The sequence below is a fragment of the Balaenoptera ricei genome, chromosome 3, assembly GCF_028023285.1.
Source record: "Balaenoptera ricei isolate mBalRic1 chromosome 3, mBalRic1.hap2, whole genome shotgun sequence".
Lineage (NCBI taxonomy): Eukaryota > Metazoa > Chordata > Mammalia > Artiodactyla > Balaenopteridae > Balaenoptera > Balaenoptera ricei.
Window position 1 is genome coordinate 106,452,402 of NC_082641.1, and position 59,897 is coordinate 106,512,298.

Consider the following 59,897-nt stretch of genomic DNA (forward strand, 5'->3'; position numbering starts at 1 on the left):
GAAAATGTGCTTGTGGAACTGAATTTTTCTTTCCCATCATTTATCAGTAAGAGGAAAGTGCAAGTATTTCAGAATAACAGTATAATTCCCTATGACTGGTTTACAGGCGATGTTGAACTATTTTGATACTCAAATGGATTGTGGAAAATACTTTAGATAGCTGATATTTTCAATTTTAAAGGTAGGCTTGTATATCGAAGTTGCTACTGTGCTTCATCTATAACAGACCTGCTTCTCTCTTCTGCCCCCAGAGAATGGCCAGCGTACATGTTAGAACTGGATGGAAGTTCCTGCAAAAGGAAAAGATGCCTCCTGCTTCTCACCACGCTTCAGAGCCTTCACTCCTCAACTTCCAATGGCTGACTTCTGACTCCGCAGGTGAAGACTCAAGGCAAATAGTAATGTAGAGTTACCCTATTCCGTCTGTCTTTGAGCGAAGCAGTCTAAAAGGCAACACTGCAAAATATTTTTCTGAAAAACATGCGAGAAAACTCAAGAAATCTCTCTCATCCTTCAGATGGAAATTTCCCTCTAATTTTCCTCCTGAAGTGCTGGTGGAACCATTCCGCCTTGCAGAGGTGGAGTGAAGGGCTTGTACTCCCTTCAGTATCCTGATGGAGGTAAGTGTTCTGGTAAGCTCTTCCAAGCATGGGAAGACAGTGGTGATTTTTTCTTGTGAGCACATGATAGATGGAGAATCATAGAATTTTAGGTCTAGTTATACCCTTCTTGATTTAACAGCTGGGGAGCCTGGGACACCAGAGCTTAGGATGACTTGGTCTCACAGACAGTGTAAGAATGCAGATATCCTTGCACTACTTTGTATCCCCCAGGTCACAACTCAAAGGACCCAGGAGTCTAAGGTAACTCTTAATTCCTCTTTTCTCAGTAATAGATTATACTGTTCTGAGTGTAATCAGTAGTAGATTATACTGTTCTGAGTGTAATGAGTAGTAGATTATACTGTTCGTGTGTTATCATATCCAAAACTGTAGAAGAGTCCCTCCAAACTACAGCTAGTTTGCATTCTGGTTAGAATATATAGCCTGAGACTCAAAACCATTCTCCCTGAAATAAAGGAACTCAATATTCTTCGAGTAGCAAAACATTGATTGCCTTATTTATTGATACTTCCTACAGTAAAACATCATAGACATGGAGCATGGAGCTCTCGTTTGGTTCCAAGCTAATTAGAGTACAGTTTTGAGAAATGATTTTATAATATAAAACATGAACATAAAAAATATTGATGAAAATTTCTTCTTTAAATCAAGTTGTAATAATTTACGTGGAATTGTAAGTCAGACAATCTATTCCCCCAACCAACCCCAGACCCAGTTCTATGCTCAGTTTGGAGCCACCTATAATGTAATATTTTAACTCAAGAGCAAATTTAACTGTCTAAATGTAAGAGGTGGAGGTAGGTAGCAAAGGACCAAGAGAACTCAGCTGCCCACTAGTTGGGTTAGTCATCTTGCTACATACATGGTGGTCACTTCAAGACCCGTATTAACCTCAAAACTCAAAATCCATGCAAGAAGGTGAATGGGTCAGTCCCCATTAAGAACATGGACTTCAGGTATGAGAGTGGGTTTTCCTTTCCCTTCCTTCCTCCCTCCCTCGTTCCCTCCCTTCCCCTTCTTTCTTTTCTTTTCTTTCTTTCTTTTTTTTTTTTTGTTGTTCTGAAGAGATTTTTTGCCTCTGCACTCAGGAAGGCCTCAGGCTTATGTTCTCTTCAGAGGACAGCAAAGTAGCAAAATCCATTAAATGATGTTTATGCCTTGAGGAGTCTAGTCTAAATGGTCATTTCTACCTTATTAGAAATGGTGCCACCCATTTAAAATTCTGATTCTATATGGATCTAGGAGAGGGGTTGGCCAAGGTCATGGTGGTTACAAGAAGGATTTCAGAGGTTCTGTCCAACTGGAAAAAAGCAGTAGAACAATAAAAGATGGCACAGGAGAACAAGGAAGACAAATACGAATAGTCTCTGATTAACAAAAAATTATTTTTGAAACATTGCAAGTAGGTCAGAATGATGAAAAAGAGGCACCTAAATAACTTTCCCCGTAGGATCTCAAACCCAAGAAATGGTTGGCTGCCTTATTGCAGAGATCCAGCTTGCTGTCTCCCTCCCAACCGTCCACCCCTCAGACTCACCAAGGCCATGCTCTGTCTTTCTATTTGCAGGAACGAGATGTTCCTGCAGACCAGAGGGGCAATGCTCAAAATTCAGGTTGGATGCAGTCTCCTGCAGTGTCCACATCCACCTTTCCTGCCCACTAAGAAATGAATGTCACTGTTTCTCCAAAGGCCTCTATCAAACTCTGAGTTATTTTAAGACACTGCCATGTCTATTTATCTTAGGCCCTGCATAAAAGTGAGAGGTGGGCAAAAATATTTTAAATGTGATCTTTGTGCTCCTGAGCAAATCACTTCACCTCCCCAAACTCTGTCTATGTAGATATAAAATTGGAGTAATAATGATACTTTGTATCCTGGGATGGCATGGTACCTGTGAGGTACCAGGTATGATACCTCAAACATTAGGCTGGAGCCACGGTGTGGGAGTGGGTCTGGAAACGTCAGACTGTGACAACCCATTATGAAAGAGCCGAAGGTTCTGGGATTGCATCAGAAAGGCAACATGCTCAATAGACTGCCTTATTGTGCTGAGCTAGAAAGGAAATGATACATTTGACTCCAACTTGTTTGATGATAACATTGATATCTTTGCTGACCTAACTGTAAAACGAAAAGAAAAGTCCAAAAAGAAAGTGGAAGTTAAGTCTATATTTGACGATGATATGGATGATATCTTCTCCTCTGGTATCGAGGCTAAGACAACCAAACCAAAAAGTCAATCTTCACAGACAGTGCCTGAATCAAGATCTGAACAGAAGGTGTCCAACATATTTGATGATCCCTTGAACGCCTTTGGAGGCCAGTAGAGTGTACAGGGTATCCTTCAGCTACATCCTTGAGTTAATGATGCTGTCTTCTGCATCCAGAAGAGGACCCAACAGATCAGAGGCTAAAGAAACCAAATGAACCCAGGCATCAAAATCCAAACGGAGACTAGAAGCAAAGGGGAGGCAAGGAGGTTTAAGCAGGAGATTTGACCTAGATGAGGTGGAGCTGGAGCTGGATGGGAGACAGTTTGGTGCAGGTTGAAGCTCAAGGATGCTGAGATGCCAAAGAAAGGTTATTGAGGGGGCATAATCTATGAGGAGTAGCTTTGTAAAGGGCAGAATTCTAGTTAATGAGTTAACTTAGTCTACCTAGTCTAGTAATGGTGGACTATGCCACTGTTTGACAATGTTCTGTGTTCCTACCTAGGGAAGGATTATACTATTCAGCCTATTAAATTCAGATGTGGCCTTGAGATTTGCTTTTTCCGATGCAATTTAAGCCACTTGGCAGAGGTCTTAAGAACAAGAACATGTTTGCCATGCTCTCTTTTCCCTCTACCTCCACATCTGGTAGAGGCTGGCCCCTCTGTCTGAGTCTTGGGACGAGGATAATGATGACATCAGGGCAGAGTGCCCAAATGACCCTTAATAAACATGTAGCAAGAAATAAAATTTTTGTTATTTGTTGCCACTGAAAAAATTTTTTTTTTAAATCACAGCGTTATCTAGCTGCTCTTGACTGATACAAATGAAGATTACTGGTTGGAAGCCAGTAATTAATGTCATGCCTGGTTAGACTTATTTTAATATGACAGGCAAAGTAGGACAATGATGTTGCAAGAGAAGACAACTAGGAACAAATACAACTACAATGTTTATTTAGGACGATTTGTAACAAAGAGTGAAGTCTGTGGATAAATTATTACCTCCGCTAATAGTATAGCCAGTCAAGTGAAAAATACATTAATAGGAGATCCAGCCTTCTTTATTCTCAAGTATCTAAGTATTCAGGCTAATCAGAAAGCCTGAACAATTTCACACACACACACACTACTTTCACCGGATAAAAACATGTAAAAGTGTTCAAGTCCTGCCACTATAAGAGTCCAAAGTCAAAGAAGACCAAAGGTACAAATTTGCTGAGTTATATTCTTGTGATTGTGTTGTTATTCTAATTATCATCATCATCATCATTATTTTACTGTTGCTGTTGTGGTGTTAGATATTAAGAAGATATAAAAAGAGTAGTTGTTGACAGGAGTTGAAAAAATAAGTTCCATTATTCTTCTGTGCCATATTTAGTTCTCTGAGCCAGGTAGCCTTTGAATGGACAATAATTGAAGGAAGAAATGTAATTTATTATTTTAGATAAATAGGGGGCCTAGGAATAGGGAAGTGGTTTTGTAGTGATGGGAACTACAGAATGAGAGAGGTTTAAGAAAAAGATGCAAGGAACTGTAATCAGGTGGCCAGACAAGGCATGGACTCCAACCTAGAGGGAAATCAAGACAGAGCCCCAGGAGCCAGTGAGAGCTCGTCTCAGATCACAGAGGCTAATCCTTAAGGTAGGACCAGGGAAGGGGTCTCTGTTAATGATGAATGTCCCATTCTGCCATCCTGACTAGGCCTATGAACGTGGGCATGTGCAGGGAATGATGGAGAGATTTTTCTGCATCCTTTTCGCATTTGCAAACACAGCTTTGCTTGGCTTACACGTTAGTAATCCATAGTCCACTGAATACTGTATTGGTATTTGACCCAAGCCCCAAACTATATTCGTGATATGCAACACCAATTATGGGGTTACTGGGAACACTAAATGTTCATTTTTCTCAACTGATGCCACATCTACTTTTGAATTAAGAAAAATGTTGAGAAGAAAAACAAGGGCCTTTTCTGAAACTAACACTGAAGGGCATTCTCATGAGGACAAAAGCAAATGGAAGTGAGACTTGGCTGATAATCTGCTCTGTCTCGGGTTATTTTAAGGTGCTATCCTTGAGCATTTCAAATGAAGAGTTGACTTTTTCACAAGCTCTTTGAAAATTGTTACTGAACTCTATTCAGTCCCTATTAATTTTCCATGTAGCATTTTCACCTCTGTGGTAGTAATCTACACGGAACATATTGAAGTATCAATATATGCTATGCATTTGTTTATGTACAATTGCTACAAAATGAAGTTTATAAAAACCTAGATTTTTCTTTTTAGATTAAATATGCTATCTAGTGCTTCAGCCACACAACCCTTCTAAAATGATTTTATCCTTCAAAACTTGAAAACAAGTATATCTAGCCTTTCCTAGCAATGAGAAAATTCATTGAATACATAATAAAAAATTTTTTAAAAAGTCTGCTACCACTAATGACATATAATCTACTTCACAGCTTTCTTCAAACGCTTCTGAAATTTAAGGGGATATAAATATATATACATAAATAAATGAACAAATAATTAAATAGAAGTTAGCAATATAAATGGATAAACAGATAACGTATAAAATAGACACTGTCTGCATGTTATGGGAAAACTAGGGCGATAGTTTAGATTCCACGGCACTGTGTGTGATTACAAGAAATCAGATTTTAAGTGCACACAAGATGTTTGAGGAGGATGGAGAAGGATCAGCTTTACTTATACGCAGAATGGACCACAGCCCTTGAGGGGAGATTCTGGGTGTGTGAGGAAGCCTCTGTTCTCAAAGAATTATCCCCCCATTTGCTGCTGGTACTTAGAATAACACTGTAAAGAGACTCATTGGGTTTCAGGCAAGATTTTTATTCATTTTTTTAATGTTTTGCTCATACTACACTGACCGTCTTTGCAAAGAGAAATTGCACATAGTTAAAACAACATGCACATGGTTAAACAGTCAAATTGCTTAGAAAGGCTTATGCTGAAAAGTAGCTACTCTGTGCACTGCTCATCTCTTAGGTCTAACCCCAGGGAGAAGGAAATTTTAACAGTTGCCCTTTTTAGTTCTCTTGATTTTTTAAATTAAATAATCGACCTCACTCTTGTCTATTTGGTCAATGTTGACATCCTCTATTCTGTTCCTGCTGTCATAAGTGATGATTTCCCTCAGTCCCCACCACCACCCATCTTGATAGCTACATCAGGATTCCTGGCCCACTAGTTAGTTACCTCTACAACCTGGGAGGGCAGAGGGGTCACTCATTTGTCCCCAGGCCTTCCACTTCTTCTTATTTTTAGCCCCTCTTCTCTTCCTGACCTTAGTCTTCCCTGCTGCACGGTCACCTCCTACGCAGCTGCAGCCTCCGGTGCATGTTTTCTAAGCTTGGCGTCACCAGCCAGCACTCCTCCATCCACTCTCCTCTCCCAGAAATAGACCAGGCTTTACTCTGCCTCTTGCTCTGCCCTGTTGTCTTTACCACTATGGGCTTTTATTATGGTCGTGTTTACTACCACTTTAACAGGAGGTAAGAAGGGGAGGAAGGAGGGAAGGAAGAAAGAGGAGATGCATGTATTTTGAATGGGCATTTCAGCCAGGGGTTCTCAGAGCAGGATATATGCATTTTTCTAATGATGGGTCCATGCATTCAATCCGTTTTTTCAAAGAGGTCTGTGATACCCCAAATTTTAAGCTTAAGGTTCTTTCCTCACGGAGTTAAAATGCCTAACATGGCCAAATATTCAAGGAGAGGAAAAAAACATTGAACTATGTTACTTTCAAAGTGTAGACTTCATACGCACTACATCATTAATCATATTGGTTTCTTATTCAAAATACAGATTCTTGGCCTTACTGAATTAAATAATCTGGACGCGGGCCCCTCAAATCTGCATGCTTAACAAGCTTGTAATGTAATTTAATATTAATACTAATTTATTTTATTTATAAGTGAATTGATGTAATTTAATATTAATAACAGAAACAGATGATTTATAACATTTATGTACTTGCTATACATAAACATTTAATATGTATTATTTAAAGGCAAAATTATAGATGGTAGGCCTCTTATCAAGGTTTGGAATGTAGAATTGAAAGAGAAACGTGTACCTTCATTATGTGCCTTTTAACATAATATGCTATATGACTGGAACTTTTGATTGATCTCATTGAAATATTTGTAAACTTAAATATTTTTTCAAGCAGCAGCTGATTACATACATAATCTATCAAATGCTGAGGCAGCTGAAATTTGCAGTCAGTAATCACACACCATAACTTCTGCTTATTACCACTTTCTCAGCCTCCTTTCATAATTTCTACAAGTTTATAGATATCAGAAATTGAGATTGGTTTTTCATAATTTTTCAACACGAATTTTTAAACTACTTCATATGATTTTTTTCTCCTCTGTTTTCAAATTAACTTTACAGTGGCAAGATTTTTAGTTCCAGAATTTTGTCAGGTATAAAAGTCAGGCTAAAAGGTCAGTAATTCTCAGGTACTTTCTATTTCATTTTCTAAATCATCTTAATGTTCTAAGTTGCTTAATCCTCAAATTGTCCATGCAGCTTCTCTTCTAAAATGCAGCCGTTGAACAGAAGGAAAGAACAATGCCAAATGACAGCATAAAGATTCAGAGGGATGGTTTGTATAAAACTCTAATTGGCACTTTATATGACATTCTAAAGGCATTAAGTATTTCACAGTCATCAAGAAAATTGTTATTATTGCACAAGTCATTTTAAAAGAATAAATTTACCCACCAGGCTATTAACTCCTCAGTGTGAGTTTCCTTTGAACAGTGAATAATCCATAGTGATGTTCTTACACTTTCATACTGTAATTAGAATAACTTAAATTTTACAAATATTGTCTCTAAATAAAATTAATACGATGTATCTTGTGAAGTTGTTCCTTTTTAGGGTTGGACATCAGCTTTTTCATGAGCATGATGTATTTCCTTCCCATATGCTTTATTATTTTTGAGTTAGAAAGGAATAAATAAACAAATGATAATTTTTTGGGCAATCTGTAATCCTGACAAGTATAAAGTTCTGTCAGTGTTTTCCTTCTTTCAAAGCTAATTCCACTGAGTCACGCATTGTTTGTCTCCCATTTTCATTTAGAATACCTCTCTGTTCCAGCTTCATTGGCTAATTGAGTATTCACCATACCACAGATGCGATGTGTACAGAAATGCATTCAAGAAAAGATTAAACCAGGAGGCTGCCAATTTGCAGTTGGACTTTAACCTGCTTGCTTTTAATAATGCTTGAATATAGATCCTAATTTATAGGCTTGGTGTGAATAGTATTAAACCTTCCTGACTATTCCCTTGCACTTTGAATGTTCACTGACCTGTGAAGATAGCCAAGTGGATAAACTTATACTTAGACCCAGCAAATCAGAGGGCTATTAGAAATTGAGCTAATCTCGATTTTTCTTTTTAACTTCATGTTACATATGTATTGATTTTTTTTTTAAACTAAGAAGACCTAAAAATACAAATGACACACTTAAACTGACTTTCAATTCTTTTTTAATGAATTGACAGTGATGGAGTCATTAATGTATATCCTAGTCTACCTGTTTTACATCCTCAATTTCACATTTTCTGGTAGTCACATGAGTTACACTTGGCTTGAACCTCGGAAGGCAAAAGAGAGCCTCTGAAGGCAGAAGGCACCAAAGAAGAGGGGCTCTAAGGGCTGAGATGTCAGTTCCTGCCACTCCATCCATCTTGCTCTGTGTATTCTTTTATCTGGACCTTCCTTGAAGAGCGTGGTCAGCCATGTCCAATGTTGCCACAGAGAACAAGGAAGATTAATGCTAAAGGTTTTTTTGGTTTTGGTTTCTGTTTTTTTGCTTGAGGCAATTAGAAGCCACAGATAACCTTGTGAAATCAGGTCCTGTAGAGAGGTAAGGACATAACTCAGATGCCTGCTGGGTGAGTAGTGAAGGGGAGGTAAGGAAGTGGGAAATAGTGGTGGAGGTGGGCTCATCTGTCAGGAAGCTTAGCAACCACTGCTAGAAAGTGAGCTCCTGGGGCCCCTTACCAGGGAACCTCCTAGAGTTGTGCAGTGCACAGTCTGAACCAAGTCAAGCAGGGACCTACTATCCATAGCTTTTATTCTTTGCAACACTGAACACAGAACATAACTGACCCTTAATGAATGAACTTAATGAATGTTCCTTGAATGACATCAAAGAAAAATGTACCCAAAGGAAGGAAGAAAAGATTTTTTACCAAGAATCTAGTGATGAAAATGAAAAGAAAATCATGTTTCTGTTTTGAAGATTATACCAAGAATCAATTCAATTTTATTTTGAGAATTAGGCAGAGTCAGAAAGAAACATAATGATAGTAATAATAGCACAGCCTTGTGTTGGCATAAAGCTTGACCGCTCATGAACCTTTTTTTTTCATATTCGCTGTTGATTTCTTTATGAAAAAGTGCAGCATAGGATATTTAGGAAAGAACTGTAACCTAAAGAACATTAAAAGGGAAACAAAAGGTAGGAAAAGAGAAGGTAGGGAAAGTTCTTAAAAGAGATTTCCAACAATATTAACTCACGGTGTTGTGCAGTAAAAAGAAATACTGAATTGACACCAAAGAATAACCCTGGGATCAGAATGGATCAGAGAAGCATAGCATATATAACCTATGAAATCATCCTATTTCATCACAATTTCATATTAGTCTGAAACATGAAACAGCTCTGTGTAGCCTCCTACGCTCCCCGTTTAAAGCTGGGCAAGAAAGCAGAAATTTGTGGAGGAATTCAGAGAAGAGCTATAAAGATTATTAATGGCTAATGGACTAGGACCTACTATGAAATGTTCAAAGAAATAAACTTTTTGTAAATCTTTATTCATTGCTTCAGAATTCATGATGAATGGAGTAGTGTAACTGCATGGGAAGAGGGGCTGATACCAATCATTCCAATGATGATTATCCTATAAAAGAAATATCCAAACTTGACTGGAAGATCTTTGTAGCAACAGATCTTCATCAAATGTTCTTTGGTTTACCTAGTTCAGCTTCCTTGGGGAAGCGCATTCTAACAGACTCTTGTGGTGGTTAACGATTGCAGCGGGGACAGAATAAAAAGAAAGGGGCCGACTCATCTAGACTAAGTAAGCAACGGAGGAGTTAGTTTAAACAGAGGTTGTCAGAGGGGGTTTTGGAATCTACTTCTCTGGAGAGTTTTAAAAATAGGGCAGGCACTCATCTCCCTGGGATGGCCTCAGCCTGCAGAGTAGCTAGAGGACAGCTACAGCCCTCCTGTGGTCCCTGCCACCTCTACCCACAGTGAGGCGACAGCAATATCTGTGGGGGCCTCCGGGCAAGGGAACCCGCAGTAATCCAGGCTCGTTTCTAACTAGAGTCCTTTCTTACCACATGGAACGACAAGTATATAAGTGAGGGTGAGGTCAGAATGTTCCCCGAACCACACTCTGTTAGCATTACTGAGACAGGGCGTTCTGTCCACCAGCACCGTCGGCTGAAAAGCATGAAGGACACCAGTTTGTATTGAATGGCAGTGCTCTGTTGGATTTCACTTGTTCCACTGTTGTGTGTGTGTGTGTGTGTGTGTGTGAAGATACAGTAAGTTACACTAATTGGAAAGGAATTTCAGTTAAAAATCTGGAAAACATCTGGGGAAAGAACCTTCATGTTTCTCGTGAGGTTAGGTTCTAATGCCAAGCATTTGATTCCGACATTAGATCCTAACATTTAGCGTTTGAATTTCCTTGGGTCTGAGGCTTATCCAGGATTGTTGTCTCTTTGCTAGCAGATGGGGGTTTTCCTCTTAGAAAATGAGCTCCATTCCAGTCCCCTAGGGCTACTGGGTCACGGCCAGCTTCTCACAAGAGCTGAAGAGACAGCAGAGCTGACAGGCACAGGCAGAGTTAGCTTTAAATACAATGCACCCCATCATTTGGTGGGTGGGTATTATTGCTAACTGTGCTTCCCCTTAAACAAAGAAAGTGGTGAGTTGCCAAAAAAAACAAGGATGTTCCATCTTAAGGATTAGGCTGAATTCTTTCCAGAGAAGCACTTTTTTTTTTTTTTTTTTTTAAGATGAATTTTATCCTAAAATATTTTCCAAATTTATTTAGGCACTCTATCCAAGGAAAATAAGTATTGTGCCATGTAACTAGAATCTTTAGAATCAGTGCAACTTTCTCTTAACAAAGGTCTATCTTTATTCATCAAGTGGTCTCTGATGGCCTGTGTGGGGTGAGGTAACTGCCAAGGTCACAGTTATGCAGGCTGGCCAAAGGACACACTGGATCTGGCAACCGACTGCCTAGTCAATTTACAAGCAGGTGGTAAAAATAGGATTTTGTTGTTTTTTAATTGTTCTTTCCTCAGTGCCCCTCATAACTGCTGCTTTTCTGAAAGGGCAATTTTGTTTTCTTTAGAAAATGGGAGTCTTCCCTTCATCTCCCAAATGCTAAGTTGATGCCCTTCCCTAGAAGTCTTGCCATTAATTAAGTTGGCCTGAAGGTCATAAACCATGATCAATATGGAGGCTGGTGGCTGCAAGGTGCTAATTAACATCCCCAGAGAGGAACAGTGTCAACAATCAATAGAGAACTGCAGAGCACTGGTAGACTGATGGCTTTGATTTTGAAAAGGTATGAGAATGCCCTGTGATGTTTTCCCCCATACTCCTTTTGAATGTTAATGCTTTGCTGAAGATGATTTCAGACACACTGTTGGGATACTGCCTCCTACTCACTGAAGCAGAATCCTCTGAAGAGTTGCTGAGGCAGAACCGAAATCATGGCTCGCCTCAGAGAAGCAGCTGTATTGGCCGCTAATGATGCCTCACGCAGAAAGAGGATGCTTCTTTAACTCGGGGTGTTAATGGGAAGTTTCTAAGCCTGAAAACAACAGCTTTAGCTCTGGGGTGTGCCATCAGCTGCTTGCAGCTTACCACTGTCTACTGCTTTAGCACAGCTTGGTCGGGAAGAATGGAAACTAAAGAGGCTTGTAACTACCTGTAACTGTTCCACCAGGAAATGGATCAAGTGTTTGTTCAGCCAGATCCAGGTATTTGACCAAAATCTGTATCTCTGATGGGCTAATTAAATGCTTTTCTCTAACTTTAAATATATGCATGAGCCATGATCGCATGGATGCCTTTTGGATCCAAGTTCTGAATTTAGATCTAGCTGTCAGATAAAGTCTAATTAAATAGTTGCTAGGTAAAGTTAATGCGAGCCGGTGAAATGTAATGATGCCTTTATTTTTAAAGCATGCTGAAGTTTATAATGCTACAGATACCGGATAAAGTGTAGTAAAACAGGCTTTTTTTCTTTGCTAAGCTGCAGTAAATTATTCTTGAAAGCTCTTTGCCCATTACAATGTATTTTTTTCTGTTCACCTAAAACATCCAACCTTCCAAAATGTAACAGGGATGTTCTAATTTGTTTACGAAGGATCACAACCCAACATAATGATAGTGCTGACCGTCCCTGGTGTCCGTGGGTGATGAGCAGTGTGCAGCCCTAGCCTTCTGAGGTATCAGCAAGCACTCTCTCTCACTAGGAAACACACAAGGAAAGGGAAAGAAAACTGAGTAGAACGGTAAGGTTTATTGTTTGAAGTTAAAAGTTCCGTTTGCTAGTGGTGCCTTTTGATACCCCCATTTACTGACTGGGCACCTGCAGGGTATTTTTCTGTTGCCCTCAGCAAGGCTGCAACTTTGCCCTGCAGTGCCTTTAAAACCCTTTAAGCAGATGTTAGGAGGAAGATGAAGATAGGGAAGAAGGTTAGGGCTAACTGAGGTTAGGGCTCAGGCTGAAGACAAAGGTCTCCTGCTGACCAGCATGGTGAACCAGGTACAACAGGGTTCACTCCCAAACCCAAGCAGACGTGTCTGCAGGCTGACTTTGCAGGGATGGGCAGAGGAAACAGACTTCCTGGTGCAGTAGTGGGGGCTGGCAGCAGTTCTGAAACTGCCTGTTGACATTTGTAGCTGACCACATTCGCTTGTCTTTAAAATCATTATTTATGGACTTTCTACTAGCCTTGGTCTATTTTTTAAGTGTTCAAAATAATTTTACTCTTAACCATTCTGTGAATTCGGAAGCATCAGGGCTATTGTATTTGAACAGGAGTGCTGTATTTGGAAAAGAGGAATATGGAAGTAGCCATGTATTTATGTGAGCTGAGAAAATGGGGGTGGGGGGAGTCGTGGTTAAAATGCAGGAAGTACTTAGAAAGAGCCAGGAAATCTTTACCTGAAGGTCTTGGCTGGCCACCAAGAGGGCCATGAATTCTTTGAATTTATAGGAAATATTTTGCACCTTCGCATATATATCCTGGAATGCAAGTTGCTGTTCACTGGATTCATCCACAGAATTTCCAAAAGAGATGAGGTGGCTTTGGTGGAGGGCTCACAATTGTGGGAGGAGATGTATAATAGGGTTGATGGGACGCTTACACGTCTGGGGTGGTTGGGTGGGATGGAGGGGGGGGAGTACCTCCAGACACTCCAGCTATACAAACAGCCATGCAGCTGAGGCTTTCTTTAGCTCAAAAAGTCCACAGTGATTCTATTCTGCCTCAGTCTCAGGATATGTATTACTTCAGTCATTAAAAGCCAGGTTAACATTTCAACAGCCAGTTTCAGAACTGTTGCAGGATAGTGCAGCACTTTGAGGAAGTTTGTCCCTGCCAGTCGTTGCAAATTCAGTCCTGCTTACCTAGCCAATTCCCTTCCTTTTACAGTCTACAGATGGGTCTCACCACGCTGCCAGATAAATATAAACAAGGTACACAGGATGTCTTTGTGGGACAAAGTATCCTGTCCGTCATGTGTGAGTGTACACTGGACAAGCCTGTGAGTGTTCTTGCTCAATGGACGAACTACTTTTTACAGCTACTTTTGAAAATATGTCAAGTCATATAACTAGGTTTGTGGCCTAGAAGTTTTAAAAATTAGGTACAGCAATTATGTGGTTTCGGAGTACTTAAAATACAGACTGCGTTGTTTCACTGTACCCTGCATGCCATTAACAGCTGAGGGATGACGACTTTCTACTGATTCCAACATTCTTTTGGGGGCCGCTACTCTTTTGAATTTTATGATTTGGGGTGGTTTACTTACAATCTCCATTCCTGCCTGGAAAATTAGAAATAAATCTCATTTTGCACAAAAATCAGTAAAAGAGAAAACAGTCGCTCATCATCACCTATTTCTTGAACACTCACTACGTGCCAAGCAGGACTGCACACGTACTGCATATACTGCAGCTGTTATTGCAATTCATTGCGGGAGGGAGGGCGCCTGAGTTGAGGACCACAGAAGGGAGATGGTGAAATCAAATGCCTGTGTGTGGTTTCCCAGGACAAGGGGGCAAATGCACTGAACTGATTTTGTTGCTGCCACTTGAAAAATAAGACAAGAAACACGTCATTGCTTTAAGATAAATTTTCTCCAGATAAAATATTTTTTCTTACCGTGAAATTGTAAAATAAGATGCTAATGAGATGAAAAGTCTGAAGGACCCAAGCTTGAGATGGGTACGTGTTGACATTGATAGTTTCCATGTAAGACAATGGGATTTAGGATATTTTAAATGACTACCCTTCCCCACCAAAAAAACAATATAGGTAAGAAAGGATTGACCCCTTAAACATAGGGAGAGTGCTTAATTCCAGCTGATTTCTATATTTTGGACCCATCAGCACTGAGGCCAAAGAGAATTAAAAAAACCAAACAACTGCTTCTTAAATCATGAGCTTTATGACTATTAAAGTGTCATTGTGACCCAGACTATTTGTGATTCTTTGAAACAAGATCTATTTCAAACACAGTGGTCTGACATCCCAGTTAGGCTGGATGACATGTGCTTTTTTTCCCCTTCTCTGTATCAGCCAGAACCTCCAAGTTTGAATTCAGTTCCCTGGACTCTAAGGGGCCAGAGATTTGCTTCAACCTCTATTTAGAGAGCCAGTGACCCCAGAGCAGCAAGGAATTCCTCAAGGACCTTGTTGTTTAATAAGGGGAAGGTGACGAACACCGTGGAGACACATCCTGTAATAGGTGCTGCTGCAGGATGCAGGTGAAATGCTGCTGGGGACAGAGCAGGAAGCCCTGGTGCCTTGGGCGAAGGGAGAGACTGAGGCTCCACCAAGAAAGGTGGGATTTGGTGTGGACCCCAAGGGAGGGGGAGAAAGCCAAAGGTGGGAATAGGGCGAGGAGGAGAGCATCAGGCAGAGAGCATCATGACTCAAAGCTCAGAGGTGGGAAACCTGGAGGTGTTCAAAGAATAGCAGGTGTCAGGTGGAGCTGCAGAGCAGAGTCAGGACGCTCTCCTTAGGTGTCTGCAGATCAATTACGTGTAAGTTTGTTTTTGTCCACTGGTCATTTTACTCAAAACCAAATGTGATTTGATCTTTGTTGCTTTTTGAACTTATTTTGAAAATATAGTAATACCTTAGAAAAATTCCACTGTCAGAGTATATGATCTAATTTGTGGTCCAGAAAAAACAAGGGCATTGGGTCCATAAGCGGGTTAATGGGTGGGTTAGGGTCTTGGACATGGGAGCACATGGGTTTTCTGAGGGGAGGAGTGGTAAGACTTGAGCTTAGAATGATGAATCATGATGCAGTATAGAGGAAGTATGGGGAAAGAAAGAGAGGGCTTCTTTGCAAATTAACTAAAGTGAGTGGCCGATAGTGAGAGGACCGTGGCTGGGATTGACTGCTCACATGGGGCTTCGTGACTGATTCAGGGTGTAAACACTTTGTGCACATCAGAGTTCAAGGAGCTTGGTTTGAGAGAAGGGATGTATTATATGACTTTTGAAAATGGCATCTTTTAACTAAGGTTCCCTTAGTCCATATTAAAATTAGACTTTATTTCCTGAGCACACACAAATGGACCCAGCAAAGGGAAGACAGGTGTGCTGCGTGATGGGGGAAGCCAGTCAGGATTAAAATACTGTCACGAGTAACTCTGGTCCTTCTTATACTTAAAATAACTGCCTTTTATTTTTATTAACACTGATGATGGTTGTGTCAAAATCTTTTGAAATAATTTACTCGCCCAAATTCCACTGTTCATCTAAAAGAAACATTTCATTTTTTAGGTAAAAGCAATCGTGAACATTTCCTAAGAATCATTTCTACCAAAAAGGGACATTTTACTCTAAGACAGACATTTACAAAATTCAGAGGTCTTTGAATATTTTTGTACTGTGGTGGCCAAGTGATTACACGTATTTCTCTTTCTGCATCTTATTATACTGATGCTTCCTTTAACTTAAACATGCTGTTGAGCTTTCCAAATTTGTAAATTATTGATTAGCTGATTGCAGGTTTCAAATCAAGCAGGCTTTTCTAGAGATTTCGATCAGTCCCAGGCAAAATTGTGAAATAGTTGGCATTTCTTTCTGGATCTCTGGATCTCCATCTCCCTTTATAACCATCTCCTGCTCTTTTCATCTCTACCCAGTCTCCTTCATCCCTCCCCAGGACTCTCCTGCTGGACGATCTGCTCCTAGTACCCACGTCTGCTTCCCACAAGTCCTTTCTAGCAGCCCCTCACTCCCGGCAAGATATTCCTTCAATTTCCTTTCTATCTACCACGTTTCTCCCTCCTTCAAATAGGAACAGTATTCAAAGACAAATCCCTACTAATGTGTTAATGTGTCACTTTCCTTGGTAAAATACTGCAATTTAATAGAGACCTTTGATGATTTGACCAAATGAAGTTATTTTAACAGGAACTTGGGCACCACACAATATGCTGGGAAGGGAGAGGCTTACAGTTTATAAAGATTTGTAGAGTTCTCAAAATGCTTTCATCTCTATTTTCTCCTCACTTTGGTATATCTAAAAGGGGTTGGTGGTGAAAGGGTCAGAGAATAAGAGTATATATTTATATTTTAGCAGGCCTCTCAAAACACGTGATTAGGCTGCAAAGAGGGTTAACCATATCCTTGCACCTGCCTTGTAATCAGCATAGGGTGGTAAAATTGCAAATTAAAACTGAGTTTTAAATCATTCTAGTCGTGGCTTCCCTGTGAAGAAGTGAGACCCCAGACTCATTTATAGGGAGATGTGGCTGATAATGTGAATTGAGATGACTCGGTTATTTACTGGATCTTCTTGGAATGGTTGCCCATCAGTGCAGCCCCCAAATGAATTGTGTACCCGTTCTAAAACCTGAGTTATGGGATAAGCCTAGGAATTATAAGATGTTGAGCTAGGAGAAGAAGACTTGATACTTTGCCTTGTACAGAGGCCGAGGCTGGAGAAGACTGGTCCAGGGTGTCACGACGGCGCTCATTGAGTGGAGACCAGGGGTGGGAAGGGAGGAACTGAACAGGTATTGCTGTACTAGTCCGCCAGCTTATGGCTAGGGAGTCATTAACACAGGCTCACAAGGTTCTGTACCCAGTTCTCCACTGTTTTCATTGAACTTCACAGACTTAGCAATCTTTGTATTGTAAATGTACACAGTTAATGGTCCTCATTTTTCTTCTATTTCCCATTTGGATTAGTAGTGTCTTCATAAAGAACTTCCTGAAAATGCATACCTGTTTCAGCTGTGTTGAGAACAGACAAAGTAAAGGGCTCTGGCTTCATTTGGGCTGGAGGGAAAATGGACATAAAATGGGATTTTAGTAAGTCAGTGGGGATGGAAGGGATCTAAGGGAGGGGTCCTCAATAGGATGTGAAAAGACAAGAGGGAACATGGCAGGCACTGCCTAGGCATCTATTCTTCTATCACTACATGACTTTCTTTTGGCCCAGCCCTTGGAGAAAGTTTAGAGATTCCTTCTTTTCTCTGAAAAATATGATGGTGAGCCTAGAAATAAAGTTGCCCGTCGGTGTTTACTCTTTTTCCTTCCCTTTCTTTACTCTGCAGCTTCTTCAAGGTGCAACCACCATGATCTCAGCAGGCTGATGATGGAAGAGCAGGAACCTGGGAGACCCTGTGCTCTAGCTTCCCTGGACGATGGATGGAGGACCGCCTGTCCCTTCACCCCTAGTGCCCCTTGGGAACGTGTCATCAGATTCTAGCATGTCTCTGGAGCAGAAAACCACATTTGTTTTTGTAATTTTGTTGTTTATTTTCTTGGGCATCCTCATAGTCAGGTGCTTCCGGATTCTTCTGGACCCGTATCGGAGCATGCCAACCTCGACCTGGGCTGACGGACTTGAAGGCTTGGAGAAAGGGCAGTTTGACCATGCCCTTGCTTAACAGGACAGGAGCAGGAACCCATCCTGAGGAGGAGAAATGCTTCATGTCTGGGCGCAGGATTCTCTTTAGTCAACGTTCTCAGCAACTCAAATTTTAACCATATCTGGTTCTAGAACCACAATCCATTTATTCAGTGAACTTTTGAGGATATTGGAAATGGAGGTTTATATTCCTAACCCAAAATAGGAAGGTTTAAATTTCAATATTTACTCAATGAATGAATGTTGAATGTGTGTGATGGTGAAATGAGAACATCTATAGTGACTTTGCCTAAAATGAAGCCCTACAGGACCTGACCAGAGAAAAAGACTAGAAATGATCTGATCTGAATATGATGGCAGGGCCAAAAGAGACTTCCTTGTTCTAATCACGTCTCCCAGTTTGTTTTATTTTCATGGGACTCTGGGTCCTGGCAGAGAATGAGGAAGAAGTTGCTGAGTGGACCCAAAGCAGGTACTTGTTTTCTCCTAAAGCAAAGAGCACTGGAAGGCAATAGGAATGCTTAGAAGAGGTGGTTGATCCCTGGAAAATATGGGTGAGGATGATGTCATTTTACTTTTCAAATAAAATTGAATTCAAAGGCTTATGGAGGTTTTAAAACTATTTACCAGGCCAAGTACATTCTAGGTATTCATATTAATAACATGCGTAGAGGTAGCTATACATAACCTGAATTTACTTTCTTTGCACAATTGGTTGAAATAATAGGTTGCAAGTACTACTTCAACTTTTCTTTTAAATAAAAAGTTAATTGTTTAGAGGAGAAGACTTTTACAGTCTTAAGAGGAATGTGTGTTTATGACTGAATAGAAACCAAATAAAACTTTTCAAGAAACAGAAGTGTCTCCTCTGTTATTTCAGCGCTCTGGAGGCAGAGAGTGGCATCGAATACTGAGGACTAACTGTTCTGAGAAAGAGAGCAAAGACCACAAAAGGTCACGTAATTCATCCCTCTCCCATTTCAGGAAGGGCTCCCACAAATTTTTCTGACACGTAAGACCTTATTCTAAGCACTGTTTAAGTCCCCCCAAAAGAGAGATATGAAAACCTCTTATTCCAACTTCTGTACTGATAGGAAAAACTTGCATCTAAACTCCTTAGGTTGTATTTATAGTCTATGTCTTCTAATTTTCTCCTCAGCTAGCCATCATTTTTTACATTAAAAAAAGTTTAAAAAACCAACTGTGCCTAAAAAGACAGCCCTTAGTAAACCAGCTCCCTGTATCTCTCTTTTTTTTTTTTTTTTTTTTATTATTTTGGAGGTCCTTCTGCCCAGATTTCCCCCCTCCCCATGTTCCCTCTTGATTTTTTTTCATTAAAAAAAAAATAACAGCTTTATTAAAATATAATTCACATACCATAAAATTTAGCCTCTTAAAGTGTACAATTCATTGGTTTTTAGTATATTCACAGAATTTTGTGTGACCATCACCACAATATAATTCCAGAATTCTATACGCACCAGCAGTCACTTCCCATCCCTCTTTCTCTCAGAACCAATAATTTCTAATCCAGTAATTTCTAATCTATGGATTTGCCAATTCTGGACATTTCGTACTAATGGAATCAAAGAGTACGTGGCCTTTTGTGTCTGGCTTCTTAGCATGTTTTTAAAGTAGGTTCATCCATGTTGTAAAATGATCAGTACTTCATTTCTTTGTATGGCCAAATAACGTCCCGTTGTTTGGTTATACTACATTTTGTTTATTCATCATCTATCATGGTAATCCGTTGGCCAGTCTGAAGAATGCTGCTATGAACATATTTGTACATAATTTTGTATGGATATGTGTTTTCAATTCTCTTGAGTAAATTCCTATGAGTGGATTTGCTAGGCCATATGTTAATTCTATGTTTAACTTTCTGAAGAACTGTGAGATTGTTTCCCAAAGCAGCTGCATTATTTTACATTCCCACTGGCAATGTATATACGTTTTGATTCTTTTCTTAACTCTTCCCAACTACTCAGATCTCTTCTTTAGCTATAGAATTTATAACTGAACACATCACTTCAAGAATGAGCCAGGTTAAAAAGAGAACCACCTCATAGTTTCTTCATGCTACAAGTTAATTGATGCCTTCAAAGATCCTTTGCTTCTAGATCTAAAACAAAACACTGATGCTGATCTCTGATCATCCTGTGCTCTATTAAGTCACCTGAGTATTTTTTCTGTCTTACTATTACATCTTTCTTTAACCCATTAATTATAAAGTTTTCTTTTTTCTTCAAATGTACCATGTCATGTGTATCCTTATTTAATTTTTTTCCTATTTTTATGGGGAGTCTATTCAAACCCATTCAGGTATTTACTGAGCACTTGCTTTGAGCCTGGCATTTCTAGCACTGGAGAGATAGGAAAAGTGCAGGGCTAGTTCTTGCTCTTGAGTAACTTTCTACCTCATTGAAGAGCTGAGAAATGCAAGAAGACATGTGTCTGAACCATTGTTCAAAGGACTGTGGCAATCTATGGTTCCTACACCATCAGCATCATCTGGGAGCTTAACAAAGATATATGATATGCCCCCCCCCCACTAATTTTAGTATAAAAGGTGTATATGATCACAGTAAAAATGTAGAAACAATATGGAAAAATATAAAGTAAATAGCAAGTGTCAAAATTCTGCCTCCTTAGTTCATTCTATTGCCTCAGTTTCTCTGCCCTAGAGATTGATTCTGTAGAGGTGGGTCAGTGAACAAGTGCTTCAGGAGATAGAATATGGGAGAGATGGATGTGGGCTCAGATAGTCAAGGAAATGTCCCAGGAAACAACGGCTCAGGTGAGGATGGTACATGTTTAAGTGCTTGGTATAAAGCTTTATGCAATGTAAGTTATTATTCTGAAATAAATTCTATCTTGACATAAGAGGATGGACGTGTTTTAGATATGTGCAACGGAAGAGAGGAGGGAAAGCCACAGAAGAGGAGAAGGAGGTGTGGCTGTGGGGCTTTTAGGCAGGAGGGGAGCCTGGCTGAGAAGATAGCCGGAAGGGTAGCTGGAACTCACGGAGGCAGGATGAGGGTGGAGCTGAACACCCAAAGGTCCTAAGAGTCAAAATGAAAGTGATTTCTTTCTCAAGAATCACTGTAGATTCTTGAGAAAGAAAATGACACGAGGAGTGGTGGTCAAGGCCGGTTTCAGTACCCTCCCTCGGGGCCACGCTAGGCTCTGCTTCTATAACGGGAACAGACTGAAATAGCCCTCCACGAGGCTTTTGAGAATACGACTGCCAGTAAGTGCCACAGGGCCTCCCAAAGCCTGCTCTTCTTTCTTTCCTCCCTTTATCCTCCTCTCTATTTTTGTTTTCTCCTTCTCAGATTACTGCTCCTTCTTCAACCACCCCCTCGCTGGGTCCCCCGTTCTCCACCCTCCATCGTCCAGAGCAAGAGACCAGAACAGGTGATAAAATGCTTTGGGCTGTTCAGGGTAAATTGATCCCTCCTGTGAGAAGTGCTAACTCTCTGTTTTAATTCCTCAGGGCTCCTTGGGGTGAACAGCGTATTCTCAAAAGGTCACAGAAGCCCTCTCTTTCCTGGCTACAGCAGTTACAGTGCCGCATTTTGCCTACCTTACAGGATATTTATAATGAGTGCAGCTGCCCTCTATCATGTATATCTGCATCCCAGGATGACAAAAATTACTTTCCCAAGGTCACTCTAGAATAGAGCTGACTTCTGATTCAGAAAAATGTGGCACACTCATTCTCAGTCTGGGCTCTGACTGGTTTGTTCTCCCAAGAGACCCCAAGTTCTAGATCAACATTTCTCCCTCCAAGAGACATCTTTATTAAAACATCTTAAATACTGTAAAGTAAGTCTAATATGGGGTTTGAAGGAGATTAACTTGACTCCTGCTGTTAAACTAATGAACATTCCAAGTGAGATCATTCTTTTACTATATTTAAGGGTTAAAGCTGAAACAAAATAAGCAATAGCGTTTAGAGGTAGAAATTAGAGCAGATCCTTATGTATGCAGGAAAAAAATATGTATCCAAGTTCGTTTTTTATTGAATTCATTTCATAGTGTTTTTTTTTTTAATTTTTGAATTTTACTTATTTTTTTATATAGCAAGTTCTTAATAGTTATCAATTTTATACATATTAATGTATATATGTCAATCCCAATCTCCCAATTTATCACACCACCACCCCCCTCTGCCACTTTCCCCCCTTGGTGTCCATACATTTGTTCTCTACATCTGTGTCTCTATTTCTGCCCTGCAAACCGGTTCATCTGTATCATTTTTCTAGGTTCCACATATATGTGTTAATATACAATATTTGTTTTTCTCTGTCTGACTTACTTCACTCTGTATGACAGTCTCTAGATCGATCCATGTCTCTACAAATGACCCAATTTCGTTCATTTTTATGGCTGAGTAATATTCCATTGTATATATGTACCAAATCTTTATCCATTCGTCTGTCAGTGGGCATTTAGGTTGCTTCCATGACCTGGCTATTGTAAATAGTGCTGCAATGAACAGTGGGGTGCATGTGTCTTTTTGAATTATGGGTTTCTCTGGATATATGCCCAGTAGTGGGATTGCTGGGTCATATGGTAGTTCTATTTTTAGTTTTTAAATTTTATTTATTTATTTATTTATTTATTTATTTTTGGCTGCGTTGGGTCTGCGTCTCTGTGTGAGTGTTTTCTCTAGTTGTGGCAAGCGGGGGCCACTCTTCATCGTGGTGCGTGGACCTCTCACTATGGTGGCCTCTCTTGTTGTGGAGCACAGGCTCCTGATGCGCAGGCTCAGTAGCTGTGGCTCACAGGCCTAGTTGCTCCGCGGCATGTGGGATCTTCCCAGACCAGGGCTCGAACCCGTGTCCCCTGAATTAGCAGGCAGGTTCTCAACCACTGCGCCACCAGGGAAGCCCTATTTTTAGCTTTTAAAGGAACCTCCATACTGTTCTCCACAGTGGCTGTATCGAGTTACATTCCCACCAACAGTGCAAGAGGGCTCCCTTTTCTCCACACCCTCTCCAGCACTGTTGTTTGTAGATTTTCTGATGATGCTTATTCTAAGTGGTGTGAGGTGATACTTCATTGTAGTTTTGCTTTGCATTTCTCTAATAATTAGTGATGTTGAGCAGCTTTTCACGTGCTTCTTGGCCCTCTGTATGTCTTCTTAGGAGAAATGTCTATTTACGTCTTCTGCCCATTTTTTGATTAGGCTGTTTGATTTTTCATATTGAGCTCCACGAGCTGTTTATATATTTTGGAGATTAATCCTTTGTCCATTGATTCATTTGCAAATATTTTCTCCCATTCTGAGGGTTGTCTTTTCGTCTTGTTTGTTGTTTCCTTTGCTTTGCAAAAGCTTTTAAGTTTCATTAGGTCCCATTTGTTTATTTTTGTTTTTATTTCCATTACTCTAGGAGGTGGATCAAAAAAGATCTTGCTGTGATTTATGTCAGAGTATTCTTCCTATGTTTTCCTCTAAGAGTTTTATAGTGTCCGGTCTTACATTTAGGTCTCTAATCCATTTTGAGTTTATTTTTGTGTATGGTGTTAGGGAGTGTTCTAATTTCATTTTTTACATGTACCTGTCCAGTTTTCCCAGCACCACTTATTGAAGAGACTGTCTTTTCTCCATTGTTTATCCTTGCCTCCTTTGTCATAGATTAGTTGACCATAAGTACGTGGGTTTATCTCTGGTCTTTCTATCCTGTTCCATTGATCTATATTTCTGTTTTTGTGCCAGTACCATACTGTCTTGATTACTGTAGCTTTGTAGTATAGTCTGAGGTAAGGGAGTCTGATTCCTCCAACTCTGTTTTTTTCCCTCAAGACTGCTTTGGCTATTCGGGGTCTTTTGTGTCTCTGTACAACTTTAAAGAATTTTTCTTCTAGTTCTGTAAAAAATGCCATTGGTAATTTGATAGGGATTGCATTGAATCTGTAGATTGCTTTGGGTAGTAGAGTCATTTTCACAATGTTGATTCTTCCAATCCAAGAACATGGTATATCTCTCCATCTGTTGGTATCATCTTTAATTTCTTTCATCACTGTCTTATAGTTTTCTGCATACAGGTCTTTTGTCTCCCTAGGTAGGTTTATTCCTAGGTATTTTTTTGTTGTTGTTGCAGTGGTAAATGCGAGTGTTTCCTTAATTTCTCTTTCAGATTTTTCATCATTAGTGTATAGGAATGCAAGAGATTTCTGTGCATTAATTTTGTATCCTGCAACTTTACCAAATGCATTGTTAGCGCTAGTAGTTTTCTGGTGGCATCTTTAGGATTCTCTATGTATAGTATCATGTCATCTGCAAACAGTGACAGTTTTACTTCTTTTCCAATTTGGATTCCTTTTATTTCTTTTTCTTCTCTGACTGCTGTGGCTAGGACTTCCAAAACTACGTTGAATAATAGTGGTGAGAGTGGACATCCTTGTCTTGTTCCTGATCTTAGAGGAAATGCTTTCAGTTTTTCACCATTGAGAATGATGTTTGCTGTTGGTTTGTCGTATATGGCCTTTATTATGTTGAGGTAGGTTCCCTCTATGCCCACTTTCTGGAGGGTTTTTATCATAAATGGGTGTTGTATTTTGTCAAAAGCTTTTTCTGCATCTATTGAGATGATCATATGGTTTTTCTTCTTCAATTTGTTAATATGGTGTATCACATTGATTTGCATATATTGAAGAATCCTTGCATCCCTGGGATAAATCCCACTTGATCATGGTGTATGATTCTTTTAATGTGTTGTTGGATTCTGTTTGCTAGTATTTTGTTGAGAATTTTTGCATCTATATTCATCAGTGATATTGATCTGTAATTTTCTTTTTTTGTAGTATCTTTGTCTGGTTTGGGGCTCAGGGTGATGGTGGCCTCATAGGATGACCTTGGGAGTGTTCCTTCCTCTGCAATTTTTTGGAAGGGTTTGAGAAGGATGGGTGTTAGCTCTTCTCTAAATGGTTGATAGAATTCACCTGTGAAGCCATCTGGCCCTGGACTTTTGTTTGTTGAAAGATTTTTAATCACAGTTTCAATTTCATTACTTGTGATTGGTCTGTTCATATTTTCTATTTTTTCCTGGTTCAGTCTTGGAAGGTTATATCTTTCTAAGAATTTGTCCATTTCTTCCAGGTTGTCCATTTTATTGGCATAGAGTTGCTTGTAGTCATCTCTTCAGATGCTTTGTATTTCTGCAGTATCAGTTGTTACTTCTCTTTTGATTTGAGTCTTCTCCCTCTTTTTCTTGATGAGTCTGGCTAATGGTTTATCAATTTTGTTCATCTTCTCAAAGAACCAGCTTTTAGTTTTATTGATCTTTGCTATTGTTTTCTTTGTTTCTATTTCATTTATTTCTGCTCTGACGTTTATGATTTCTTTCCTTCTACTACCTTTGGGTTTTGTTTGTTCTTCTTTCTGTAGTTCCTTTAGGTGTAAGGTTAGATTGTTTATTTGTGATTTTTCTTGTTTCTTGAGGTAGGCTTGTACTGCTATAAACTTCCCTCTTAGAACTGCTTTTGCTGCATCCCATAGGTTTTGGATTGTTGTGCTTTCATTGTAAATTGTCTCTAGGTACTTTTTGATTTACTCTTTGATTTCTTCAGTGATATCTTGGTTATTTAGTAACGTATTGTTTAGCCTCCATGTGTTTGTGTTTTAACGTTTTTTTCCCCAGTAATTGATTTCTAATCTCATAGCATTGTGGTCAGAAAAGATGCTTGATATGATTTCAGTTTTCTTAAATTTACTGAGGCTTGATTTGTGACCCAAGATGTGATCTATACTGGAGAATGTTCCATGTGAACTTGAGAAGAAAGTGTAATCTGCTGTTTTTGGATGGAATGTGCTATAAATATCCATTAAATCTATCTGGTCTGTTGTGTCATTTAAAGCTTGTGTTTCCTAATTAGCTTGCTGTTTGGATGATCTGTCCATTGGTGTAAGTGAGGTGTTAAAGTCCCCACTATTATTGTGTTACTGTTGATTTCCTCTTTTATAGCTGTTAGCACTTGCCTCATGTATTGAGATGCTCCTATGTTGGGTGCATATATATTTATAATTGTTATATCTTCTTCTTGGATTGATCACTTGATCACTATGTAGTGTCCTTCCTTGTCTCTTGTAACATTCTTTATTTTAAAGTCTATTTTATCTGATATGAGTACTGCTACTCCAGGTTTCTTTTGATTTCCATTTGCATGTAATATCTTTTTCCATCCCCTCACTTTCAGTCTGTATGTGTCCCTAGGTCTGAAGTGGGTCTCTTGTAGACACCATATATATGGGTCTTATTTTTGTATCCATTCAGTGAGCCCGTGTCTTTTGCTTGGAGTATTTAATCCATTTACGTTTAAGGTAATTATCGATATGTATGTTCCTATGACCATTTTCTTAATTGTTATGGGTTTGTTTTTGTAGGTCCTTCTCTTCTCTTGTGTTTCCCACGTAGAGAAGTTCCTTTAGCATTTGTTGTAGAGCTGGTTTGGTGGTGCTGAATTCTCTTAGCTTTTGCTTGTCTGTAAAGGTTTTGATTTCTCTGTCAAATCTGAATGAGATCCTTGCCAGGTAGAGTAATCTTGGTGGTAGGTTCTTCCCTTTCATGACTTTAAATATATCATGGTACTCCCTTCTGGCTTGTAGAGTTTCTGCTGAGAAATCAGCTGTTAACCTTATGGGAGTTCCCTTGTATGTTATTTGTCCTTTTTCCCTTGTTGCTTTCAATAATTTTTCTTTGTCTTTAATTTTTGTCAGTTTGATTACTATGTGTCTCAGCGTGTTTCTCCTTGGGTTTATCCTGCCTGGGACTCTCTGTGCTTCCTGGACTTGGGTGGCTATTTCCTTTCCCATGTTAGGGAAGTTTTCAACTATAATCTCTTCAAATATTTTCTCGGGTCCTTTCTCTCTCTCTTCTCCTTCTGGGACTCCTATAATGCGAATGTTGTTGCATTTAATGTTGTCCCAGAGGTCTCTTAGGCTGTCTTCATTTCTTTTCATTCTTTTTTCTTTATTCTGTTCCGTGGCAGTGAATTCCACCATTCTGTCTTCCAGGTCACTTATCCGTTTTTCTGCCTCAGTTATTCTGCTATTGATTCCTTCTAGTGCATTTTTCATTTCAGTTATTGTATTGTTCATCTCTGTTTGTTTGTTCTTTAATTCTTCTAGGTCTTTGTTCTTTAATTCTTCTAGGTCTTTGTTAAACATTTCTTGCATCTTCTCGATCTTTGCCTCCATTCTTTTTCTGAGGTCCTGCATCATCTTCACTATCATTATTCTGAATTCTTTTCCTGGAAGCTTGCCTATCTCCACTTCATTTGGTTGCTTTTCTGGGGTTTTATCTTGTTCCTTCATCTGGTACATAGCCCTATGCCTTTTCATCTTGTCTATCATTCTGTGAATGTGGTTTTAGTTCCACAGGCTGTAGGATTGTACTTTTTCTTGCTTCTGCTGTCTGCCCTCTGGTGGATGAGGCTATCTAAGAGGATTGTCTCATTTCATAGTGTTTTACTGAAACACTGAAGCTTTTATATTATATTGATAAATTTGGTTTGATGAGAAATTTTACTTGTCCACCATAAATCATCTAAAAAATCCTTGTAGTTTGAAGATGTCAGCTTTCAGAATTGACATGTAAACATATTGAAACACAATTATTTTCAAAAAATATTTTAAGCTCCAAAGCACTGAATAAATTCTACCTGATTTGTGAGATCGGAGATGTATGTCTTCTGAGACAAATTATGCAAAGGGGGATGTCTCAATTATTGATTCATCACAAAGTGCAGAGCTGTGATCTCCAGAAAATATGCTCAAATCCCTATATGTGCATATGTAATGTGGATCAAACTGGCCCACGCCAGAAGAGGTTAGTTATTTGCTTGTTTTGAGATGCAAAAGAAGGACCGTCTAACCTTTGTGTCTCCTGTTACTTAAAAGAATAAATGAATTCTTTCCAGATAGCTGTCTACCTCTTCAGGAGCAAGTCCTCCCCATCCTTACAGCTTGCTCTGGCCTGATGAGTCAGCACCCAACCCTTCAGCCAGTCTGGGGCCCTTACCAAAGTCACTTTTTAGAATAGGATTCCCTGCTGAATTTATAATAGAATGGAACTTTCACTTCCAGTTTCCTGCCATAAACTATACTTATGTCTTGTCACAACAAACACCACAAGATATTCTTATATAATTCCATCCCATAGACTTTTCCAGTATCCTGATTGATGTGTCTATGCTTTAGCCTCAGAGAGATTCCCTTAATCCATCTTTCAAAGGGAATTTCCACTCTTTTTCTTCTAAGATTCCATTATTTTCTTCTACGCCCTATTACATTCTTAGAACTCTGAATTTTAGCCAGCTTTTAAGAAAGCAGTTCTTCCTGGATTCTTTGGAGTTTGCAAAACTGGAAAGAAACGCTGCTGTCATCTATTTCAACCCCCCTTACTTTTCATATAAAGAAATAGAGAGGCAAAGAGGTCAAATGGCATACCCACAGTCATATCTCCACCCATAGTTGTGTCATCTTACATATGTGGTGTGTGTGCACATGAATTCAAACAGAATGAGCAGTTAATAAATCTATGAAGTGAAAAATGTCCTTTTGCTAATTGACATGAGAATTATTCTTAAATAATCTCTTTTTTTTTTGGAGGGGGGAAGACACTTGTGTGTTTCTTAAAAACAACCCTATGGACAACATATTTTCCTTTGGGATATTCCCAAGCTCCAGTTTAGGCATCTGGACAACCAGAAGTATTTCCAGGTAGATTATAAAGGATTCCTTAGCAAAGATTCTCTTTCTCTAGACAAAGGATAATCAATCTAGGAAAAGCCTTCAAAGTTTCTTTATTTCCAAATAGACCTTTGAGCTGTTTTTCTTAGCTGAAGAGACCCACCAAGGGAGATTACAACATAAAGTTCATAAACGCTTTGGATACAGCCCTGTCTCTGGTTTATCAAAGAGATGTCTGGGTCCTCTTAGGACACAGATAGAACTTCAGAAGTTATACAATGAAGTATTTCAAGTTTGAAAGTACCCTTTATCCTTTTCTGTCATGCATTTTTTCCTAGTTTCCTTACTTCTTTCTTTCCCTCTGTTTTCTGATAAGTGGAGTGCTGGAAGAAGCTTAATACAACATTAAATTCAGTACTTCTCTGGTATATGAATATTTCTTCAATAGTCACAACAAACAGCTGCCTGATTTCTGCCTCAACATGCCTAACTTCTTAAGGAGTCCATCCCATTTTGAGCTTGTTCTGTTTTATATAAAATATTTTTTAACCTACTATAAACTTGTATTTTGGCAATTTTCACTAATTGGACACTGTTTTTTTCTTCTGAAGTGACAGATTTCTAATATTCTTTAACAGGACAACCCTCGAGATATAGCTATTGTTGAACGAAAATTCTCCATGGATCCCTCCTCTTTTTGCATGTCTTTCCAGCCAAGTCACTGACAGCATTTTGTTCTTTTCAAAGATATTTGTTTAGAGATCATATCTCCTTTTCCCTAATAAGATGGTTAGGCAGATTTGCTTGTAGCCTATTATAAAATATTGGGATTTCCTAACTCGGGGTTCCTCTCCTATAAGGCAGCCCACTGTGTGTGCAAGCATTAACTGGTCTGATTTGCATTGCCCTATGGGAACTGGGCTAAGAAACTGATGCAGGGAAGTGTTGATACTCTGGGTACTATGATTGATGTGAGTAATGAAATTCTACCAGCATCCATGAAACTATGTCAGGCTAACATGTCAGCTTGCAAGTATGGTCAAATTTCATCTCCTTCAGAGTTTTTGACAGTTACCATTTTTCCCCGAGGATAAAAAACTCCACTTCCTTCAACCACCCTTCATCTTGTCATAAGTTTTGAATCATCTCTTGTTCTTATCAAACATTCTGGATGCTCTTCAGTTTAACTATGTCCCTGCTGCATAGAAAGGAAAATAATAGCCCATATGTGGCTGACTAAAATGAGTAAAACCAAATTATGATTTATTTCATTCTGAAAAGCACATGTTATAAGGCAGCCCAAGATGAAACGATCTTTTTTGCCACCACATAACTGTTGACTCATACCAAATTCACAGTCAGCTGAAACTCTCAGGCATTTTTATCTATACCAAGGTAGAAATTTACCTATGCCATGTTATGTCAAATGTTATGTCAAACGTAAATTCCCATTCTGCTCTTGTACAGTTTTAAAATTTTGCACCCCTGTCTAAGAATTTAACATTTCTCTTTCTTGATTTCATTGTATTCCATTTGGTCCATCATTCTAGGCTTTTTATAATCTGATTCCCTCATTATCATATTCATTGTGCTCCCCATCTCTGTCATCCATGGGTTGGCTCAGCAAGCCTTCTATATTTTTATCCACGTTAATGCTAAAACTTTGAATATATCAGAGCCAAGTAGAGAACCCTGGGCCATGCCACAGAGATCTCAATGCATTTTAGGAGTCAGTTGGCAGGAGTAATCATAAGCAATTGCTCCCCATGGTAATCTCCATGGAGATACTGCATGGAGATGTTTAACTGAGGGGAAATCTGTGAAGCATGATGACTCATTCAAGTCTGCAGCAAAGCTTCAGAAGACAGGGAAGCCACCAAAATGATATTTGCATAACTTTCAGAGAGCAGCTGAAGTGGTGTGGATCCAAATTGGCAAATGGGAGTCACACAAATGGCAACAAGAGACTCTACATTTACTAGAGCTTAAAACTCATAGGCAGTGAAAAGACTTTTAGCTACACCCACCTCTCTGCCCAGCACTGTAACTCTGGTTACACATAAAAATAATCATGCAATATCCACCGGAGAAAATTCCTCCTGGTGGCAGAGATCATCAATCATATATTAATCCACTTGAGATAGCACGGAATAGTGAAAGAGCACACGTCTGGCAGCTTGGGTTCTTTACTTGTCCTACAAGGAGCTGGCTGAGAGGCTTTTTAAAGTCCATGCATTCCTCTAGGCCTCACTTTCTTTACTTGTAAATTGAGAAGTTTAGACTAGTTAATCTCCAAATACCCTTTTAGTCCTAAAAAAAGCATTTATAGCTAGAAATTTGGGAACCATTTACTGAACACAAATATGAAATAGACTTGAAGAACTTAGATAATATGTCTCAGGTCCCATGGCCAGTGTGAAGCAAAGTGAGAATTTGAATTCAGTTTGCCATGGAACGCTTGTCTATCTACAGGATAGCCCCAGGAATCAAACCAATAGCAAAAACTATAAATAAGACAAACTCTAGAAATAGAAATAGGGTTTTCTAGAAATACTAAATTGAATCAACATTCTCCTGACATTTCTGTTGTTGTTACTATTATTTTTAAGAAAACACCTGGAAAAAAGATTTTATGGGCCAAAAAGGAGCCTTTCACAGGACTGTGAGGTTGACTTAATATACTAAGTTTTGCTTTGTTTTGGATACTCAGCCTGTTTACATTTGGCCTCCAACCCTCATTCACTTTGTGACCTTGGGAAAGTGACTTAACTTTTTTATACCTCATTTCTCATCTGTAAAATGGGCGTGCTATTAATAACATCTTCCCCACAGGGGTTTTTACAAGAACTAAATGAGAAGATGAGACTAGTACCTGACTAACAAGCTTTTGACAAATATTGACTTGATAACGATTTCAATGCAGGAGGAATATTTTACATGTGTACCTCACTGAGACACTAAGTTGTGTAAATATGCATACCAAACACAAAACTCTGCCATTAAAAATTAGGCTATTAAGGGCAAATTTTATAAAATTGTGCTTTTGTGATTATTTCATTTGTTTTTCCAAGTTCTGGATAAAATGAAGAAAATATCCAGTTAAAGTTATGATTAATTTGAGCTTATTACCTAAAATAAAAGCTTTATCTTTGGAATTAGTTTAAACCTGTAGGCATTGAGAGACAAGGTTTCTCTTTTTCATTCCCAGAAGTGCTCTTTCATCATACAATTTTTTTTCTTTACATGAGCCAACTTTGAAAATATTTGGAAGCAGAAAGGATTCACTCTCAGGTTTCTTATCATTGCTTAGCTGGTGACCTTGGTAAAGTCAATGGAGTTCCTTCATGTTCCCCATAAAATGGAAGTAATAAATGGGACTATTTGGCAAATAAATCAATGATCTTTTAAGTGTGCAAAATCTTGCCAAAATATTAAATATCAAAATGTGAATTTTTGAAAATAATTTCTTTTATGGCCCCAAAAGAAATAGATTAAGCACACATTTTATTGATAAAACAACACACATGGCACATGAAATGCTACTTCATAGTCCCCGAGTAATGTATTTAATCCTGAAATATTGGAGAATTTTTTGTGGATGTTCTCTAGCAGTATAATCCCTGCCCCTTGCCAGCCTGCCACCCCCCTCTAAGATAAGTAGAGCCTTTTGCAGCTATTTTTAGTTTTAAATTAGTTTTAAATAGGGAAAACACTAATCTTGTGATTGCCCTCCTCACAGAGTTCCAAGACTGAGCTTTCATGGAGGTCACTCTGTTCCTCTGAGTGGTCTGTAAGTGAAGTTTCAAAGAATACCCAGCTAGTGAGTCCAGGAATGAAACTATGTGTTTATTTAAATATCTCACCAAGGAGGGTAAAATATGAGAAGGATATGTCCTCTAAGTTTTGCAAAGGAATTCTTGGCAATAAATCTCGTTGACTCTTCAGTATTGGATAGGTCTGCTTAGTACATTGGACAGTTTTCCAGGATATCAGGTTATTGGCCACAGCTTTTGGTGGTGAGGTTTCTGTGGGGTAAACACTTCTGGAAGAAATCTATAACTGGTGCATCCTATAGGATGTCATTGGGAGATTGCATAGACTAGCCCCTGTGGTCAGCTACTATCCTCCCCCAGAAATTTTTTTCAGAATGTAACTTCTCCCTTCTGCCCTGGGAAACAGCTGCCTGTGTTCTTGGATTGTTCTATATTGCTGAGTCATTCTCTACCTTTGCTTACCTTTCTGGGTAATTTAAATTTAAGAAGTGAAAGTGTCCAAATGCTGCAAGATCACATTTTGCATTAATTAGTTAATTCATTCATCAACAAACATTACTGAGTGCCTAATGGCTATCAGGCATTGTATTAGGGCCTCATTAAGTTTACAAAGATATATAAAAGTACCTACTCTTGAGGAGTAGACATTCTAGTTGGGAAGCAGAAAATGGCTCAACTTCTATTTATTACTTAATAATTTTTGAAGAAGCTAACATTCTGATAAAATGTTGCCCAAGATGCCCCTTAAGTTTGATTTGTTTCAATTTACTTTCTAGAAACAATATTACTCTCCATTAGTTTTTAAATGAGTATAATCTTAAAACATTTCATAGAATTCAGTAAAATACAACATATGAGTAAATGTTATTGAAATATATAAATGTCTTAAATGATGTCTTGAGATCCCAGAACTACCCAATGTTTTATTTCTGGAAGTGTCTTTAAGATAGATTTAGAGAAAACACTTGGATTTAGGCCAAATGATGAACCATAAGTTCTAGGAAGCCAAATTAAATCAGTTAAATGGTGAATAGAAAGTTATCCAGGTAATTCAGATCTCTTCTCCTCCTAAGGAACCAGTGCTAAAGTCTGTAAATGGGGAGAGGGTTGATACTCAGATCAGCTGATAGATAAATAGTATCCACAGTACCTGAAATCTCTGCTTAATCTGATGATAGGAATTATTTGTAATCTTCTTTATTGACCACATCTTTTCTAGTCAGCACACTGATTTAGATATAACAAATACTTAATAACTATTTGTTGCATAGAAGTGAATTTAATTGAGGTAAGTGCCCAAATATCTACTTATCTCTGTGGCCACTAAATACTGCCTGTGATAAACTTCCATACTTTTGACTCTTAAGGTCAAAAACATGAAAGACCTGTTAATGTCTTTTTCTTTTTTTCTTTCTTTCTATCCAACCCCTCCCATTTAAAAAATTATTAGTAGGTCCTCTATGAGGGAATTTTGTGTGTTTATATGCAGGAATTTTCCTCAGGGCTGACTCTCATTTGGGGAATAAGTTTTACTTTTTAACCATCCTTTGAGCTCCATGTAAAGAACATATTTTAAAATAGAAATATACTGGTGATTTTGTCTCTTTTAAACTAAACCCATCTTATATGAAATTTCTGCTTTTGAAAAGTTACCCTACAACCCTAGTTTGAAACGGAGTTTAGTATAATAAACATTTACTTAATAAAGCATACAGGACAGAAGAATTGGATGATGGATAATCATACATTTAAACATCCACTGGCAAAAACTAACCAACTCTTTTTCAATCTAACTTGACTGGATCTTTTTGGCTGGCTGCCCTTCTGCACTCAGCTGAACTGGCACTCCTCATATTTTAAAGAGACACATGGATTTCCAAACTTAATCTTTAAATCCCTAATAGCTTGGTCTCTGCTATAATTCACTAATTCCCTTCTGCTTGTTCTAATGAAAGGAAAGCCTTAACAAGGAGGGATGAAATTGTTGTTGTTTTTTTTTAAATCACTAACAAACCTTGAAATGAATGTGGAGCCTTTTATTCAAGGAGACCAAAATGCACTGGATTATGGCTTATATTTTTTGCACTTTCATGCATCCATTTTTCTCATATTGTAGATTTAAAAGCCAAGGTTTCAATTTGCTATGTCATATTCCTTTGTTCAATCATTTTTTTTGACAAAAATGCTTGGAGAGTTTCCTGCATGGATGGCATTTTACTGGATGTACATTGAGTCAGATAGCATCATTGGCTTCGAAATGTTTAAATCCAGTAAGGGAGCTAAGGATCACAAATATACAGCAGGTTACAGACTGAGTGTGGGCAAAGAAGGATGGATTTCTGCTGGTTGGTCATAATGAAGGAGGTGACATTTATCTTAGGTCTTGAAGAATAGATGGAATTTCAATAAGCAAAATCAGAAGAAAGAGGAAGGATGAATGATGTGGTATAAAAGGAACAAGACTGGAAAGTGACAGATCTGGGTTCTGGAAACTGCCAGAAATTCATTTCATGGGCTGTAGGACATCAGGGTCTTCATTCATAAAGTGAAGAACTGGGTTAGGTGATCTCCGCCTTCCCTTACAGCTCTATCATCCTATGGCCATGGAAAAGCATAGAATTTGTATGGATGGTCTGGAATGAGCAGTAATCAAGATGAGCTGGTGTGTAGGGGTTCATGTTGGAAGAAACAGTAGTAGGATTTGGTCTTGAATATCAAACTGAGGAGACTACCTTCAACAATATTAACAATAATGACAAGATCTACTATTAAACAGTATTAGATTTTAGTGTGGAAAAACAAAAACTTTTGAGTCTTCTCCACCCATCAGTTGTCATTCAGAAAACCATCCAGAATGACCTGATATTTACATTAGGTTTTGTTACTCGTCCCTCTGTTCTTCCAGTTATGTATAATTGCTTCAGAAAAGTTTGGTTGTTTTTTGCTCTTCTCAGAGAGGAACCAGTCTCACTAGTGGGTAAAATTTAGGGATTTGGGATCTTTAAGACACAAACAAGGTTGGCATCTCAAAGGAGGAGCCAACCCTCTTCAGTGGCATCAGGAACCCCTCCTTCTATCCTGTATTTATACAAGTTGCTGGGTTTTGTCAACAGATTGGTGGCCTTGGGGACTCATAAAAGATGTATTATTTCAGCTTATAAAATATTTGCAAAGGATAACTTTTTCTGAGTCAGGCTTATTCAAGTTAAAGTAATTGAACAGCCCCTATGGAGAGGCCACATGACCCCTCCCCCAGCTCCTCCTCAAAAAACGAGTAAGATTTTTCCAGCTGAGCAGAGCTTCATCTTGCTATGCAATACCTTGTTATCCCAAGGCATCACAGCTAATATGTGAAGGAGCAAAAACCTGGGGGGCATAAGGTTAACAGCTGATCTTTCAGCACAAACTCTGCAAGCCAGAAGGGAGTGGCAGGACATATTTAAAGTGATGAAGGAGAAAAACCTACAACCAAGATTACTCTACCCAGCAAGGATCTCATTCAGATTTGACAGAGAAATTAAAACCTTTACAGACAAGCAAAAGCTAAGAAAATTCAGCACCACCAAACCACCTTTACAACAAATGCTAAAGGAACTTCTCTAGGCAGGAAACACAAGAGAAGGAAAAGACCTACAATAACAAACCCAAAACAATTAAGAAAATGGTAATAGGAACATACATATCGATAATTACCTTAAATGTAAATGGATTAAATGCTCCAACCAAAAGACACAGGCTGGCTGAATGGATACAAAACAAGACCCGTATATATGCTGTCTACAAGAGACCCACTTCAGACCTAGGGACACATACAGACTGAAAGTGAGGGGATGGAAAAAGATATTCCATGCAAATGGAAATCAAAAGAAAGCTGGAGTAGCAATCCTCATATCAGACAAAATAGACTTTAAAATAAAGACTATTACAAGAGACAAAGAAGGACACTACATAATGATCAAGGGATCAATTCAAGAAGAAGATATAACAATTGTAAATATTTATGCACTGAACATAGGAGCACCTCAATATATAAGGCAAACACTAACAGCCATAAAAGGGGAAATCGACAGTAACACAATCATAGTAGGGAACTTTAACACCCCACGTTCACCAATGACAGATCATCCAAAATGAAAATAAATAAGGAAACAGAAGCTTTAAATGATACATTAAACAAGATGGACTTAATTGATATTTGTAGGACATTCCATCCAAAAACAACAGAATACACATTTTTCTCAAGTGCTCATGGAACATTCCCCAGGATAGATCATATCTTGGGTCACAAATCAAGTCGTGGTAAATTTAAGAAAATTGAAACTGTATCAAGTATCTATTTGACCACAACGCTCTGAGACTAGATATCAATTACAGGAAAAAATCTGTGAAAAATATAAACACATGGAGGCTAAATGATACACTACTTAATAACCAAGAGATCACTGAAGAAATCAAAGAGGAAATCAAAAAATACCTAGAAAAAAATGATAATGAAAACACGACAACCCAAAACCTATGGGATGCAGCAAAAGCAGTTCTGAGGGAAGTTTATAGCAATACAATCCTACCTTAAGAAACAAGAAACATCTCAAATAAACAACATAACCTTACACCTAAAGCAATTAGAGAACGAAGAACAAAAAACCCCCAAAGTTAGCAGAAGGAAAGAAATCATAAAGATCAGATCAGAAATAAATGAAAAAGAAATGAAGGAAATGATAGCAAAGATCAATAAAACTAAAAGCTGTTCTTTGAGAAGATAAAATTGATAAACCATTAGCCAGACTCATCACGAAAAAAGGGAGAAGACTCAAATCAATAGAATTAGAAATGAAAAAGAAGTAACAATGGACACTGCAGAAATACAAAGGATCATGAGAGATTACTACAAGCAACTTTATGCCAATAAAATGGACAACCTGAAAGAAATGGACAAATTCTTAGAAATGCACAACCTTCCGGGACTGAACCAGGAAGAAATAGAAAATATGAACAGACCAATCACAAACACTGAAATTGAAACTGTGATTAAAAATCTTCCAGGGGCTTCCCTGGTGGCGCAGTGGTTGAGAATCTGCCTGCCAATGCAGGGGCCGAGGGTTCAAGCCCTGGTCTGGGAAGATCCAACATGCCGTGGAGCAACTCGGCCCGTGAGCCACAATTACTGAGCCTGCGCGTCTGGAGCCTGTGCTCCGCAACGAGAGGCCATAATAGTGAGAGGCCCGTGCACTGTGATGAAGAGTGGCCCCCGCTTGCCTCAACTAGAGAAAGCCCTCGCACAGAAATGAAGACCCAACACAGCCATACATACATACATACATACATAAATAAAAAGAATGTAAAATCTCATTAAAATATTAAAAAAAAAAATCTTCCAACAAACAAAAGCCCAGGACCAGATGGCTTCACAGGCGAATTCTATCAAACATTTAGAGAAGAGCTAACACCTATCCTTCTCAAAGTCTTCCAAAATATAGCAGAGGGAGGAACACTTCCGAACTCATTTTACGAGGCCACCATCACCCTGATAACAAAACCAAAGATGTCACAAAGAAAGAAAACTACAGGCCAATATCACTGATGAACATAGATGCAAAAGTCCTCAACAAAATACTAGCAAACAGAATCAACAGCACATTAAAAGGATCAAACACCATGATCAAGTGGGGTTTATCCCAGGAATGCAAGGATTCTTCAGTATACGCAAATCAATCAATGTGATACACCATATTAACAAACTGAAGGAGAAAAACCATATGATCATCTCAATAGATGCAGAGAAAGCTTTTGACAAACTTCGACACCCATTTATGATAAAAACCCTCCAGAAAGTAGGCATAGAGGGAACTTTCCTCAACATAATAAAGGCCATATATGACAAACCCACAGCCAACATTGTTCTCAATGGTGAAAAACTGAAACCTTTCCACTAACATCAGGAAGAAGACAAGGTTGCCCACTCTGACCACTATTATTGAACATAGTTTTGGAAGTTTTAGCCACAGCAATCAGAGGAGAAAAAGAAATAAACGGAATCCAAATCAGAAAAGAAGAAGTAAAGCTGTCACTGTTTGCAGATGACATGATACTATACATAGAGAATCCTAAAGATGCTACCAGAAACCTACTCTAGCTAATCAATGAATCTGGTAAAGTAGCAGGATACAAAATTAATGTACAGAAATCTCTTGCATTCCTATACACTAATGATGAAAAATCTGAAAGTGAAATTAAGAAAACACTCCCATTTACCCTTGCAACAAAAAGAATAAAATATCTAGGAATAAACCTACCTAGGGAGACAAAAGACCTGGATGCAGAAAATTATAAGACACTGATCAAAGAAATTAAAGATGATATAAATAGATGGGGAGATACACCATGTTCTTGGATTGGAAGAATCAACATTGTGAAAATGACTATACTACCCAAAGCAATCTACAGATTCAACACAATCCCTATCAAACTACCAATGGCATTTTTCACAGAACTAGAACAAAAAATTTCACAATTTGTATGGAAACACAAAAGACCCCGAATAGCAAAAGCAATCTTGAGAAAGAAAAATGGAGCTGGAGGAATCAGGCTCCCTGACATCAGACTATACTACAAAGCTACAGTAATCAAGACAGTATGGTACTGGCACAAAAACAGAAATATAGGTCAATGGAACAGGATAGAAAGCCCAGAGATAAACCCACGCACATATGGTCACCTTAGCTTTGATAAAGGAGGCAAGAATATACAGTGGAGAAAAGAGAGCATCTTCAATAAGTGGTGCTGGGAAAACTGGACAGCTACATGTAAAAGAATGAAAGTAGAACACTCCCTAACACCATACAGAAAAATAAACTCAAAATGGATTAAAGACCTAAGTGTAAGGCCAGCCACTATAAAACTCCTAGAGGAAAACATAGGCAGAACACTCTATTACATAAATCACAGCAAGATCCTTTTTGACCCACCTCCCAGAGAAATGGAAATAAAAACAAAAATAAACAAATGGGACCTAATGAAACTTAAAAGCTTTTGCACAGCAAAGAAAACCATAAACAAGATGAGAAGACAACCCTCAGAATGGGAGAGAATATTTGCAAATGAAGCAACTGACAAAGGATTAATCTCCAAAATTTACAAGCAGCTCATGCTTATCATGCAATATCAAAAAAACAAACGACTCAATCCAAAAATGGGCAGAAGACCTAAAAAGACATTTCTCCAAAGAAGATATACAGATTGCCAACAAACACATGAAAGAATGTTCAACATCATTAATCATTAGAGAAATGCAAATCAAAACTACAATGAGATATCATCTCACACCGGTCAGAATGGCCATTATCAAAAAATCTACAAACAATAAATGCTGGAGAGGGTGTGGAGAAAAGAGAACCCTCTTGCACTGTTGGTGGGAATGTAAATTGATACAGCCACTATGGAGAACAGTATGGAGGTTCCTTAAAAAACTAAAAATAGAACTACCATACGACCCAGCAATCCCACTACTGGGCATATACCCTGAGAAAACCATAATTCAAAAAGATTCACGTACCGCAATGTTCATTGCAGCTCTATTTACAATAGCCAGGACATGTTAGCAACCTAAGTGTCCATCAACCGATGAACAGATATAGAAGATGTGGCACATATATACAATGGAATATTACTCAGCCAGAAAAAGAAATGAAATTGAGTTATTGTGTTGAGCTGGATGGACCTAGAGTCTGTCATACAGAGTGAAGTAAGTCAGAAAGAGAAAAACAAATACCGTATGCTAACACATATATATGGAATCTAAAAAAAAAAAAAAAAAGGTCATGAAGAACCCAGGGGCAAGACAGGAATAAAGACACAGACCTACTAGAGAATGGACTTCACGATACGGGGATGGGGAAGGGTAAGCTGGGACAAAATGAGAGAGTGGCATGGACATACATACACTACCAAACATAAAATAGATAGCTAGTGGGAAGCAGCTGCATAGCACGGGGAGATCAGCTCGGTGCTTTGTGACCACCTAGAGGGGTGGGATAGGGAGGGTGGGAGGGAGGGAGACGCAAGAGGGAAGAGATATGGGGTATATGTATATGTATAACTGATTCACTTTGTTATAAAGCAGAAAGTAACACACCACTGTAAAGCAAGTATATTCCAATAAAAATGTTTTTTAAAAAAAAGTTGGGGACTATAACAGTTTAGACTTTATCTGATGAACAGAGAGAAGTAACTTTTTAAAATTTTTGAGTAGGGAATGGTTTGATTTGAACCATTCACTAGGAAGAATGATTTGGCAAAAGAATACAACATGGATGAGGGACATTGGAGGAGGGAGATGGTACAGACAGAGAAACCTGCTAGGATACATTGTAAGAAGCTTGAAGTAGAGGACAATAATAAGACTGAAATGGAAGATATTCAAGAGTTATTGAGAAGGAAGACTAGAATAATCTAGAACAACACAGTTCAATAGAAATATAAAGTAATCCACAAATGTAATTTAAAATTTCTGGTGGCCACATTAAAGTAAAACAAAAAGAAATAGGAGACATTAATTTTAATAATATATTTTACTTTGCACAATATATCCAAAATATTGTCATTTCAACATGTAATCAATGTAAAAAAGTATTAAAGAAATATTTTATGTTCTTGTTTACTGTACTAAGTGTTCAAAATGTAGTGTGCACTTTGCACTTACATCTCATCTCAATTCAACGTAGTCACATTTCAAGTGTTCAATAGCTCCCTGTGGTTAGTGGCTACCATATTGTTCAGTGCAGCTCTAGAATGACAACAAATCATACATGAATTGGAACATGGAAGAAGAGAGGAGAGAGAATCTGAGGACATGAATCTAAAGGAAGAAGGAGAGAGGCTCCTTTATTAAAACTGGAAATGTTAGAATATGCTTGTGGTTGGGGAAAAAGAGTGGATATAGAGGACGAACAAGTAATGAGTCCATCATTTTGACTTGAGGGTTCCAGTAAACAACTATAGGGAAATATGGAGCAGGCAATTGGAAAGGCAGGGTTAAAATTCAGCATTGGAAGACAGAACTCAGAATGGAGATACAGACTTGGGAACTGGTTCTAAGGGAGTGACGAATGGAATGGTGATATTCAATGGGTTACCTAGCAGAGTGAGAGGAAAGAGCCTTGAGAAATGCTGCAAGGGTTGGAGGGTACAAGAAGGAAGGCAATTTGGTAAATGAAAAAGGGTCACAGCAGAAGCCTGGAAGGAAATCCAGGTCTGGCAGAGCCAGAGTGAGGGGCCATTGCACTGGAGCTTACCCAGGATTCAGAAGGCACACTGGACTGGAGGGAAATGGAAGAACAATAGGAAAGTTGTAGTAAGAAAGGCATGTCTTAAGTTTGAGTTTCATTCTGCTATTCACTGACTTTAGAGAAACTACTGTCTGAATTTCCATTTTCTAATTGTAATAATAAAATAATAGAAGGTAAGACATATTACTTGCTTCCTCTCCTGCACCAAATACTGTGTTAAAAGCTTTACAAACATTATCTTATTTAGTTTTCACAAAAGGCCTTTGAAATAAATTTTAGGGATTATGCTGTGATAGAGTATTATTAGACGATGATATGGCCAAGGGATCCATTTACAAATTATTCTAGACACCTTTCTTCTTAATGAAGCTCTCAAGAGGTAGACAGATGTGTATGGGGAATGGAAAATAGAAGATTCATAAATTTATTTCATGTACTTACATGTATTTTTTTTATCCCCCCCAAAAAACACTGCTTATATCAGCTTAACAACATACTTTCTTAGGATACTGGGCACACTTATGCCAAAACACCAAGTTATTATATGAGGGTTGATTCTGAAAACAACTGTGCTGTACTAATTTGGTCTAAACTCTCTTTGGTCAGAGATCTAAAAAATGTCCAAGACAGGGGAAAGACATTACATTTTAGACTTTTGTTAAACTCCATTAAACTTGATCATTCTTACCTTGTGTTTGGCATAAACCTCCTGATTTAACTCAAGATCCCGCCTCCCCATATCTTCTTAAATAGATTATTGATCTTCAAAAAACTGAGCCTAAAATGACATTGGTTTTTTCAAACCAATAATAGCCAAATTTTTGTGCAAGTTGCCAATTTGGAAATATGAGCTATGATTTTCATTCAACCATAGCAAAGTAGTCAGCATGTGTACTGTCTATGTACCAGGTATTCTATATGATGATCATGAATTAATTAACGTAATTATCCCAAGATTCTGTGAGTTAGATGCTATTATTATCCCTATTTTATAGAGTAAGTCTAGACAGAGGACATTTATGCTATCTGCTGAAAATCACACAATAAGTAAATTGGAGAGTGGGATTCAAAAACAGTGTGGCTTTAACCCATAAGTTATATTACATTTCAAATAGAGGAAATGGATGTCTGGAAGGCACAGAAACATTCTAAAAAGTTTAGGCTGCAATTTAAGAACCAGTTATAATTTCTTAATCAAAATCACAGGCTAATTGGAAATTCTGTCCTTTCATTATATCAATGCTCATTTTCTTAGCATCCATGATACAGCATAGCAATGGAAGACATGGTCATGCATAATGATAACACAGAGTTCTTGCCCTTGAGTTATCTATAATCTAGTTGGGAAGACAAAACTGATGCACAGAACATTCAGAGAGCAATAAAAGCATGTAGTGAAATACTAAGTCAAGTGGTGCATAAAATCGTATACTAGACAGGCAAGAAGAAGAGGGAGAAGGCAGAGGGCCAGTGGGCTGGGAAAGACTCACAAAGGATCTTAAATGATAGGGAGAAGCTGGATGAGGAGACGGGATAGAAGGATATACCTGTCAAGAAGATCAAGATGAAGATAAATGGAAGCTCTTTAGCACTGAATAATATTCCATTGTCTGGATGTACCAGTTTATATATCCATTTACCAACCGAAGGACATCTTGGTTGTTTCCAAGTTTTGGCATCTGCTCAGCCTTTCTGTGTACCTAAAACAGCTCTAAAAAATAAAATCTATGAAACATACCAAAAAAAAAAAAAAAAAAAGATAAATGGGAGCTCAGGGAGGGGAATGAGCATGGTGTGACAGTTTTTATTCTTCATTCCTCTCTCATCTTCTTCATCTTCTTCCTCTATCTCCCTCTCTCTGTACACACACACATTCATACATAGATACATGCTTATGGCTCTATGAGTGTGTATGTAGGTAAATATACATAGGTTTACTTTCAAATAATACTTGTCTTCCACCAGTATTAAAATATTTCTGATAAACTCAGAAACATGATATGTTGCTGGATGATGACAATCTATAATTTTTAAATCTGCATTTTATGGCTAACCCATAAAATGAGAGGGCATGAGAAAGAAATGAAGTATTGGCTGCCCCTGACTAAATCCAACAAAACCATCCTCCTTTCAGAAATCAGGGACAGGTCAACACCTACAACAGGAAGATATTTTTATTAAAAAAGGACTCTTTATATGGCAAAATTGATTATTTTTTGATTGACACCATACTTTAGTCTTACTTGTACACATTTTTGGTTTATCATTGCTATGGGCAATAGAGAGAAAATTGCTCTGTAATATTATCCCTCTGTGTTTGACAATAAAATCCAAGAAAAATAAAATATTCCTCCAGTACAATGAGTTAGGTGACTGAGATGAAAATTCAGTTTTATAGGTTGAAGTAAAGTTGTGAATCATGGGTACTATTACCAAAAAGCTAGGTTTCTAAGACCAGGGTAAGGAATTCTTATATAAAATTCACAATGTCTTCTGCTACCTTGATTGTGTAAAACAAAGGGACCAACATTTCTGTTTTGTTTGTTTTTAATTTTGAGACATAGTAAATTGGATTGGATTTGCCACAGGATTTTTACAACTGGTAAAAATATATTACTTCATCTTTAACTCAAAACTGCTGTAGTTCACAGATTCGGACTTAAAAACTATCTTTTCCAACATCAATTGAGTATGATATTCTTGTTGTTTTATTGTATCTTTAACAACCTCCATAAGCAGTTTGTGGAGGAGTAGCCATAGCTGTATTCTGCAGATGTACTCAACTGGGCCAATGCTATATCAGTGAGTTCACTGACACGGTATAACCAGGGGGCAAAATTGATTCTCTCCTCTTTTCTTTTACAAAACCCATCATGAATTTATAGATGTGATAAAAGGTATCAGCAGTAGCATTATTTCTGGTTCCATCAATAGGAGGTCTATCTGTATGTGAGACTTCGTGTCCAGGTGTGTAACCAAGACACTAGCTTCTTGGAGTAAGCACACATATTCTAGAATTCGAGTCACCTTTCCTTTAATGTTTAAGTAAAAAATTCATTGACTCCTCTTTTCACATATTGCTGCAAATGTGAACAATATGTGAAATCTCTTCTTAGCCTTTCACTTGCTGTCAGGCCCCTTTCTGCACTATTTCACTCTGCTTTACACCGTCTGAATCTCTCTATTAGCAAAATACCTTTGAGTCTAGGCTATGTGCCTAGCAGATTTTCTGGAAGGACTTCAGGTGCTGAAAGAGAGTTATATAAAATGTGCAGCATATTTGACCGACTCTAACCTTCAATGTTAGACAGGTTTGTTCTTAAACTTGATCATTCCTACTGAGTTAATTTTTACTGGTTAAATATTTGACTTTGTCTGCCGTCTACTCTCATGTTGCTGGGTTCCCCTCTCTTCCTTCAACTCTTTTTGTCTCTCTTCAGCTTGCTAATCCTTAACACCCAAATTCCTGTTTACTTCTTCTCTAGAATAGTTTATGTATATCTTCAAGTAGAAGAATATTACCAAGTATGGTTACACTAGGCTCTGCTCTGAAGACCTAATCTTCATCATCAAAACACTCCTTGATACTATTTATGTGGTTAACTCATACGTTTAAAATGTTTTTCTAAAGAGTAATATATGCTGAAAATATTACAGAAGAAATGATGTGTCTGGAGCCTGTTTCAAAATAATCTGAGGGAGAGAAGTAGGTAGAGGTAGACATGAAACAACAGTGACTATAGGTTATTGTGTCAGTATTGTTGTGTTGTGTCAATATTGATCATGACTGTTGAAGTTGGGTGATGGATACACGGGGTCCATTATATTTTTCACTCTACTTTTGTATATGTTTAAAATACTCTATAATAACAAGCTAAATTTTTTCTACCTGATATATATATAAATATATAATTTATATATCATCAGTTAAGATATACTATAATATATAAAATATAATATATACTATATTATTAATAATTCTACTATATATAATTATAATACATACAATTAGTATAGACCAGTCTAAGAGATTAATAAACAAAAATTGGATGATGAAAGCAAATACTGGATGAAAGACAAACTTAAAGGTACACTACAAATGTTTTATGAAGAGATGCAATGATAACAAACATATTAGTTTGTGCTACTAAACAACCAATGGACCACTGAAGAAATCAAAGAGGAAATCAAAAAATACTTAGAGACAAACGAAAATGAAAACACAATGATGATCCAAAACCTATGGGAGACAGCAAGAGCAGTTCTAATAGGGAAGTTTACAGCAATACAACCTTACCTTAGGGAAGAAGAAAAATCTCAAATAAACAACCTAACCTTACACCTAAAGCAACTAGAGAAAGAAGAACAAACAAAACCCAAAGTTAGTAGAAGGAAAGAAATCATAAAGATCAGAGCAGAAATAAATGAAATAGAGATGAAGAAAACAATAGAAAAGATCAATGAAACTAAGAGCTGGCTCTGAAAAGATGAAGAAAATTGACAAACCTTTAGCCAGACTCATCAAGAAAAAAGGGAGAGGGCTCAAATCAATAAAATTAGAAATGAAAAAGACGTTACAACTGACACCACAGAAATACAAAGGATCATAGAGACCACTACAAGCAACTCTATGCCACTAAAATGGACAACCTAGAAGAAATGGACAAATTCTTAGAAAGGTACAGTCTCCTGAGACTGAACCAGGAAGAAATAGAAAATATGAACAGACCAATCACAAGGACTGAAATTGAAACTCCTAATGAACAAAAGGCCAGGACTAGATGGCTTCCCAGGAAAATTCTACTAAACATTTAGAGAAGAGCTAACACCTATCATTCTGAAACTATTTCAAAAAATTACAGAGGAAGGAACATTCCCAAACTCATTCTATGAGGCCACCATCACCCTGATACCAAAACCAGACAAAGATACCACAAAAAAGAAAATTATAGGCCAATATCACTGATGAACATAGATGTAAAAATCCTCAACAAAATACTAGCAAACAGAATCCAAAAACACATTCAAAGGATCAAACACCATGATCAAGTGGGATTTATCCAAGGGATGCAAGGATTCTTCAAGGTTCACAAATTAATCAGGGTGATACACCACGTTAACAAATTAAAGAATAAAAACCATATGATCATCTCAATAGATGCAGGAAAAGCTTTCAACACAGTTCAACACCAATTTATGATAAAAACTCTCCAGAAAGTGGACATAGAGAGAAAAATACCTCAACATAATAAAGGCCATATATGGCAAACCCACAGCTAACAACATTCTCAATGGTGAAAAGTTGAAAGCATTTCCTCTAAGATCAGGAATGAGACAAGGATGTTCACTCTCACCACTTCTATTCAATATAGCTTTGGAAGTCCTAGTGACAGCAATCAGAAGAAAAAGAAATAAAAGGAATCCAAATTGGAAAAGAAGAAGTAAAACTGTCACTGTTTGCAGATGACATGATATTATACAAAGAAAATCGTAAAGGTGTTACCAGAAAACTACTAGAGCTTGTCAATGAATTCAGTAAAGTTGCAGGATATAAAATTAATACATAGAAATCTGTTGTATTTCTGTACACTAACAACAAAAGATCAGAAAGAGAAATTAAGGAAACAATCCCATTTACCATCATATCAAAAAGAGTAAAATACCTAGGAATAAACCTTCCTAAGGAGGCAAAAGACCTGTACTCAAAAAACTATAAGATACTGATGAAAGAAATCAAAGATGACACAAACAGATGGAGAGATATACCATATTCTTGGATTGGAAGAGTCAATATTGTCAAAATGACTATACTACCCAAGGCAATCTACAGATTCAATGCAGTCCCTATCAAATTACCAATGGCATTTTTCACAGAACGAGAACAAAAAAACCCTTAAATTTATATGGAAACACAAAAGACCTGGGATAACCAAAACAACCTTGAGAAAGAACAACGGAGCTGGAATAATCAGGCTCCCTGACTTCAGACTATACTTTAATGCTACAGTAATCAAAACAGTATGGTACTGGCACAAAAACAGAAATATTGATCAATGGAACAGGATAGAAAGCCCAGAAATAAACCCACACACTTATGGTCAATTAATCTATGACAAAGGAGGCAAGAATATACAATGGAGAAGAGACAGTCTCTTCAATAAGTGGTGCTGGGAAAACTGGACAGTTACATGTAAAAGAATGAAATTAGAACATTCTCTAACACCATACACAAAAATAAACTCAAAATGGATTAAAGACCTAAATGTAAGACCAGATACTATGAAAACATAGGCAGAACACTCTTTGACATATAGTGCAGCATATCTTTCTGCCTCTACCTCCTAGAGTAATGAAAATAAAAAGAAAAATAAAGAAATGGGACCTAATTAAACTTAGAAGCTTTTGCACAGCAAAGGAAACCAGAAGCAAAATGAAAAGACAAGCCACAGAATGGGAGAAAATATTTGCAAATGATGTGACCTACAAGGGATTAATCTCCAAAATAATACAAGCAGCTCATATAGTTGAATACCAAAAAACCAAAAAACCCAATCAGAAAGTGGGCAGAAGATCTAAATAGACATTTCTCCAAAGAAGACATACAGATGGGCAAAAAGCAAATGAAAAGATACTCAACGTTGCTAATTATTAGAGAAATGCAAATCAAAACTACAATGAGACATCATCTCCCACTGGTTAGAATGACCATCATCAAAAAGTCTACAAACAATAAATGCTGGAGAAGGTGTGAAGAAAAGGGAACCCTCCTACACTGTTGGTGGGAATGTAAATTGGTACACCACTATGGAGAACAGTATGGAGGTTTCTTATAAAATGAAAAATGGAACTACCATATGATCCAGCAATCCCACTCCTGGGCGTATACCTGGAGAAAGCCATAATTTGAAAAGAAACATGCACCCCAATGTTCATAGCAGCATTATTTACAATAGCCAAGACATGGAATCAACATAAATGTCCATCGACAGAGGATTGGATACAGAAGATGTGGTACATATGTACTATAAAATATTACTAAGCCATAAAAATGAAACAATGCTATTTGCAGCAACGTGGATGGACCTAGAGATTATCATATTAAGTGAAGTAAGTCAGACAGAGAAAGACAAATATCATATGATAACACTTATATGTGGAATCTGAAAAAATGATACAAATGAAATTATTTACAAAGCAGAAACAGACTCACAGACATAGAAAACAAATGTATGGTTACCAAAGGGGAAAGGTGGGAGGGGGATAAATTAGGAGTTTGGGATTAACATATACACACTTCTATATATAAAATAGAAAATCAACAAGGACTTATTGTATAGCACAGGGAACTCTACTCAATACTCTGTAATAACCTATATGGGAAAAGAATCTGAAAAAAGAATAGATATATGTATATGTATAACTGAAACACTTTGCTGTACACCTGAAACTAACACAACCTTGTAAATCAACTGTACTCCAATATAAAATTTAAAAAAAATTTGGAAAAGGAATACTAGAGATAGTTTAAGAAGAGATGCAGTGATAACAAATGTATTATCTTTCAGTGCACAAGAAATTATAAAAAAATTTAGTTGCTAAAAACAACAAATACTTATTATCCCAAAGCCCTGTGGGTCAGGAATCTGACCATGGATGGATCACAGTCTCTCACAGGGCTGCAAGCGAGTTGTTGATTGGCACTTAAGTCATTTCAAGGTTTGACTAGGTAAGTATGTGCTTCCAAACTCATTTATGTAGCTCTTGGCGGGTCTCAGATCCTGACTGATTGTTGGCCAGAGTCATTAGTTCCTTGCCCACGTGTGTCTCTCCACTGGGTAGCTCCACAACATGGCAGTGGTTTTCTTTAGAGAGTGATTAAGAGAGCAAATTTAAGATAGAAGCCACAGTCTTTTTGTCACGTAATTTCAGATGACATGCCATTGCTTCTGTTATATTCTGTTTGTTAGAAGCATGTCAATAATCCAGCCCAGAAGGGAGAGGATTACATAAAGTTAGAATACCAGGAGGTGGAGATCATTGGGGGCCATAAAGGAGGCTGTCTACTCCATTCTGCACTTTAGGCCCCAATAATTCACATTCTTCTCACATTCAACATGCATACACCCCCTCCAAGGTCCCCAGAGTCCCATTCCTTAACATCATCAGCTCAAAGTCCAGAATCTCATCATCTAAATCAGGTCCAGGTATGGATGAGGCTTCTCAGGTGTAGTTTCTTAAATACAGTTTTTTGTGTGAAATTTTTCTCAACATACAGACCTGGGAAACTAAAGATCTAGGTTACCTGCTCCCCACACACTCAACATATAATGGTGAAACAGACCTATAGGATAACCATTATAAACACTCCTAGTCAGAAAAAGTGAAAAATGGGAGCCACAAAGGAGAATTTGGTGCAGTGTAATTCTGAAATCTAACTGGGAAAATGTTGGAAATTCCTTGATTAGGCTCAGCAATCATTCTCCGTGGCTTTTGCCGAGGCCCTCTGGACTTGTATTGGCTGGCTTGGTCTACCATGACAATACCACAGGCTTGGTGGCTTAAACAACAGAAATTTATTTTCTCACAGTTCTGGAGTCCAGAAGTCCAACATCAAGGGGCCAGCAGTGTTGATGTCTGGTGAGGCCTCTCTTCCTGGTCTGCAGACAGCTACCTTCTTGTCATGTCCTCACATGGTCTTTCCTCTCTGCATGTGCAGTGAGAGAGAGAGATCTGGGGTCTCTTCTTCTCAGAAGGATGCTGTTCCTGTCCAACTAGGACTCTACTTTCATGACCTCATTTAACCCTCATGGCCTCCTTAAAGGCCATATATCCAAATATAGTCATACTGAGGGTTATGGCTTCAACATATGAATTTTGGGAGATATACTTCAGTTCATAACAGGGCTCTCAATTCAGCCTGCTGAGTCATCCTTCCTTTTTCATGAAAGATGTCACATTTGCTGATGAGTAGTTTTCCCAGCCTACTTTCTGATATCTTGGGGGACCTGTTTGCCTCTTTGTACTTTTAGATTGTCTGTGTCCTTTTCAACCCAAGGTGGCATGGTACATCTTTAATCTGAAAGGGACTTTTGTGTGACTGAATAGTTCTCTGAGGCCCTACCTTTCATCTTACTAAGGTCCTAATAAAAGATTTTGCTGTCATATCCTCAGCTTCATCTCTAGACCAAGGGCATAATATTATGTCTTTGGTATTTTTGCCAAAAATGCACAACTGAATTTAACCATGAGGAAACATTAGACAAACCCAAACTGAGAGACATTCTACAAAATAACCACCCGATATTCTTCAAAAGAGTCAAGGTCATGAAAGACGAAGAGAGCCTGAGGAGCCATCCCAGATTAAAGGAGACAAAAATGATGTGACAACTAAATACAGCATGGGGTCCTTTACTGGATTCTACTCCAAAAAATGGACATTGGGGGAAACCTGGCAAAATCTGAACAAAATATGTAGATTACTTAATAGTATAGTCATTTAAGGAAGCTGGATGAAAGGTATACAAGCATAGTACAATACTATTTTAGAAACTTTTTTATAAGTGTGATATTCAAGATAACAGGTTTTTTTCTTAAAAAAAACTTTAAATAATTTACCAAGGAGTAGTTATACAGAGAAGATGTAAATTTTAAGAGTGTAGACTAGGAAGTAGTAGTAGAGGAACTGTCAAAAGAACAAGCTAACAGGTAAAACATATTACTTAGCCATTCCCAACTATTCCAAATTTTGAGGCCTCCAAATTGAACTAATTGGGGTCATGAAAATTTGGTCTATGTTGAGCATTGAATATCTCTGTTGATTTTGCTCATTTTATTTATGTTTTATAGATAGAAATGTAAAGATACAAAGATAGAAATCTCTTTCCCATCCCATCATTTAGATGTCAATTCAATATGTATAAAATTTGGGACAGATTACTCATTTGTAGACCATTTATCTTCATAGCTATTAAATAACAAGCCAATAAGTATATAATATTACATATCCAAATAAGCAGTGATGGCATAGCAGAAAAATGTCTCATCTCTGTAGGTTTGAATGCTGGAATGCTGTTATGTTAGTGGAATGTTAATACGACAGTCTTATATGAAATGAGACAAAGTGAAACAAAGAATCTCCGTATCTGGAACCAGGGCCACAAATCTAGCCTTAGGACTGGTTATTCCAGGGGCACTGAAGATGGAAACTTGTGTAGCATGTGGGTGGAGACAGAGGAAGAAAAAGGAGCTCTCCAAATTAAATTGTCAAAGGAATGTGTACACTGAGGCATAGTTTAAGTTTGTGCTGACATTCATCTCCAATCTGGTGAGTCGGCAAAACCAAAGGCATCTCTAGACAGTCCTGATTCCAAATTGAAGCCATATCATATGGGTTAGAGCAATACAGACTATCCAGTTTAGCCAAGTGGGAAAGCATGGTATATGAATATGTTAACTCCCAGAGAATAATAGTCAATGAATAAAAGGGTACACAGGGATAGTGGAGTATAGAATAGTCATTAGGACAGTTTTTATCATCATATAGTTTCTGGTGCTGCCCAGTGATGTGAGGTTTGGAATGATAATTAATTCTGATCCTTGGTTTCAGCATAGTATACCCTACCTCATAGAGTTACTATGCACATTAAATGAGGAAATGTATATGTCAAGAACATGGCACAGAGAAAGCATTTGATAAATGGCAGCCTTTATGTCATGATAATGATGATGAGGATGATGATGATGATGATGTTAAGCCACATCTAAGCAGACTGGTGTTTTGTGCAGAGGTGTCCCACAAAGACACTGGATAACAAAGCAGCTAAAAGGATGAAAGTTGAAAGAACTTTCATGACAATTTGTCAATATTCCATGAGTAAGGGCAAAAGTTATAGCTAAATAAGCCTTGGAAGTTTCAGGGTTCCACTCAGACACTACAGATCCGTGGCTGAATCCAGAAAGACTATTTCTGGTCTCTCCACCCATAGGTAGAAGTGGAACAAATATGTTCATTTTATTGCTCAGTAAATGAAAATAATTCAGCTACAACTGTGTTTCTCGACAGCAGCACTACAGTTATTTTGGGTCAGAGAATTCCGAACCCTGGTCCCCTGAAGAATAGGTACGTGGGAAGAATGAAGTAACTGGCAACTAAGGGACCCCGAATATGAATTTATTAGGCTTGTGTTTCAAAGGCATGGAATGAAGTTCAAAAATATAATACTACTTTCTACAATTAAAATATATCTTCTGACTTTGAGTCTTCATGCACACAAAGAGAATCATAATTTATTTTAGGTAAACTCAGTGAAAATATGGTAATTTCTCAGACAATCCTAGTTTATAATGCAGGCACACTCTGGATAGAACTCCCTCTTTGGCTTTTCTCCCTTGTCTTCTCCCTGGATTTGAGCCTAAGTTGGAGGAATGGGGTGGGTTAACAAAGAAATTTGCTCTAAAGCCATGCAATATTGTTGGGAAGGAAGCCATTTGCTTCTTAGTTCTGATGTGTTTTGATCCTATGTAGATGTCCTTTGAGCTGTTACTAATCTGCTTTGATTTTCAGGCCTATCTCATGTTTTACCACCTGCCAAAATGCACAATTTTACAGTCAGAGTTTGATCATTAGACTCTGCCCAGGGTTTATTTATTTAGAAGTTTTTGGTGTTGTCATGGTCTCTGGTTGTCACACTACATTTTCCTTAGCCCAACCTCTAGGCTTCTTTTGGTCTTCCTTTCCATGTCCTAGTTTTTCTCCCCCCATCTTGAGATTCAGGGTTCAGGGATACTCAGAGGCTCTCACTGCATCCCTAACACTGCCTCTGACCCATCTCTGCTGTATTATCTACAAACTCTGCTCTCATTAAGGACACTGGCTTGTTGGCTACTCCTAGAGTTCAGACTGGACCTGTGAGGTATTCTCTTCCATCGTGATGGTGCCAGGAACTTCTCTATGCAGTGAGCCTCACCCAGGATGCAAGAGATGTGTCACTTTTGTTATCAGAAATCAAAATTTAAATGAAAATTTCACTGTATTTTTCTCCATCTTCAGGTGTGGGATGAGAGATGGGGAAGGGGAGGGGCAGGGCACAGAAACAGACAAAAGTCTGTAGGTTCTTGCTTCTCTTCCAGATTTTCTCTCTTTTCCTGCACGGGTAAGGGTAGAAGCATGCATGAGCTTTACCAGATTGCTTTTCCTTTCAAGACTTTTTGGTCATACATTACACCTGTATCAATGCTTTTGAACCTAGGAGCCAAGAATTTGGAGTCTTTGCTCTCCGGCCCTATCAGAGAATAGATCCTAGGTGAATGGCAGCCCTATGTCTCAAGACCCATCATGGAATGGGCACAGGAGGAAAAGATGAATTGGTATCAAATGATTCCCCTGACAAGTGAATATTGTTCAGGTCTAATGTGGCTTCTAATAGAATTCCTTCCATTCATAGCTCTGCTACCAATAGCTTGCAGGGCACCCTGAAAAGCATTCTAGCATCTCTCCTTGGAGGAGTATTCTGATTTCATTCATTCCATGTGCATTCCCCTCTCTGTCATCCAGTTCCTGTTGTTTCACAGACTGGAGACATCCAACCTTCCCTTCATTTTCCTGGTTCTTATCCATAAGACATAAGGTCAGTTTCAGCTATCTCATGACATCTTTCCTGAGCATCTCTCTTCTTTAACTAGCTAAAACTTAATTCCTTCTGTTTTCAGTTGTTTAGGATTTGTTTCATGATTGTTACATTTTTTCCCCTACAAGAATATGTCACTTGAATGTAGTGATCATGCCACATACTCTATTTATATGCTGTGAATTGTTTATCATGGTGCTGGTACATAGTAGATGCTAAACACTGATTCATTGTTCTACACTGGTTTAAAAAGAAATATGGAAGTCTAAGCAATGTTGTCAATTGTTTTCTAAGTTTCAATAACAGTTTGATTTCTGTTTCCTGGAGACATAAAAGGCTTCTGAAAAACCAAAACTGAATAAAGCTAATTTCCTAAATTTTTACCTAATGATTTACAATGAAATAATGATCATAGATATGAGAAGCTTTTAAAATTTCCAAGGAAACAGTCTAGTTTGCTTCTGTGTATTTGCCATTACTGTTTTTCATCATGTTATGCTGTTTTCTGAGTCAGTTGTCCTTGCCATTTTAAAGTTCTCTTTACAAGGCATGGGTACAAAAATATGTTTAATAAAGCAAAGAAAGGCCAGTACAGCATGAGTATAGAGATTAGAGGAACAATTAGATATGTTATTAATACCAACCATAATAATAATTTCTCAGAATGTCTTTCTTGTAGATAAAAATAACTAAACATTCCAATGAATAGATGAAAATTATGTTCAATTATAAAAAGAACTATATAATTATATTATTATTCTATTATTATTTTCGTCTTACTAATAAGACGTGATTTTGTCAGTATTACATCCATCTATTCATTCATTCATTCAACAAACGATTATTAAATACTTACTACTTGCTAGGTATTGAGGTTACAATGGTCTCTGCCATCACAGAACTTAAAAATTGTAGTTTCTAATTCTGTTGACCAATTTTATATGTCAGAAAGGACTATAATTGGATGGACCTAGAGACTGTCATACAGAGTGAAGTAAGTCAGAAAGAGAAAAACAAATATCGTATATTAACGCATGTATGTGGAAACTAGAAAAATGGTACAGATGAACCTGTTTGCAGGACAGAAGTTGAGACACAGATGTAGAGAACAAACGTATGGACACCAAGGGGGGAAAACCACAATGGGGTGGGGATGGTGGTGTGATGAATTGGGTCACTGGGATTGACATGTATACACTGATGTGTATAAAATTGATTACTAATAAGGACCTGCAGTATAAAAAAACAAACAAACAAAAAGAAAATACATTTTTTCATGCTTTGCTCCTTTTTTTCTTGGTGCTTGACATATCAATATTGAATGTAGGTATGTTTATATCTTGGTTAATTTTAATAAACAATATTGTATGGCACTGATAGAACTCTTCCAAATTATTGTTTGTCCTTTTTAGCTCAAGCAAGTGTTGTAAACTTTGACTACTACTTTTGTTCTTTTTTCCCCCAGATGTTATCTGTTAACAGAAATGGTAATAAGACTAAAAAACTTTGAGAAAAAAAAAAAAGAAAGGACTATAATCAAAATAAGAATTTTTTCAGGTATCTTGTAAACTCACTAGATAGCTCTATTTTTGTAAACATTTTTAGAAACTTTAAAAATATTTCATGAATATGCTTAAAAGTTAAAAGAGCAATAGAATTTCCTAAATATATGACTATTTTAAATTTTGGCTTAAAATATGTATTTGCTTTTTAACTTCTGGCCAAGCAGACACTTGTGATTTGTGTTGAAAGAGGTAGCACAGTGACTTATACTTTTCAAAGATAATTGCCCTTATGGAAGACTCTAGAAGAGAAGAAATGATACTCAGAAATTCAGGCTCACAGTCGCCTGAATCAAGAACTTTGTTTTAATATTAGCACTTAGAAGATAAACACTAGCAGCCTCCAAAGAGGTGATGTTCACTGGATATCATATGACTTCGAGTGGGAGGACAGAGAAACTACTCAGCTGTTGAGAAGCAGAGGCAAGTAAACATTTATGCCAGAAATGTACACATTTACCATCATAACATCACTCCTACTCAACTGCCTTGGTAGACAAATAGACATTCTAGAGTCCTCTCAGGAATATGGCATTTGTAGGATATTATTTTACTTTAAATACTTTTCAGTAGGATGTGAAAGAAAGTCTCTATACAGACAAATAAACCAGATATCTAATAACTCTTTGGATAATTTAACAGAGCCCTACCCAACATTCTTCATGGCCAGAGACTGTCATTTGACAAGGCTAGAATATTACCAGCATCTCTGCTTTTGTTGGTATGCTGTATTCTGCTAATGTCTGTGGTGCTTTGTTGACCTGGGAGAATATTAGTAAATATTAGGAATGCCTCGATACCCCATATTCATTTTGACAAATGAAATACAGTCCTGGAGGGAAAAATGGGCCTTTGCAGTTCCATCTTCCAGGCCACTAGTGAAGGCATGGTGAACAGAATCCCATTACCTCTCTTTTTTCCTTTGCTAGAAATGGCACATAAATTGTCAATCACCCTTCTAAAATTCAAAAGTAATCCAACAATTAAAATGTATCTCTATTTAGAAAATATTAGAGCCCAGTTGCTCAGCTTTTTTTTTTTACTTCAAAGCTGAACAATGTATTTTCAAACAGCATTCTCATTAGAGGAGATTTTTGTAAGCTTGCTTTGATTCTTTGCCTTTGATTCTTTGAATACTCAGTTGGTTCCTGCTCAGGTTATTTTAGTTTGTTTAGTAAAGCTCACATTATGATTTTCTCAGTGTAGGCAAAAAGTTCTAGTTAATTAAATCACATCAATCAATTGCATCCATCTCAATTACTTCTTAGATGTGATATACTAATAACTGTTCCTTTTAATAACTACATTAAATGGGTCATGAGTGAAGGCTAAACCACTTGAAACATGACTGAGTAAGGAAAATTTACCACTGGAAGGGGGCTAAAAAGTAGAGGGATTTTTCTTGAATTTATAAATACTGGTTAGGTTCTCGGTGGGAAGTATTAAAATATCAAGTTACAGGGGCCTCAACATGGCCAAGAATATTTCCTTCACTGCAGCCCCAGAAGAACAAAGGAGAGATTCCTAATTCACATGGGGTGGGGGGTATTCTGCATTTCTCATCTGATTTGAATGGAAACACAGGTAGTTTTTTTCACCCAGGTCTTCATTTTTGCCAAAAACCTTGGATTGGAAGAAAAGCACAGTGTAAGTCAGGGAAAAGGAAAAATAGTTGAATAATAATTTTCCATTCTGTAAGTTGTTATGAGATTCTCTGTTTTTATAATAGACAACACATAACATAAAATGAATAGAAGAGAAATTGCCAAGGGTCTCAGAAGCCCACCTCAGAAAACGTAAAATGAGAAAAAGCCTCTTGAAAACTCTCCTAATATATCTCTCAGGATTGAAAGAACAATAACTATTTTAGGTCTGCCCTTCTGATCCCACTTTCCTTCTAGCCAGTCAACAGAATTCAATAATCAAATTCTCCGAAGGATGCCAAAGGGTCTGACATAATTCACAGGGACAGTTATTGGAGTTACTGCTGGGGAAAGGCAGAAACTATAGGTGCATCTTTGTTGAGTCTAGGTCTGATTCAAGACCAGAGGAAAGCCATAAATGCATCAGGCCAAGAAGACAATTGTATGTTTGCCCTTCCTGTAGAGACAACTGTAGATCTATTAGACTTCCACCATGTCTCAAAGCAAGTTTCTGGATTTTATCTACCATAAATTCCCTTCCTGAGACTCGTAGAGCAGCCCACACTCAAGGACAAGGTGCTGTATAAAAACAAGATTTAATTAGGGAGCCAGGAGGTGGCAAAGATTTAGCATTATGCAATCAAATTAAATATTCTTCTGCAGCTTTTTGTTTTCTTAACAGCTTAGCAAAGTTACTCAGAATATAATAAATCCAATGGAGAATAAAACCAAGTGATTAATCAGGAGTGGCAAACTCTATGACCTTTTCAGAGGGTACTTGGTTGTCCATTTTTGTCTGAATCCATTCCAAGAAGAGCTAACTTCAGCAATAATGTGGAAAATCATTTGATCCAGTGTGAAAAATTCAGGGTTTTGTTAGAAAGAATCAAATTGTGCCTTTATGTCTGAGAATCTAGGGAGTACTATTTCAGTGAGTTCTTTACCTTTAAAGTTTTTAAGTGTCCACTGTGGACTAACTGGGAAAGCACTGGGGTCTAGTTCTAGCTTCATTCATTAATTTATTTATTCATTCGTTCATTTACTCACTCACATTACTCATTCTTTCTACAAATACTTGTTGGGAATTACTATGTGCTAGGCACTAGTGATACCATATTGATCAAAACCAGCCTTTGTCCTTCAGAGCAAGGAGGAAACATGACACAAAATGATGACTATACTCTAAAGTTCTTTAAAGGGACATGATGCTATGACAGGAGACCTCAACTAGCCTGGGCACCAATGGAAAGTCTCCTTGAGGAAGCAAGGTTTAAGTTGAGATCTGAAGGATGAGTAAGAAGAGTTCATTATGTGAAGAGGAGAGAAGAGCATTCCAGGTAGAGGGAATAACATATACAAAAGCCTTAGGCAGGAGAGAGCATGATGTTTCAGAAAAAGTAAAGAAGCCTAATGTGATTGGAAGGAGCAACAACCCTCAGAGTTTGATTCTTGGTTTCTAAATATCATGTATCAGTAACCAAAACCAGGACTCCCTGGAAAAATGGCCAATTCCAGGGCTAGGGAAGGGAAAGTACAAGATGAGGCAAAGAAATCTTGCTGTCAGAAAGTAAGGAAGTGCTCAGAGTATAGAGGGGGGTCTTGTCAAAATAACACTGTAGCAAAGCCAGCTTTAAGAAGCCAGGATGCAAGAGGGAGGAGATATGGGGATATATGTATACGTATAGTTGATTCACTTTGTTATAAAGCAAAAACTAACACACCACTGTAAAGCAATTATACTCCAATAAAGATGTTAAAAAAAAAAAAAAAAAAAAGAAGCCAGGCCATGGAAGCAACCTAAATGCCCACCAACAGATGAATGGATAAAAAAGATGTGGTACATATATACAACAGAATATTACTCAGCCATAAAAAGGCACAAAATTGGGTAATTTGTAGAGACATGGGCGGACCTAGAGACTGTCATACAGAGTGAAGTAAGTCAGAAAGAGAAAATAAATATCCTGTATTAATGCATATATGTGGAATCTAGAAAAATGGTATACATGAACTAGTTTGCAAGGCAGAAATAGAGACACAGATGTAGAGAACAAATGTATGGACACAAGGGGGGAAAGTGGCAGGGGGGGTGCATGGTGGTGGGATGAATTGGGAGATTGGGATTGACATATATACACTAATATGTATAAAATAGATAACTAATAAGAACCTGCTGTATAAAAAAATAAAATTAAAAAAAAGAAGTTCCATTTGACCAATTTCTGGCAATTTGAGTATTAAAATAAGTAATAATAGTAGCATAT

The 59,897-nt window shown here is 37.9% G+C and overlaps 1 protein-coding gene across 1 annotated transcript; it reads left to right on the plus strand.

Annotated features, from left to right (window-relative positions):
* The first annotated feature begins 556 nt into the window (after window positions 1–556).
* CTXN3 (cortexin 3) lies at window positions 557–18,065 on the plus strand. The gene is made up of 2 exons (XM_059919445.1): window positions 557–620; window positions 17,730–18,065. The coding sequence occupies exon 2, from the start codon at window positions 17,820–17,822 to the stop codon at window positions 18,063–18,065; it is 246 nt and encodes an 81-aa protein (XP_059775428.1). The 5' UTR covers window positions 557–620; window positions 17,730–17,819.
* The last annotated feature ends 41,832 nt before the right edge of the window (window positions 18,066–59,897 follow it).

What these genes read in the sequence shown, in the direction of transcription:
- CTXN3 (XM_059919445.1), top strand. Translation starts at nt 17,820, where the DNA reads ATGGATGGAGGACCGCCTGTCCCTTCACCCCTAGTGCCCCTTGGGAAC.